The following is a 51,234-nucleotide window of genomic DNA, read 5'->3' on the forward strand; positions in this document are numbered from 1 at the left end:
GGGGCCCCAAACAGAGAGGAGGTGAGAATGCACAGGGGCCCCAAACAGAGAGGTGAGAATGCACAGGGGCCCCAAACAGAGAGGAGGTGAGCATGCACAGGGGCCCCAAACAGAGAGGAGGTGAGAGTCCACAGGGGCCCCAAACAGAGAGGAGGTGAGAATGCACAGGGGCCCCAAACAGAGAGGAGGTGAGAATCAACAGGGACCCTAACATTACAGTACAAATATTCATGGTGCCAAAGGTGAGAAAGTGAGAATCTATTTAGAGTGCAAGCAGTGAAGAAGTGAAGGTAATACTCAACAGGGCCCCTGTACAGTGAAGAGAGAATGTACAGGAGCCCCACTGTGATCATATAAGTGATATAAGCACTTTACAGACGTTTGGGGATTCATCACATATAGAGAGGCTAAACAACACAAGATTTGCCTCAAACAGTGTGAAGTCAAATAGGATTCACATGAATCTGAACAAATTCAGATGAGCTCTCTCATACATTGTAAAATCAGACAGTTAGGAAAATAATTTTAAAAGGCAGAAAAATTCTTTTTTTTTCTTTCTCCTCTTTAAATTGTTTCACAGGATATAATGGAAGCACAGAAGTGGCCTGTGACATCACAGAAGTGGCCGTTGACATCACAGATATGACACCTACTTGATTTCTCTGTCAGTGAAAATTAAAAAGACATCTTATCACTGCTTTTGTTGTCCTCTGTATTTTTATCAGACTCCTAATGACTGCATTTTCATAATTGATTATACTGAATTAAAGAATGACTGACTAATAAATGAAATGCAATTTTCTTGCATTTGAATGAAATTTTCTGCTGATTTCACACTTTAGAGTGGTTATACTATCAGTAACTGTAGCATATGACCTGGTAGAGCAATAAATTTGTTCTCTGGTGGACATTTTCTGATGTTTCTGGTTATATTTGGACTAATTATTGAACTGTCTATTATCTCTGATGCTGATATGAAATAATTCCAATGTACTAAAAGGCCTAGTTACTCACACATTCAAAACACTGTCTATAAGCCATTAATTCAAACGTGCAAAATCTAGACCTTGCCATTAAAAGTACTGATATCAAAATTGTGCCAGGTTACAAGAAACAATATTGGCTCGCTCAGCTCACCCAAATTAAATAAGCTGTATTCCAAAGCAGTGCTACCCAATATTTCCTAAATTATTTCAAAGTAACTTGGCCCTGTGTTTTTTCATTTTACCATCTGAAGAGAATGTGGTCATTCAAGGTGTGTGTGACAGAAGGTACAGAAGTTAATGTTTTTAAGGGCTGAGAGCCTGTGCTCTTTGAAGTTGTTTCTCTCTGTGCTGTATAGGTATGGTGCATGTCGCTCCACCAAGCCATAACTTGGCCGGGATGGCATACCTGACATCCAAATAGGGAAGAGGAAAAAAATCCTTTGGCTTGTAGTGCTCTGTGGCCTTGGAACATGTCGCTGGACAAATTTAATCTTGTCTGTCTTGTTTCTGTGAATGAATTAAAAGCTGGGATTTACTGTACACTGAGGTGTGTCAATACTTTTAATCCCTCTGTTTATTTTGCGGCAATTTAGCAGACACTTTTCTCCACACCGATGGATTACAGTGCAAGCACAATGTTTATTTAGATTGTGACACTTCGCTGCTATGTTTTCTTAATGTCTGTAATAGTACTGAGTAATGTCTTAACAATGTTTTTTTTTTTTTTTTCCCTCCCTTACCACCCTAAAATCACAACTAAATAAACTGAAGTGATTAGCAGCTTTTTGACTCTTGAAGTCTGCATGTTGAGATCAATGAGAGGTTTCAAGTAGAAGGAGCAAAATAAATAGGTCAGAGGAGTAAAATGATCGGGAAGTAATCGTTTGCAGCTTAAAGAATGCCAGCGTCAGTGTTTGTTTTAGGATTAGCGAATGCAGGAAATTTAAGCATTGTAACTTAAGGCTGTTTTATTGGCGGCCACAGTCGATTGAATCGCTCGACTTGCAGATCACTGTGTAAATATAATACTACAGGAGCGACTTATGACCACTAGATGGCAGCTTTGTCGTCATGTTAGGCCTGAACGGCTTTAAGACTTCGGCTCAGATTCGCTTCACGCTGCAGATTGCCTTCGCCCATTTCCTAAAATCAATTAAAAATACCATCTTTAATTTTATTCTTAAATATAAGTGACATTTTTATGAAAGATAAAACATGTTTGCCTATAACTCAAAAATAAATATAGCAACTATTTAAAAGTTGAAGGGGTTAATCACCATTTGACAAACAAGCATAGTTTAAAGGTTTTTTTTTTTTTTTGCCCTACTGCCTCTGCTATCGACATCAGTTGCCTATCTCACTTCAGCAGAATTACAACAACTAGCAGAACTAGTACAATACTTCTTTTGATCAATTAAGTTCAGTATATCACTTTCATGAGAGTGTATATCACATTTTTATCATATTGTTCACTTTATAGAACAATATGCACAGAGAGCTTATGCATTTTGGTGTAAGTGTATGGCTCAAAATTCATACGTATTTTTAACTCATTAGTTAAAATGAGAAAATATATAATATGGGTCAGGAGAACAGGGAATGTGCTAAATTAATAATTTATAACATATACGTACTTACACTTAAAGTGAAACGACACCAAAAAGGCTTATTTTGTGTTAAATCGCACTGTGTTCAGTTAGCTCACGCTTTTATCCAGGGCGTCTGACAATGACATGGGAAACAGAAGAGCTTTCACCTGATTGATATGAGTAATAGAGCCAGACCAGGCGGACAGCATTCCCAGTCCGGTGAGTAAAGATGCATCATCGCTAAAGAAACTGTGAACTATGGGAACCACCTATGTCAGGTCTGCAAGCGATACGACACTCGGATCCAAAGTGACAGGAATAACAAGTTAATGACAAGTTAATTATTAAGTTAATATACAAGTTAATTAAAAGTCTGAAGAAAAAGTCACGTTAACATGCGTCAAGTTCCAGTTAGTTTCCGGGGATAACTGTGTCAAAGACAGAAAGTTCTATAATGGAGAATATGCTTATTGAACGTGCTCAAAATTGGAGCGTACTTGATTAGTTGAAAATAAGTCTTTAAATGAAACAGTGCCACACTGAGTTAAATTAGCCACTGATAAAGCGCGTTGGGACCGGGTGTGAATGAGGCCTTGCCGTCGCGCTGAAGACAGGCCTGCCCAGGTGTACTGGCACAAGGACCCTTCCTGCCTCTCTAAGAATGTTTGGGAAACCCCCCCCCCCCCCAACCTGAGCCACGTCTGTGGAGACATGACCATCTGTGCCCACAAATTTATAACAGCCAGATTAACCCTCCCCCCCTCCCCACCCCATCTCCTCACCCCACCCCGCCCCATCTCCTGGCAAGACAAAGAACCAGCTTTTCCAGGGGGGGCATAAATAGAGAAGGGGTCTGACCCCCCCCGGAGCTAAAAATAGGAACCACAGGAGGCGTTTGTATTTCTTGTCTGGGCCCCCGCCGTCCAATGGTCACTGGTAAAACAGTACCCCAGCCACAGCCCCGGGGAGTGGTCATGTGACCCCCGGGCTGTTTAAAAATGATGCGCACCTGATGGAGAGAAGGGTTTGCGAATTCGCCGTCCAGGACGTCCCATCAGCCGTCGGAAACAGCTCTCTCTATCCCCGAGGTAAGCCTGACCCCTGCGTGGACAAAAAAATCCCATAAACCAAGTGGCCATTTTAGTGAGGATCATTCGATGTTTAAAAACATCACAATCATTAGACATGCGTCTTTGGAGTAACGGAGTGCAGCTGCATGTTAAGCAATCCGTTTGGAAAAGGATATGATGATGTACTGTATAGAGTGTGCTTTTTTTTTTAAAGGTTTTAATAGAAGAGAATTGTTTGAAATGCTGACCTCAGCTCCCCTTTCTGTTTGTAGTCTGTTTGAATATGTCAGACACAGAGGATGTGGAATATGAGTAAGTTCCGTTCAAAATCCTTCCTGTCTACTTTTCCATGTGACTGTATTTTATGTGAACAGTGAATGCAGAAAATGGGTCTGCACACCTCAAAATTATCTTTATTTTTTTTTTAGGGAAATATTCTATTATGTCAAGCATATGGTTTTATAAAATATGATATGTTAGGATATATTTGGGTTTGGGTTAATATTCTACCAGTTAGTGAGAGAGGTAGAAATTTGAGCATATGAGACCAAAATTATGCAATTGCAAAACTACATAAAATATATTTTCCAAAATAACTATATATATTTCTCTTTTTTTCAGGGAACCAGAAGGTAAGACATTGCATTGGGTATAGTTGAAGAGATGCAAATGTCCTTGTTTTTACATGGTCATATATGCTATTTAAATGTAGGGTTATGTGAATGCAGGGTCTCCGTGGACATTTTGCTCTGCCAAAAATACAAATTATGCTTCCTACATTTGCAAATTGGCATTAAAACTATATAACTACAGTCAATAAACACTCAGGCGTGGCGTTGTGACTCACGGGTCGTAAATAGCGATGTAATAACAATGGTTTCAGTAATGATTTACTGCGTTGACATTATTATTATTATTATTTTTACCTGCCTTACCTTAACCTTACAAAGCAGGAAGTTGTTGTGGGTGTGTGATCAATACTGTTGGGATAAACACGCTGCCAGCTCGTGGCTTCATTGCAGACGTTTGCCGTTTTCTTGCGAGGCTTGGCAGAACTGCTGTTCTCTTCACTTGCATTAATTTAAAGTAGGCAACATTTTGGTTTGGTTATGGTAAGCTAGTTGTACACGCGAACATGAGAGTATCTTTTTTGCATTGCAATTATCTGACTGAGCCAATAACCCAGTTAGAGGGTGACCTTCTTGTGACTATTTAGAGCGTGGAGTCTGCCTAGGAGAGTGCGTATTTGAGTTATCGCTGTCTGGGGGTTTTAGGGTATTTTAGTACCCATTCCAGAGTGTTCCCAAACGGGGCGCTCTCGCTGTGCCGAACTCGTGCATGTCCGTTTATCACGGTCGGCGGAAACACCGGCGCTCAAGCACATTCCCGCTGCCCAAGGGTACTGCGTGTCGGGCACTGGCAGTTCGAGGGTCCGCGTGCGCCGCTACCGAAAGAGTGCGATGCGTTACTCTCACAAATTTAAGCTCCAATTAAGGAAGGCCAGCTCTCTCTCCCGAGGCTTATCCGGTTTTGTGATACTTTTTTCCACTAGCGGCAGGCCGATGCTCCAGCGCAGTGCTTTTGCGGTTTTGGATTACCCGAATGGCATGCGCGTCGTGCCCTCTCTCTCTCTCGTGTTTGCCTGCCGGGATGTCATTAAAGTGCTCCACACGGAGGATGAAAGGCTCGTGCAGCGTCGTTTGTCTGTCTTTTAACAGTGACCTTCTGCCTACACTATCTTCTGCTGTTAAGCGCCCAGGGACAACAGATGAAATTTAGCGTGATGACTAACTCTGGGACAGCCAGGTGGCTGCCCACTGCCCCTGTCAAATAAACAAATAAATAAATAATAGCCGTGCAGTCTCTGATTGGGTTGGCCTGCCAAAGTGATACATTAACAAACCTCTATTTTTAAAAATAAATAAATAAATAATAATAATAGTAGTAGTAATAATAATAATAATAATAATAATAAAATAAATACATAAACAACAGCGTATTTATCATATTTTTGGCGATCACAGTACAGAAAGTACCATTGAGGGGAACCCAGCCCTTGGCTGCATGGAGGGGATGAACATTTGGGTGGGGAATCAACCTCCCTATGACTGTGCTGAAGAGTTTTCAGCTGGTGTGTTTCATTTGTATTTTTAAACTCCAGCAGCCTTCCATAAAGCAGGAAGTAGTCTTAACTGAAGAACTGATGCAGAATATGAATGCAGTGACTCACGTACGCTCACTCACGTACGCAGACACACTCACTCACTCACACACACACACGCATGCATGCACACACACACACACACACACACACACACACCCACGCACACACACACACACATCTGTCTCTGATGAGAGGAGTCCCTGGGGCGTCCTTCTCACATCAGTTCACCATTTTAGAATCTTGTCTCGTTACCATGGAGACGACTTTTGACATGAATGCTTTTTTCAAACTGTCCCTTTCTGCCCAGGCACTGAAGAGGAACGTGAAAGTGAAGGTAATAAGTGTGTGTGTGCATGTGTTTGTGCGCATGGTGTGTGTGTGTGTGTGTGTGCGTGCATGTGTGTGTGTATATGTGTGTGTGTGTGTGCGTGTGTCCATGTGTGTGTGTGTGTGTATGTGTGTGTGTATGCATGTATGTGCATGTTGATTTTATCACTGGCTTAATTTTTGGTCTTTGCTAAATGTTTTGTGCAAGTTTGGATGGCATTACAAAGAGAATGAATGTTCTGAACACTTCTTATTTCTCGTTTGAAATGTATTAATACAGAAGAAGCTAAGCCTAAGACAAAGTGAGTACTTCCAGTATTAATTCCCTTACAAACGACTAACAAAATATAGATGTCATGAGACTGAAAGTTTACCATTAAACTGCAAATTGCCTTAAATGTATTAACCAGGTAAACATACATTTAATAAAACCTAGGTGTCTATATGATTAGCAGCATGCAGCAGATTTGATTTTAATTCTGCTTGTGTAATGTGGCCACATTACTTCTGTTTGCGTTTAATTGTTTCAGCAGTAGCAAAAATTGGAAAATGAATTCATTCTCAGAAAGTCATTGGGGAACAGTATCATCTTAACAGTGTGCAAACAACTGTTTGTTTTTTCGCCTTAGTGAAAGTGCACCCACATAGGTGCACTTTCTTCGACTCGTGTAATTAAAGGGTTCAGGTGATGATGGGGCAGGTAATGAATGAGGTGTCAAGCTGGTGACGATATTAGCGAAACGTTGCACATGTCATCCCCAGGCCTACGATCTTCGTGCCCGGCCTTGCAGCCCCAAAGATCCCTGAAGGAGAGAAAGTTGACTTTGACGTGAGTAAGCGTCTCGGGGTTTGGCTCAGACGTAGCCTGAGGGTCAGGGGCCACAGGTGACTGGTGCTGACGCAAACCACACTCACCTCAGCCACCTGTGTGGTCTAGACTGGTGACGGATGGTGACCGGGCTGCAGCTCCTGCTCGGTTCACCCGATGTATGGCTGTAAATGCAAATTAAAAATGCTGACGGTCTGCACTTTAATCTCAGGTTTGTTCTTTTATTTCAAATCCAGTGTGCTGGAGTACAGAGCCAAAACAACAAAAACTGTGCCACTGTCCTAATACTTTGCCATTTAACTATATATATATATATATATAGAGAGAGAGAGAGAGAGAGAGAGATCTATTGTATGTTGATATTACATCAGCTGGTCGTACAGCATAATTATATGTGCTATACTAAATGCCATATTCTAAAATATGACATATACATTGTCAGTCAGTATCTGGCAGTATGCTGTTCTCATGACGCACTGTGTAGTACGTGTGTGAAACAGGGTCTCCTCTTCCTCTGCAGGACATCCATCGCAAGCGCATGGAGAAGGACCTGAATGAGCTGAAGACGCTGATCGACGCCCACTTCGAGGGCCGCCAGAAGGAGGAAGAGGAGCTGGTGAACCTCAAGGACAGGATCGTGAGTCATGATGATGATGAGGAGGAGGAGGAGGAGGAGGATGATGATGTGGATGATGATGATGATGATGAGGAAGAGGATAATGAGGAGGATGGTGCTGTGGACGATGATGATTATGATGATGATAATTATTTTTTTCAGTGAAAAACTGAAAAATGTCGGTGGCATTATTTACTGTATCATATTTTAATATAATTTCTATAACTACAATGCCCATAATTATTCATCCCCATCCATAGGTCTTTATCAACTTCATCACAAAATTGCAATGAATGACTTTTGGGTTTTTACGTGTGCAAAAATTTGCTTCGATCATACGGATAACGATATCCTTGCACGAGTTCAAAAAGTTTTCCCCTGAAAGTAGTCTCAAAGGTGACATTATACCTGTCACAACCAAAGACAGGACAGTGATGAAATGAAAAACCGGAAAGAAAGCTGAACTCTTCCCCTGACCGGTCACCCATGACACAAATCAACTATGTGATATTTGGATGGACCAACTTTCCGACAATTAACAATGGGGGCAAGCGCAGACCATAATGTTCAAACTCAAGATACTGCGTCTGTTTTTGTTCGTCTCCTGTTTGCAAAGGGTCATTTAATTCAAAAAAAGTTCAATTTCGTTTTGTGTACACTGCCACTTTAACTCCCATTAGTGTAAACACTCCCTGAGTGTTTAAGGGTTGAGTGTTTAAGGGTGAGTGTATAAGGGTTGAGTGTTTAAGGGTGAGTGTATAAGGGTTGAGTGTTTAAGGGTGAGTGTATAAGGGTTGAGTGTTTAAGAGTGAGTGTATAAGGGACAGTGTTTAAGGGTGAGTGTATAAGGGTTGAGTGTTTAAGAGTGAGTGTATAAGGGTTGAGTGTTTAAGAGTGAGTGTTTAAGGGTTGAGTGTTTAAGGGAGAGTGTTTAAGGGTTGAGTGTTTAAGGGTGAGTGTATAAGGGTTGAGTGTTTAAGAGTGAGTGTATAAGGGACAGTGTTTAAGGGTGAGTGTATAAGGGTTGAGTGTTTAAGAGGAGGTATAAGGGTTGAGTGTTTAAGAGTGAGTGTTTAAGGGTTGAGTGTTTAAGGGAGAGTGTTTAAGGGTTGAGTGTTTAAGGGTTGCTTGGTTTGCTTTAATGCTGTTTACGGTTCTGAACTCCAGGAGCAGCGACGATCTGAACGCGCGGAGCAGCTTCGCATCCGGGCCGAGAGAGAGAAGGAGCGCCAGCAAAAGTTGGCGGTAAGTCGCCCAGTTGCGCTGCATCAGTTTATTATAATGTCCCTATGACACTGCATACGTCTGTAATAATGCCCCTATGAGCACTGCAGAGGTCTATAATAATGCCCTTATGAGCACTGCAGAGGTCTATAATAATGCCCCTATGAGCACTGCATAGGCCTATAATAATGCCGCTATGAGCACTGCATAGGCCTGTAATAATGCCCCTATGAGCACTGCATCAGTTTGTTATAATGTCCCTATGACACTGCATAGGACTGTAATAACACCCCTACGAGCACTGCATAGGTCTATATTAATGCCCTTATGAGCACTGCATAGGTCTATAATAATGCCCCAATGAGCACTGCATAGGCCTGTAATAATGCCCATATGAGCACTGTGAAGGCCTATGATAACACCCCACTGCATAGGCCTATAATAATGCCTCAATGAGCACTGAAGGCCTATGATAAACCTCAGTAGCAATGTCCTATAATATGGTCTCAAATAGCACCAACAAACATGCCTTGGTAACATTTTATAATGTTTTTCATGGTTTTAGTTATGTAGAGAGCAGCCAAGCATTCCCCTGTGCCTTACTGACTGTTGCACATGACTAACAGGAGGAGAGGGCTCGGAAAGAGGAAGAGGAGGCAAAGAAGAGGGCCGAAGATGACGCGAAGAAGAAGAAGGCTCTCACCAACTTGAGCGGCTACGCGCAGCTGGTGCGAAAATGGGGCGAGCCGTGGGGGGGGGGGGGGGGGGGCGGCATGAAAAGCAAACTGTAAGCGAACACCAAACAAACGTCGTCACGGTGAGTTCTTCTCATCCGACAGGCAGACAAGCGCGGCGGAAAGAAGCTGACGGAGAGAGAGAAGAAGAGGAAGATCCTGAGCGAGAGGCGTAAAGAGCTGAACATCACCCACCTGAGCGATGACAAGCTCAAGTGAGCATCAGCTAGGCAGGGCCGCCGTCCGGGGGGGAGAGAGGGGGAGGTGGGGGCAACTGGGTATGTTGTTATCCCTGGCAGTGGAGAGGAGGGGGTGGGGCAACTGGGTATGTTGTTGTCCTGGGCAGTGGAGGGGGGGCGGGGGCAGGAGTATCGCGGGTCTGTGGGCAAGGGAGGCCGGAGTGTTTCAGTGAGTATATGCTGGTACTGTGAGGTCACAGGAGGCGGGAGTGTTCAGTGAGTATACGCTGGGTACTGTGAGGTCACAGGGGCGGAGTGTTTCAGTGAGTATACGCTGGGTACTGTGAGGTCACAGGGAGGCTGGGGAGTGTTTCAGTGAGTATACGCTGGGTACTGTGAGGTCACAGGGAGGCTGGGGAGTGTTTCAGTGAGTATACGCTGGGTACTGTGAGGTCACAGGGAGGTCAGAAGCGTTTCAGTGAGTATACGCTGGGTACTGTGAGGTCACAGGGAGGCCGGGAGTGTTTCAGTGAGTATACGCTGGGTACTGTGAGGTCACAGGGAGGCTGGGGAGTGTTTCAGTGAGTATACGCTGGGTACTGTGAGGTCACAGGGAGGCTGGGAGTGTTTCAGTGAGTATACGCTGGGTACTGTGAGGTCACAGGGAGGTCAGAAGCGTTTCAGTGAGTATACGCTGGGTACTGTGAGGTCACAGGGAGGCCGGGAGTGTTTCAGTGAGTATACGCTGGGTACTGTGAGGTCACAGGGAGGCTGGGAGTGTTTCACTGAGTATATCGCTGGGTACTGTGAGGTCACAGGGAGGCCGGGGAGTGTTTCAGTGAGTATACGCTGGGTACTGTGAGGTCACAGGGAGGCTGGGGAGTGTTTCAGTGAGTATACGCTGGGTACTGTGAGGTCACAGGGGGGCCAGGAGTGTTTCAGTGAGTATACGCTGGGTACTGTGAGGTCACAGGGAGGCTGGGAGTGTTTCAGTGAGTAAACGAGACATTTCTCACTCCGCAGGGAGAAGGCCAACGAGCTCTGGCAGCGGATGTACCAGCTGGAGGCCGAGAAGTTTGACCTGCAGCGTCAGGTCGCGCGGCAGAAGTATGAGGTAACGGGGGTGTGTGGGGCGGGCGTGTTCTTCGCCCCGTTCAAATGGGAGAAAATAAGAAAGTCGCTCACTCAGATTCCTCCTTGCTGTGTTTATTAAACGAACGTTCCGGCAAAAAAAAATGCCAGGGTGATAGGGCTGTCACCGTTCAAATAGGGCCATCACATGAACATTGGACTGTCTGAATCGACTAAAATATAAAGATAGATAAATAAATAAATAAATAAATAAATACAAACAGAATGATGGAATATATAAAAGATAAAAATAAAATGAGAGAAATAGGCAGGTCACCTACTAATCACCAATGCATTCAATATAGTTTACTTCATTTGTCTGTAAATTGTTGTTTAATGGAAAGTACTGTATGACTAATTATAAGTTCACAGTTGTTGAAAGTTGTGTTGAGTTAAACATATTGTAAAGAAAAGGCACATTGTAGAACAGTCTTGTGCTTTTAATGATCAGATTAAAACATAATCATTACTCTGAACTTAAAAACTGTGACAAAAGGTGATTAATGAATTACACTCTCTTGAAAAAGGAGCTCTGTTTTATTTTTACTGCAGAACACTTCAAGCGCTAACAATCATATCACAGGCTTGTCAAACGAATGATTAACGCATTATAGGGCGTGTGCACAAAGCTGCTAAAATCCATTCTCCAAAGTTAGCTTATAAAATAGCAATGCACAGAAATCATTATGCCATAGTAATGTTCAGCAATGTTCAGCAGGGAAACTAAAGCTGGGCTGATGAGACAGCATGTCACACCAGTGGCAGTATCTGATAAATCGATAAATAAATAAATAAATAAATAAATAAATAAATAAATAAATGCTGCTGTGTGCACCCAAGAATGACAATCAAATAATAAAATTTTGTTTATGATACTTTTCATTTTAATTTTGTTTCACATGACTAATTGTTTTGAATATCAACATAACAAAAGCATATGATTATGAGTCACGTGTATTTGCCCCAGATAACCAGATAATAAAATTTATTTCACTGCATGCCTGTTCGAGTCAGACATGGCCAAGACTGGGGACTCAGTATTTGTCCTTCATTTTTATGAAGCGCTAAAACAAATACATTTTTTTCTCTTCACGAACACAAACAGTTCTTCCTCACACTGTTTGGCGAGTTCAAGTGATCAAAACTAAAACTAACTCGCGTAGAAAAGGCGTAATGCTAGCATTTATTGTCAGGGTTAGCGACAAATGTTGATTGAATACAGGTCCAAGCGTTAGATGTTATAATGATAATAAACTGAGTAAATCCATGTACTTAAAGAAGCCATGATTTTTTAAAATCAGACCAGAAGTCAGGACGGGAATTTGTTTTGTTTTTTTTCTTCCTGGGCCTTTCTTGGCTGAAAAAATGCCTGCAGCATTTAACAAATTAAATTATTAAACTTTCCAATTTGTTCATGCACTGACTTGCCTATAAAAAAAACACAAATTACCAGAACCAGACTGAAACCAACCACACCCTTCTGAGCACCTGGTGAAATTCTAATGCACTGAATTAACCCACATGAGTCATGTGATCGCACAGGGTTACATAGCCAATCATAACTCACGTGAATGCCTCCATTATCTTCTTCAAACAAGGCACAGTTCTGCAACTTTGGCTTTTTGTGTGTGCCTAAGCATTGTAGCATTGTAGATATGGCCCTTTTTTCAGAAAGATTGAATGAAAAGCCTCAATGTAATTCCCTGCTGGCCTAAACTGAATGGAGACTGACTGAATTGAGTTATAATTGGGCTCCTTGAGTAGTGGATAGCATTTTTGAATGACATGCCATAGGTTATCAGAACAGATTAATTATTATAAAACAAGCAAGTCAGTTACATGGAGAAATTTATTACAAATTCTTAAATTTATGTAGCAGGGTTACTATTGTTTTCTCACAAGCAAAGCAAATCCATATTAATCATGTTCATTCTGTGGATCAGTCACCATAGGAACCAATCAACTGACAGCAAAATGGTGGATGGGTCACTATTTATCCAGAATGCCCCTCTTGTAGTAAGAAGATTTATTTCCCTCATTTCTCTGTCTGAATTTAGGTCGTCGTCCTGAGAAACCGGGTCAGTGATCATCAGAAGATGTGAGTATGCTTTTCAGTTTGTTTTGTCTCTGAAAGCCTTTCTATGCCCCTTCTCATAGCCCACAGTGACCTCTGCGAGTCCTTAAAAAGCTGGCCTTAGTCACACAGGTGTCAAACTCCAGTCCTGGCGCCCTGGAGGGCCGCGGTGTCTGAGGTGTCAGCTGGTGATTGGCTGAGGAATCCACACGCCCTGTGCTCCAGGCCTTAATTGGCAGTCGACTGAAAGGAAAAACACAAAAAAAAACCCCGCAGACACTGCGGCCCCCGCGGGATTCAGTCTGACACCCCGGCCTCAGACTTCCTGTAATCCCAAGCTGTTGACGAGATTTACTGGGTGCTGTCGTATGCACTGTGCTTCACCACACATCAGTCTGAGTGTGCTGTGTGCTCACTCTTAAGGGCTACTGTCCCAGTAGACTCTTTTTTTTTTTTAGACTTTAGACTTCATTGTCCCCAAGGGGAAATTCCTTTCCACAGCACTGTACCCATCACACAACAATACATACAACAGCACACAGTAACAGCACACAATGACAGACAGCAGTACGCACTCAGGCCTGTTCAGCGAGGCCTGTTGTTCAAGGCTGTGGGGATCAGGCTTTTCCCAAAGTGACAGTACAGTCATTTCAAGGGATGACGGATGAGAGATTTTTACCATGCACAGTAATTGAAGGACATTTTACCATGAACAGTAGTACAAACGTGTTGTGCTGTTGTCTGTACAACTTCAGCTCGAAGGTATAGTTCACTTTCTGGGTTTCTTAAAATATTATCTCACTTTTGCAATGAAACACATTAACAGCTGTTTCTGATGACCTGTCGAGTTTACAATGGCGGGCATAGAGCATCGGTGAATCTGTGGTCAAAAGAAAAAATAAATAAAATGCACAGTGCGTTGTGCAGTGATGTTACGTTTTCAGAGGCTGTACAAATTTACTGGTTCATTTAATAGTGTTAAATCACAATTATAAACATAAATATTATTTCCTTGAGAGCAGCAAGTTGCATGTGCCATAGAAAATATTTTTAACTGAATAATAATAATAATAATAATAATAATAATATTATTAACATTTTTTGTTCTTGTAGGTTAGACATGAACTGACAAACAAACAAAAATATAAAAAAACTCCAGAAAGTGAATTATCACTTTCCTGTTCAACATGGCAGTGTTTTCATGTTTGTATAGCCTAGTTTAGCATGTGAACTGAGTCTGCATTGCTTGCATGTGTTGTTCTCTGTATATAAACCTTCCAGCTCGGGGCTAAATGCTCCCAATCCAGGGACTTACTGCACTTCCATTTGTGTTTGCACTCTTAAGTCGCTCTGGATAAGAGCTTCGACAAAATGGCAGTAGAGTACAGTTGATATAATCAGCTCAGTGACAGTCATTTTCCCAAACAAAGTTTCCCAAACTGCAGTTTCACGATAATTCCTCAGATGGCTGAATGCTCAAAGTACACTGTACTGTTTCTTTTTTTTTTTTTTTTCAATTGTTGCTGCTTTATATCAAGATTTTCAGCATAGAGAAGCTGCCACTGATAATACCGCGGCTCGCAGTGATATCCCCTCGCCCCGCGAGCTGGCCGTGTCCCTAAGCCGCCAGAAACCTCCCGTTCTATATCAGTCAGGAGCTGATTGAAGTGGTTTGGCGCACAGCTGTTGGGCGGCCTTCAGGGGATCTGTGTTTGTGCAAACCTGACCCCTCAGAAGAGGGGAAAAACAAAAGGCCAGAGTTGAGAGTAAAGGCGTCTCCGAGCGTCCCCTGGATAGTCCTGCAGGCCCCCCCCCCCCGTAACTCCTGAAAGCCCCGCCCGACCCCCCCCCCCGCCCCCCTCCCCACATCCCCCCCAAACAGCTGCAGCTTGTCTGGGCCAAGTTCGTCAGTTAGGACCAAGTCCATCATCTAGGTTCAACAGCCAGAATCAACTCTGTCAGTTAGAGTCAACTCTGCCGGTCAGAATCAACTCTGTCAGTTAAAGTCAACTCTGCCAGTCAGAATCAACCCTGTCAGTTAAAGTCAACTCTGCCAGTCAGAATCAACTCTGTCAGTCAGAATCAACTCTGCCAGTCAAAATCAACTCCGTCAGTTAAAGTCAACTCTGCCAGTCAGAATCAACCCTGTCAGTTAAAGTCAACTCTGCCAGTCAAAATCAACTCTGTCAGTCAGAATCAACTCTGCCAGTCAAAATCAACTCCGTCAGTTAAAGTCAACTCTGTTAGTCAGAGTCAACTTTGTTATTCAGGTTCAACTCTGTTATTCAGGGTCAACTCTGCCAATCAGAGCCAACGTCATCCAGGGTCAACTCTGTTATTCAGGGTCAAGCTCTGTCAGTCTGGACCTCTTGTGCTGTCCAGTGGCCCTGTCATGTTTTGATTTACCTTCTTTTTTTCCATTTTCTATTTTTAGACATTTTTAGACACCATATTTATACTTTTCCACAGCATCTCTGTACACACTCAGAAATAAAGGTACAGTGAAGATACTTTTTTTTTTCTTTGCGGAATAAATTTCCCAAGTGTGCACTGCCAGTACAGTAATGATCTATTTGATTCATGATTCAAGATGCAATAGTTTATTACCATATCAATTCAGCTGAGAGGAATTTACTATAGTGGAACTCATTAAAAACACACACATACATCACAGGTAAACACATCAAGTTGATTTATAGAACACTGCAGCTTCTTGAATAGATACTGCAGCTTGTTTAATACACACTATGTAGAATTTTCTTGCAACTACATTCTCTTTCCAAGTCTTCAGACTTGCATAACTGCCTGAAACCTGGAAGAAATATCATTTGCATTTTTAAGTTAATTTTGTGCCTTGAATAACAAAAAACATATTGCAGTGAAAATATTTGCAAAAGCACTGTTAATTACATTTTTATTGAATGTCCCTTGCCATGTATGTTTCAGCAGAGTAGAACATATGGCTCTTGAGATTAAGACCAGAGACTCATGTCCCCTCACAGGAGACAAAAATGAACTACTGGGGCTTAGGAGGACATGCACCTAAAATTCATCACATGCCAATTGGATCACCTTTGTGGTGAGGTCATTACCTTTACTTGTCCCCTTGGCTTTGTGCAAAAAAAAAAAAGCCTGAGCTTTACCACAGTGCACCTCTGCAGGCGCTGCTCAGGTGTCTGATATGGGGACAGCACGTGGGTGCTTCTATAACATGCATCGCCCTGTTTCTAGAACATGCTTCTAGAACATGCATCGCCGTGTTTCTAGAACATGCTTCCAGAACATGCATCACCATGTTTCTAGAACGTGCTTCCAGAACATGCATCGCCCTGCTTCTAGAACATGCTTCCAGAACATGCATCGCCCTGCTTCTAGAACGTGCTTCCAGAACATGCATCGCCATGTTTCTAGAACGTGCTTCCAGAACATGCATCGCCATGTTTCTAGAACATGCTTCCAGAACATGCATCGCCCTGTTTCTAGAACATGCTTCCAGAACATGCATCGCCATGTTTCTAGAACATGCTTCCAGAACATGCATCGCCATGTTTCTAGAACATGCTTCTAGAACATGCATCGCCCTGTTTCTAGAACATGCTTCCAGAACATGCATCGCCCTGTTTCTAGAACATGCTTCCAGAACATGCATCGCCCTGTTTCTAGAACATGCTTCCAGAACATGCATCGCCCTGTTTCTAGAACGTGCTTCCAGAACATGCATCACCCTGTTTCTAGAACATGCGTCCAGAACATGCATCGCCATGTTTCTAGAACGTGCTTCCAGAACATGCATCGCCCTGTTTCTAGAACGTGCTTCCAGAACATGCATCGCCCTGTTTCTAGAACATGCTTCCAGAACATGCATCACCCTGTTTCTAGAACGTGCTTCCAGAACATGCATCGCCATGTTTCTAGAACATGCTTCCAGAACATGCATCGCCTTGTTTCTAGAACATGCTTCCAGAACATGCATCGCCATGTTTCTAGAACGTGCTTCCAGAACATGCATTCTTTTGCAGCCCTGCCACTTCCCGCTCATATCGAATGTTGGTTTTAGGGTTTAATTGAGGCACGTCGAGCCTCCGGTAAGTAAAACGATCCTTTTTCCACGGAGGGTCTCAGAGATGCGTCGCATGTGTGGGCGGGGGGGTGTCGGCTGGCCCATCCTTTTTTCCACCGGCGGGATATCTTCCATTCGCGGATTTCGGGTCACGACCCTCGCCGGGCTTCCCGCTAAGGCCTCCTCCTCCTCCTCCTCCTCCCGCGAACGCTTTTTTTCCCCTTGGCTCAGAGCCAGCGCAGGCACCCATGCCGTTGGCGCGCGGGACGAAAAACAAACCTGGCACCGGAGGGAGAGGCTCTCTCTCTCTCTCACTCTCTCTCTCTCTGCGGGCGGGCAGGCGGGCTGGCGAGGCATGGCTGTGAGTCACAGCAGCTGTCGCTCCCCTCCAAAGGCGTGAGTCACGGGGTATCAGTGAGGGCAAGGGTGGCACACAGCAGCACTGGCGCACGCTGGCACACACTGGCACTGGCTGATCTCTGCGTAGCGGCGAATTCAGCTTAACGTAAACCAGCTGAGAAATTCTGCTTAACAACAGCAGACGGTTTCATTTTTTATTTTATTTTATCGTAAGCTGTCGATATTAAAATGCCGAAATATTCCAAACCAGACAGTATTCACTTATTTGTGGAGCGCAAGGTTTTTCTCTAGCCACAGAAATAGAAAGCAGGGAAGCTGCTTGGCTTCACGTAGCAACTGCACGCTCACTAAAATGGACTTTGAAATGTGATCTTTTCCTACGTTTACCTCTTGGTGCCAAGGAAAGGCAAAGCACCGTTGAAAAAGGCGGTGGAATATTTCTAAGTGGCCTGGATTATTTCCAGGGATCTGTTGGAGAATAGGGAGTGACAGTGATGGTTTCAGTGCTGATTCATGTTATTAAAGTCAAGCATAATCACACAGGGGTGCTATGCAATAAAGGCCTCTGCATGCTATATATTTCAGGAGAAAAATATACTTTACATTTTATATTTGCATTGTAGGCATTTATCTGAAGGAAAGGCAGAGATTCATATCACCAATATTCAAAGCACCTGTAGCAATTAACAAGCAGCACAATTGACTTGCATTTGGTAATTCTTTGCCACTACAATTAACATTTGGCAGGGAAGGTAGAGGGGTTTTTTTTGGTAGGGAAATATAAGATAGATTGGAGAAGATGTGGAAGAGGGGCATGGGAATGGGGGCGAGAATCCAACGTGCTGGAGCACAGAGCCAAAACAGGAACAACAAAAAAAGAAAGAAAAGAAAAGAAATCGCATCACCGCCCAAATGCTAACGGTGACTGCGCTATACATGTGCTTATTAAGTTATTAGCGGATGATGATCTTCCCGGTACTGACTTTGTTCCTCTGCTTTGTTTCTCACAGCACAAAGGGAATCAGAAGCAAGCGAGGCCTGCGGCAATAGTCGGATCGGCTACACCGGCATTAAGAAACCGGCGGAGAAGACGCCTCGACCAGCCGTACCCTGCTCTCCCTGCCAGACCGCCGGAGCAGAACCCTGGGAAAACGCGCTGAAATCGTCCGCGCGCCAAACGCAGCATGTTTCATAACGTCGCACTCTCATCACCGCGTTCTGAAGTTTCCTTGTTACTTACGATTGAAATTAGGCAGGAAATACGCACCGAACACCGCGATGTAACTACATCTTTTATGTATTGCTGTTGTTTTAATTTTATGTTATAATGGTTGAAACAAAAAAAAATGTGTAAAAAGAATGCTACGTTACATCATACTTTTGTGCTTCAATTAAACGCTGTTCCTCTCAAGCGTGCATGTCGAGAGATGAGTTTTGCGTTACCAAAAAAAAAAAAAGAAAACGCATCATAGAAGTCATCACAGAAAACATAAGCTTGCAGACCATATACTACCAAGACCCACCAGTGACAATGCCAAACGTACAACCAGAAAAATCCACCACTGTCAGATTTTACTTGCATTTTGATGCAGTGCAAAGCAAGATAAGCATTGGCAACTTTAAGGTGCCATTTATAGGTAGGGTACGGTAAACAGGTAGGCTATGCTTACTCTTCTGAGACCTGGCGGAAAATAACTGTTTAATTATTTGGATTGTTTTCTTGACGTAATACTAGGATGTGTCTTAGATGACAAAAATAAATATTTTCGTGGCAGTGAAAATATTTTCAAAAGTATTACTTATGTTATATTTATTGACTGTCCCTTGTGTAGGTTTCGGCATGGTAAAATATTATGTTTCTTGAGATTAAGACCGGAGATTCATGTCCCCTCCAGGGGGGTTGTGTGTGTGCGTGTGTGTTTGTGTGTGTTACAGCGCAATAATTTATAATGATACTATATAATGATAAGAGGCTGTCCTGAACCAGGAATGAGAAATCTGACGGATAACTGTTGCTTGGTTTATTAGGCACTACTGGCAGCGTTTCTTCTTTTTAAATCTCATAATCAGTCGCCATTATTCAGAGCCACCCTGTCGTTTTTAATCAGGCGTAACGTGCACAGCCTTGTGCGACACTAAGATGAGATCATTTATATGGTGGCCCAATCAAGGCGCCACACCAGAGTGCCAAAAAAATACCCGCATTTTACCACGTCAACCCAAAATCTAAAAATACTGCCAATAATGCTGTCACACCCTAACGGTCACTAGAAAATAGCGGGTGGGATGGTGATCTGGCAACCTTGAATCTTTTCAGTAGCGGCTTTGTCCGACTTGCAGAACTTTATTTCTCGCACACATTGGGCCTCATCCACAAAACTTCTCTTAAACGATTCTTACTTTTGTTTTTTAAAATGTTCCTGTGAAAAACCAATACGCGATTAATGACTCATGTGCAAACCTTTTGTTTTTGCGCATATCCCAGGTGTATGTGATGATAAAAGCTGACTGTTTGTAAATTTTATGTGCAATACCGTTCACGTGAGTAGCATACGGACACAGCCATGAAAACAAGTAAAGATAAATTTTAGAAAGCATGAATGCAGAAACGTTCTTACACATAGTTTACGATCAAATGTGATTGTACGCATGTTTCGTGACTGAGGACCATTGATTGTGCGTCTCCTTCGTGTGGGACCTCAAAAGCAACTATTTCTGCAGCACCTTTCATCAGTGCCATTATTACAACACCTTCAAGGTCTTATATAGCCTTAGTGAGATTGGATTCAGGTGAGTCCATTTAATTGGTTAATTATAGGAAACTGGCAAAGAGCAATCTCAATGAATCCACACACCTGCGGTAGGAACTTCAAAACACTTCCTGGCTGAGTGCAACGTGACGTCTGTCTTGTAATTTTGATTACCTTAGAGATAAAAATCTTTAAAATCATTTAAACCATGGTTTAAAGTTGAAGGTTTGAATTTTCAAAAGTAAACAAAGATTGCGATCGTAAAAGAATCTGTCTGTCAGTAGGTGTTTCCCTTTTGTGTTGACTTAATTGTATAGGAACAGGTAACAACTTGAAAATTGCGCAACTTTACTCACCAGACAACTTACTCTGAAACATCTTTCAGAAATATCTTGAGCTAGGCTTGTTAAAGTCTCTTAAATTTAGCTGCACATCTTTCAGTAACAAATGTAAACATTTAATTGCCTTTTCATTGATTTCATAATCATAATATGATAATGATATGAGATAATATAAAACTTAACTAAATGTTTTGCGCGCAACCCACAAATGACTGCTCGCAATTAGTTTGAAAGGACATCAATGTAACTTCACATCACTGTCATTTAACTGTAACAATGAAACAAAGAATAAAGGTGCAGTATGTACGCTTTTTTAAACACTTTTGTTCATATTTGGTTAAATTTCCTTCACGTCTTGACAGATATCCATAAATTATAAGCTCTAAGAAAAAAAACTCTGGTCTCTCTGACTGCCCCAGGCTCTGAAATCAGACACTTTAAATTTTGACTGACATTTTGCTCGTAGCTTTGTCTGGGTCTCATACTAGCAGAAACGCCAGCGTCCGGATTTATTGACTGTCATTAACCCATAGCTGCAAATAAAAACTATAGCTGTGTTCATTATTTACCTTCATTATGATGACTGGCGTTTCTGGCTTTTCTACTTCTGTGTTTTATTTTTTACTTGTGAATGAGGCATGATGTGCTACACTATCCCTAATATACTCTCCCTACTATACTGGTCAAAACTCTTGATAGTAATGTTACTCAGACAACAGGCAGCACATGTGCACATATTTGGAGGGCAGGGTTTTTGATGGAGTGCTAAGAAGAGTGGGTGTAACCTTTTTTCCCCCAGAATCTAGCTCTCTCTTACTCATTTCTCCAAACTTACAAACTGTAAGTTTGGGTTCACTTCATAATGAATAATAATATGTTTTATTTATATAGCGCCTTTTTTCAGACCCAAGGTTGCTTTACATGAACAAAAAAAAAAAAAAGTAAAATGCATAGATATACAGAGAATTAAAAACATAAAACCAAGAATATAACAATATAAAAACTGATAAAATAAGCTACATGTACAGATGCTAAGATATCATGGAATGCATTTTCATTCAGGGCATTTCACTAACTGGATTCGAACCTGCAACCTGCCTGCCCATGCTGCACTGCTGCACTTCATTTACCTTACAACGGGACCTTAACGCTGCTGTTCATCCATGTAAAGCTTTGTTCTGAACACCGCATGAAGATGACGATGATCTTATTTCATAAGGTGGTTCTCTCATTCAATAACACTTTCAGTAGCAGCTCTAAACCACAGCAGCCTAACTCCTGGTGTGAAGATTGCAACCTTTTCCTCTTTGACCCACAATCTGCAAAAACATACACAGCCACTTAAAACAATGGCGGGATGCCACAGTTTGCACTCCACAGGGTTTCAAGTCCAAGGAGGAGTAAGAGCTGGACCGAAACTGTAGACGTCTCCAGCACGTCTCAGAAAAGAGATTTTGCGTGCACATGACCGTACAGGTCGCACAAAGGGGTTCAGCAAGGGGGGGGGGCATTATAAAGGCCTTAAGCGGCCCTGGGGGACCACACGCATGGAAATGACTGGGCGAGGCCTTCTAGCAATGGAGGGAGGCAGCGCTGGGTGTTCTCGCTCGTTGTTTTCGGCGAAGGGACGGCGCAGGAGCAGAGCTCTGGGCCAGATCCGGGGCTTTTCAGCACAAATGGTGGGAATCCGTCAGGAGGGATGATTTAAATGGCGACCGCGCCCTCCCTCGTTTGGCGAGGCCACCTCCGCGCCACGGGGCGGTTCCAGTCGCCTCTTGGCTCAGGAAAGATCGACGGGACGGCCGCCGGGTCGAACACCCCAGGGTGCCGTTGAGCCCGGGTGCGATAGTGTACGATCAGTGGAACTGGGTATCCTACTAAAACCTGGAAATTCATTTGTGTCCCCTGTAGGGGACGTGGGTCTTGATCTCAAGAACAATGTATTAGAGACCATGTTGAAACCTACACTGCAAGGGGCATTCAATAAAAAATAATATATGTACTGTAATATTTTTGAAAATATTTTACACTACAACATGTTTTTGTCTGTTTTTGTCATCCAAGACACTTGTATTATGCCAAATATATTTTAATACTTTAAATGTTTTTTTTTTTTTTTCCCAGCTCTGAAGAGGTTATGACTGTGACAAAAGAACACCTATTTGTATGGGAGGGGAGTAAAAACAGAATGGGAATTTTGGAAGTGGCAAGTTGTGGTATAAATACACCTTAAAATGATAGCGTGTAAGAATGCCATGAAAAATCATGACAGTTTAAAAAAGAACGTACTATGGTAACCTATTACCATGTGCTAGAGGATCATGGGAAAACTGAAAAAGGCTGAGTCAATGGCCACATCAGAGCCAAGAGATTTATTAAAATTGTCACAACAAATTGAGATGGAAATGTATGCTAATGGAAATACCTGGAACATGCATGTGATCTGCGCTATTTCAGAGCCAGTTTAGTATTCAAATGCTAGGCTATGATCTTCTGGTGTGCAAAATGACTGTGAGAAATGTGTTTGGTTTCACAGTGCTGGTTGTTGCCATGGGAATGCTTTTGCATACTTTCCATTTTGAAGCGTAGTTCCCACAATTCCTGTGACTGTTTTTTTTTTGTTGTTGTTGAAAAAAATGAAGACACCAAAAAAAAAGACAAAAAGTCTGCCTGTTTTGTACATGATGTTTTGAATGTCTGGATCACAATAATCACTTCCACAGCCACACACCTTCCTGATATTAGTTCACTCATTAGTGATATTAGTTCATTTTAATTAATTACTGCAAAAAGTGAGCAAAACCATTAATATGTTTTTAAAAGAAAATTAAAATATGAATATTGTGGTGTGGGGATGGCTGGTTTAAGCAGCCACACCTGCCCTGGGTCAAGCTGATTAGACCTGGCCAATTGGATAATTGGTTAAGAATTAGATAATTGGCCAGGCTAATTGGATCCAGGAACAGGAGTGGCTGCACCTGTGCGTAGTGAGGTAATCAGTGTGCACAGGTTAAATCTGCCATCCCCACCCACACAAGAGAGCTCTCGGTCATGACAGGGTTTTTACATCTGCTCATTTGGCGTTACCATCTTGCCAAACCCTCGTGGAATAAATGTGGACTGTTTTAACATCATCTCCCTGTGTCTCTGTGCTGGAGGGCCCCAAGGAAAGCCACTTCGGTGGCCTGTGGCAGGCGTGTTTGCCACAAATATATAAATTAAAAAATTTATATTTTAATGACTTAAAATATCATAAATATTAACAGTAACACATTTGCTTTGGGGAAAAAGAGTGAAAAAAAGAAGCCATTGAACTTTGTTCATCAACAAACTGCAACTTTTAAATTTCATTGGACACTGTAGAGTCCAAAATGGCAGCACCTCACAGCTTAGCACCACATCCCTGCTTGAAGAATGTGAGTATCTCTAAATCTCTAAATTCTTAAAGAATCACTATTCAGGGTGCAAACTGAGGGACATTCAATTCAATTGCTTGCTGTATGTTGTGTGAAAGGTTCATTCACATGGTGCCAATGTGCAGTTCTGAGATCTATTTACAACTCTTAATACACTCAAGTTCATATACTGTATGTTATGATTATAAACGTGAGCAACTGGCGTGGTGAGTTGCTCCTGAAAGGTTATTGAAAATAGTATCATATTTTATAGTATAGTATATAGTACATATATCAGTATTGCCTAGTATGATATTACACATTTATTTGTTTTTGCATTTGGCAGACGCTCTTCTCAAGATCGATTTAAACAGACTACTGTTTTGAAAGCAGCCTATTTATAGAACTTGGATATCTTCACTGACTGGTCTTGCAACTCTTCACTGCAATTTTTATGTTTGATTCTCAGGTGGGGTACTGCTATTGTACTATTAAGGAAGGTACCTAAACTGCTTCGGTACAACACCCAGCTGCATAAGTTTATCGTGTTTGAATAAAATTCAATCTGTAACAACTTACGTTACGTTTTGAAATTTTTAAACCGCTCAAGCCTTCAGTTTTGTTACTTGATAGTTATGGAATCGTCAATGATCCACAATGAGAACCGTGTCCATACTTGTGACATGAGAAGTCTCACACAACATAGCAGTACATTTGCAATCAACACCAACCCTTTGTGGTCCCATGATGATACTTTTAGGTGTTCGAAAACTATTCAAGTTATTTGTTGACGCATAGTGCGCCCTGTGCATTTGTGAGAGTCTTATGATTGCAACAAATGTATTCAGACCGTGATTCTGAAATGTTCTGTATTCAAACACTTGTTTTCTTTTTTTTTTTTTGGTGGGACTCTCTCTGAAATCACTGCCATGGTGCAACTGGATAAAAAATATTGTTTAAACGATCGAGACATTTAATTTAATTGTCTTTTATTTAATCAATAAAAAAGTCATAAGGTGCTTACATACGAAAATGCATTTATAAAGCAAGAGTGTACAAGTTGGCTAAGGAGGACCAAGAATCCGTTTGTATTGGCTTTGCCAGTTCTGCTTACCAAACCCATAAGGAAAGAAAGAAAAAAGAAAAACACATAATGAATTCTTGAGCAAAAGAATACTTAATTAATAATGCATTCATGATCAAAGTCATAAAGCACTGATAATTCATGTTTAATACAAAAGATGATGGGCTTTTCCAAGTCTTCAATCTGCAATCTACATTGAATCATTTGCCATTGGTGGAACTCCTACGATACAGTATTTTTGACAAATTCAGCCCAACAACTGAACAAACAAGCAATATATTCTGTGCATGGGCAAAAAAAAACATTATGCTGAGTATATTCCATTGAACAGGAATTATCTTGCAATTTCAAATAGAAAAATGTGATATAAATTGTAAAATTAAAAAGAGAGAAAATGCACTGGAAAAATTAAAAACAAAAACAATGTTTGATGAACAATGTCCCAAATCCCTGTAATATGATGTCAAAATGAAAACCAATATTGTACTTGATCTCTAAACTGTCTCTAAACTTGAGTTCTAAACTGTCTCTGTAAAATGTAATCCATAGAAAGATGTCCGAAGTACTGTTCTGCCTCATGTTTTTAAGCCACAACATATTTGAACACAAAGTCAGATCCAATGACTTTGTGTTCAAATCCCCCTCGCCAAATAACAGTGAAATCACAATGAAAAACAGAGTTGTTTTGCATATATGGTAAGAAAGCCACTCAGCCAGTCTGTCCTTTTCATACTGTCCCATCACATCATAAAAAAATAAAATAAAATTAGTGCAACAGCCCAACCAGAGCAGCAGACATTAATCCCAACATCAACAGAATATTATTACGTGAAATTAAATGAAAGCATGACCTTTTTTTTTTTTTTTTTTTACACATCAACGTGGCAAGCAGCTGGAGGTTCATAAGAGAGCAAGCTTGTGCATGTTTATGCTCTCGGGAATCACTGAAAGGATGTTGCAACAATGAGACAGGCCCATAAATTAAAGACAAAATCTGGCTTTCCAAACTGGAACAAGAAAAAAGGGGGAATATTTCCAGGTCCAAATTTCCACCGATGTGGGAACAGACACTTGCAGTTTCATGGAGAGAGCTTCTATTGGCTGTGTTAACGGAGGAGAGTGAACTGAGGTGGCACGAAAAAAATCAAAACATACTAAAGAAAGACGTCTTATCATTCCGTTATCATTCAGCAATTTACACTCCAGGACATGGAAGCCACGATCTCTTGTTGTTGAAGAATCACATCACTCACTCAGTTCTTCATTTTGTCGCCTGTAAAACTACCCAGGAGACGCCCACCCACTCTCAGTTCACCCACTCTCCAGGCCTCCCTCATCCCTAACAACCTTAACTTCAGCTCATTCATAAATTTTGAAAAAATCTATCAATTCATTACATACAAAATCAACGAGGGACATTAAAAAAATAATTAAAAAAACAGATTGTCGATGAAGGAAGTGCCGTACCACAGAAAATACATTCATATTTCACGTAGCAAAGCTACAGATCAACGAGACGGCCGTTCCTCGTACCCTGTTCCCCTCTCTCAACATGCAAGCTCCCATCTGCAACAGAAGGAAGGGTCATTACTGAAGAGCACGCCAAACGGGAGCTTCATTCAGACCGTAATTAAAGGTGAACACACACACAAACTCGCCCGTCTTATATGAAAAGCCTGTAGTACGGCAAAAAGATAACGCAAAAACAGGATTTGTTAAAAAAAAAAAAAAACGGTAAAGATTTGAGGGTGAGGAGTTCAGGACTTACCTTTAGGTGTTCTTTCAGACATTTTTTTTCTTTAATTATAACACTTGCACTGACTTGTGGGCAGATGTAGTGATGTCATTCACAAAGGAACTCTTGTTCATTCCTTGCTGTAAGAATAAAGGAGAAATTCCATTATCAGACGTTATCTGACATGGTCGGCACATCCAGCATCCCAATTCTATGGCAACAGTAAAGTGTAGTGTAATGGTTAAGGAAAAGGCCTTGTAACCTAAAGGTCAGGGGTTAGATTCCCAGGTAGGACACCGCTGTTGTACCCCAGATCAAGGCACTTAACCTGCATTGCTCCAGTATATATCCAGCTGTATATACAGATACTACTAAATAGATACTTTTTTAAAACAGCAAAACCAAGTGTGTGCAAGTCACTCTGAAGCATCTGCTAAACCATGGTAATGCTGTTAAACTGCACACTGCACACCTGGATTTGTGGAGCAGTATTCTCAGGGACATGGGAGAGAGAGAGTATAGTCGATATCCTCAGAAGTGCTAGTCAAGTTAACTTTACTTATAAAGCACATCTAAAAACAACGGACATTGACCAAAGTGCATTACAACTTCTATAAATAAAACCAGACACAAGGGATAATAAAGTATTACACAAAGACAATACACCCTAATGAAGAGGAGCCGAACTGGGTTCAAAGGTCAAGGAAAAAAGATGGCCTTTTAACCGAGATGTAGAAGTGGCAATAGAGGGGGCGGGGCAAACACAAGGAGCTAAACCATGCCGCAGCTTTGGAGCAGCTAACAGTATGCGCTAACACGTTTCCATGGAAACCAGTTTCGAGTATTCCGATTTTTTTCTTGTCTCTCTATGTTAAGGGCTCTGAAAAGACAGCACTCAGAGACAGACAGGCCTCCGCGGGTAAAAGGCCTGTGAGAAAGTGGCTAAGACGCTTTGCAAGTCAGGGATGACATGCCGACAGTTGCACGGTAAACGAGTTTCACCGCATTCCTGGCCGAGTCGGTTTCCCCGGCTCTGCAGTAACCACACACCACAAATGCAACGCGCGCCTCGCGCAAACAGACGCAGGAGCGAATGTTCACAGGTAAACAGTAATAAACACGCTCCGGCCCGATCCCCATGCTTCTGCATGTTTCCCAGCTCAGAATGGAATGAACCAAGATGCGTAAAAAAATCTCTAAAGCTCAGCCTGTGACAGAGTGCTACAGTTGGCATGATTTCAAATGTTTAAAAAAATCTAAATTAGAATATGCAATATGTTCTTAATGAAGCTCATGGGAAAGATGCCATGTCTATTTTTGTGTCTTTGTGAATATGATCAACATTAGCACAGCTGTGGAAAGGAGCTCTCTGTTAAAATGGCTGCAAAATGGAGACCTCTCCGTCAGATCTGAGACAGGAAATGCTGTCGTTTCTGTTTCTAATGCTGTTTCTAACATAGCCCCTTTCCTTTTTTAATAAAACTGTGATTAACCTAACCATCATGAAAAAAACACATGATTCCAAGCCTACGGAAATGGATGCGCGCTCACACTGCACACCTGTAACCTAACCCTGCTTTCATTCTTGCCAAGTATATATTTTTTTCTGAGGTGTGGCCCGAGACACCTAACAACACCCTTCTCAGCCCGGCTCCAGTCTAATCCCAAAGGATCCATTTTGTTGCCGGAGAGAAGGAAGAGATTCAGATGAAACGTGACGTGGCCCTTTTATGTCAGAACTTGAAAAAACAGTCATTGAACGGGTAAACATCCTGAGACGCTTCAACTCGGATTTCAATAATAACACAGCACCCTGCCACCTGCACTTAAAAATCTGGAGTTTCATTTTACAGACACCGTAAGTCAATCCCCGTGTAATTCAAGACCTGCTCTTGTGCAAAAGTATCGTTTTTCATTCGGATGTGGGTCAAAACTCAGATTAAGTCCATAAACAAACATACGTCTTTCATGCCGGTTTGGTTTTGGTTCAGTCGTGTGTTTAGTCTTCACAAGGTCATTCTTCACTCTGGTTCAAAAATCAATTCCACACACTTTAAGTGCAGAAATGTATGAAAATGCTGGAAAGGAAATGTGTGCCTTTTTAAGAAATGTGTACCTTTTTACGGAAACCCTGGAAAATACTGGAAAAGAAATGTGTACCTTTTTAAGGAACCCCTGAAAAATACTGGCAAAGAAATGTGTACCTTTTTAAGGAACGCCTGAAAGTTCTTCTCCGCCCAGAGACCATACAGAAGGAGAGCCGAAGCTTTGCTCGATTTCGGGAAGTAGCTAAACGGAGAACGATTACATTAATGACCCCATTCAATTACAGCTATTACAGCACCACAGAGACAGCATATTACACAGACAAGTACACATGCACAAACACACACATACACACACACACACACACACACACAAATTCACTCTGTCATCTTAAAATACCACAAGAGAATCAACATACACACTCTGAAAAGTTCTTGCTGTAAGGTCAAAAAGTCACATATAAGAAATATAAAGGACTTAAAATTGTATTGCAATATCATGTCAAACCAGTATGGATTTTATATCGTCTAGCCATCAAGCAACTATATGAGGAGAACTTTGCTGGAATTTGCAGAAAGGTGCAGCAGTAGCGTCACGGGTGATTTTTAAAGGTCGACCCCGTGGGCCAGACTGCCCGACCCTGGCCCTGCGGGTCTCACCTGTTTCTGCTGAGGTCGTTAAGCGAGTTGATGAAGGTGTTGTTCAGCTGTCTTTTCCCCGTCTCAGGATCCGCCACCAGGAGGCTGCCCACGGCCTGGCAGGCCGTCGCCATGGTTTCGTCGGAATCCGTCCCGTTCTGAGTCGCCGAGCTGAGGATGCTGACCAGCTGTGGGAGGGTCTGCCGGGCTAACCCCCCAAAAAAACAACAACAAAAAAAAAAACGTTGAGCCTTTAAATCCGAAACACAGTCAGTCACGCACACACACACACACACACACACACACACACGCACCCACACACACACACATAGCTAAGGAGGTAAGACCGGTTGTCTGGCAGTCGGAGGGTTGCCGGTTCGATCCCTGCCCTTGATCGAAGTGTCCCTGAGCAAGACACCTAACCCCTAACTGCTCTGGTGAATGAGAGGCATCAATTGTAAAGCGCTTTGGATAAAAGTAGTTCATTTACCAGCCATTTACACATATACACCCGCACACACACCCACACACACACACACACTCCCACCCGCGCACACACACACTCCCACCCGCACACACACACACACACACACACACACTCCCACCCGCACACACATCCACACACAGACACACACACACATACACACTCGCACACACACGCACCCATGAGTCTCTGGAGCCGCGGGTTCCTGGACAGGTTCCCCACCAGCGCCACGGCCGTCCTCTGGATGCCGGGATTGGAGGACTGGAGGAGCGGGGCGATGTGCTGCAGGCCGTTCAGCTTCTGCACAATGGCCTGGCTCATCACGCTGGACACCTGTGGCATCAGAGGTGAGGTCAGAGACAGGAAACAGCCAATCAGAGAACTTATAAGAGACACGGGAAACAGCCAATCAGAGAACTTATAAGGGGCATGGAAAACAGCCAATCAGAGAACTTACGAGAGACATGGGAAATAACTGATTGCTGCGAGCTTACAAGAGACATGGGAAATAGCCAATCACGGTGAGCTTTTCAAGAGACATGGGAAATAACCAATCACAGCAAGCTTTCAAATGACATGGGAAATACCCAGAGAACTTACAAGAGACATGGACAATAACTGATCGCTGTGAGCTTAAAGAGAAATGGGAAATAGCCTATCATGGCAAACTTACAAGAGACATGGGAAATAGCCTATCATGGCAAGCTTATAAGAGACATGGGAAATAGCCTATCATGACAAGCTTACAAGAGACACGGGAAATAGCCTATCATGGTGAGCTTACAGCAGACATGGGAAATAGTGAAGTTCTTTGACAAAAAAATTAATAAGACTATTAATAAAAAAATATCGTTAAATTGCCCATTATCTTCACGGCCGTGGTGTGGTGGTGCAGGGCGGGGAGGGAGGCGGGGCTTGCTTGCTTACTATGCCCTTATTGGCTGTGAGGTTCTGCAGCGTCCCCACGCAGGCCTCCTTGGTGGCCTCACTCTGGCTGTCACTCAGGAGAGACAGGTAGGCCTGCATGGCCTTGGAGTGGAAGAGCCAGCCCACCCCTTTCGGGTTGCTGTCCTCGATCGTCGGGTAGTCAAAGGTGGTCTGTGACGGGACATCAGAAAATCAAAAAAAACCGAAACGGACCCAAGCGGAAGCATCGCTGCGTTGCTGCAGTAGCTGGGATTCATGTGTAAACACCCCACCGTTAAGGGCTGCTCTCTGAAAAGTGACCATCAGCGATGTTACCTACAGGTAAAGGCAACAGTATTGGGACAGGGACACATTTTTTTGTTGTTTTGGCTCTGTACTTCAGCACATTGAATTTGAAGTAGAACAATGAATATGAGGTTAAAGCACAGAATGTCAGCATTAATTTTTGCGTTTTTACGTCCATATTGGGTGATCCGTGTAGGAATTACAGCCCTCGCTATACATAGTCAGAAATACAGTCACCATTTTGGATACTTAGTTGCAAATCCTTTGCATTTGAGGACTGCCGGAAGCCTGTGACCCATAGACAACAGACACTGGGTATTTTTCCCTGGTGATGCTCTGCCAGGCCTGTACTGCAGCCATTGTCAGATCATGCTTGTTTCTGGGGCATTTTGCCTTCAGCCTTGGCTTCAACATGTGCATGTTCAATTGGGTTCAGGACGAGTGATTGCCTTGGCCAGTCAAGGACATTCCATTTTTTTTTGGCTCTGAAGAACTCCTTGGTTACTTTAGCAGTATGTTCGGGTCATTGTCCTGCTGCAAGGTGAAGCACCATCCACTGAGTTTTGGGGCATTTGGTTGGATCAGAGCAGATAAGCAGATGTTGTTTCTGTACCCTTCAGAATTCATCCTGCTGCATTCACATCATCAATTAAGACCAGTGTGCCAGCCCCAGTGGCGGCCATACATGCCCAAGCCATAACACTACCTCCACCATGTTTCACTGATGAGGTTGAGTTCCTTGGATCATGAGCAGTTCCGTTCTTTCTCCACGCTTTCCTCTTTCCAGGGCTTTGGTGCAGTTTAATAGTCTTCTCATCTGTCCACAAGGCTTTTCTAATGTACTTTTTAGCTAACACTAAGCTGACCGCTGTGTATTTGGGGCTTACCAGTGGTTTGCATATTGCAGTGAACCCTCTGAGATCACGCTGATGTGGTCTTCTCTTTGTGATAGTCCTTTACACGTCTATGCCCACATCCTGCTGAGCGTTGTTCATCTGTTGAAAAGTGGTTTTCCTCACAACTGAAAGTAGTCTTTGGCCAACCGCTACAGAGGTCCGTTGTTTGCTATTGCTTAGCTCACCAGTGCATTATTCCTTTATAACAAAGGATGAAACAGTTGCTTTTGATACACCCAAAGTTGTGGCTGTGTCCCTGATAAATTTATTCTGAATTTTCATTCCGCATGGATGGGGATGTAACTCCTGCATGGATAACCTGATATGGATGCAATTACCCTCAAAGCCTCAATTACCCTTAAAGCTGGCAGTCCGCACTTTAACCACAAATTCAATGTTGTTATTTCAAATTCAATGTGCTGGAGTGCAGAGCCAAAACAACAAAAATTGTGCCATGGTCCCAATACTTTTTTTTTGCATTTTACTGAATATGCACATTATTTGGTGGCAGCAAGGCATCATGGTTAAGAAAACGGGATTATAAATTTGTAGTTGCAGGTTTGATTTTAAAGTGCTGTGAATGTACCCTTAAGCAAAGCACCAAACCTGAATTTCTTCAGTAAATATCCAGCAGTATTACGGTACTGTATGTAAAGAATGTGAGCTCTGCACAACACTGCTGGCTAAATGCTGAAATGTGAGGAATGGTTGCTAGCCCAGCCTAGCAATTTGACGCCTGGATGCGTTCGGGGCTGCATGAAATTGCTATGCAAAGCTAGCTAACCATTCCGTACATTTCGGTAATGTACAAAATGTATGGAATGGTTGTTAGCCTAGCCTAGCCTAGCCTAGCCTAGCAAATCGATTCGTGAATGTGTTTTTTTGGGGGCTGGCCTTCTATGTGGTGTGAGGCCACCCTTTTGGAGAGCTCACCTCCTGCGGAACCTTGCTGCTCTGCTGACTGAAGCAACCAATGGGAGAGGTGGGGGTCTGCTGGGCGGAGCCTCTGCTGGGCGCACCCGCCAGGGCAGTAATCTTGCTGAAGTGGCTGGGCACCTCGGTCTCCAGCTGGTAGGTGAGGTTGTGCAGGACACACACGCAGTTCTCCACCGACTGGGAGAGGGAAAAACGGGGGGGGGGGGGGGGGGTCATTAAAAAATGGGGGGTAACAGAGAGAAGTTTAAGACCCTGCAGACACAATCCTTCAAGGTAAAAAATTTGTTTGGTTCTCAGAATATTAGAAGATGAATATCAAATTTGAAGAGTCTGACAGACAAACAAATTGAAAATTTCCTTTTTTTACATTTTACATTACATTTATTTGGCAGACGCTTTTATCCAAAGCGATGTACAAAAAGTGCTTTTTAGCAGACCGAGAACAGGTTACATCCCTGCGGACACAATCGTTGACGGTAAAAAAAAAATTTTTTTTTAAGTTACAAAATTCTGGCTGCCATCTTCATTGGAAGATGAATGTAAAATTGGAAGGGTGTCTGACTGGAGAGCAGCTCTCTTGTCCAGTGCAGGGCCGAGGCTCATCGGACCCCCTACCTTGTCGTCAGGACGATCGGCAGCCACGCAGTCCTGGACGTAACCGACCAGCGAGTCGATCAGCCCGCGGGAGTTCCGAATCGCCTTCCGGTTCCCCTTCTTTCCACAGCACAGGTTACTGTGGAGGACAGGAAAACAAGAACAGCCGGATTGCTTAGCTTCCATCGTTACCAGAGTAAAAACAAGGACAGCCAGCATGCTTAGCTTCCATCCTTGCCATAGTAAAAACAAGGAGAGCCAGCTTGCTTAGCTTCCATCGTTACTACAGTAAAAACAAGGACAGCCAGCTTGCTTAGCTTCCATCGTTACCACAGTAAAAGCAAGGACAGCCAGCATGCTTAGCTTCCATCCTTGCCATAGTAAAAACAAGGAGGGCCAGCTTTCTCAGCTTCCATCCTTACAGATAATAAAAACAAGGACTACTAGCATGCTTAGCTTCCATTGTTACCAGAGTAAAAATAAGGACAGCCAGATTTCTTAGCTTCTATTCTTACCAGAGTATCGTTACCAGAGTAAAAACAAGGACAGCCAGCTTGTTTAGCTTCCATCCTTACCAGAGTAAAAATAAGGACAGCCAGCTTTCTTAGCTTCTATCCTTACCAGAGTATCATTACCAGAGTAAAAACAAGGACAGCCAGCTTGCTCAAATTCTGATAAATGAAAGTGTTAGGTAGGGTAGGGAGTAGTAGGGCTAGGGAGCTGGGCTTGCCACTCTCAGGTTGCAGGTTCAGTTCCGAGGTGGGGCACAGCCGTTGTACCCTTGAGCAAGGTGCTTAACTTGAAGTGCTTCTGCAGAACACCCAGGACTATAAATCCATTGTTTTTTTTTGTTTTTAAAAAGTAAGTCGTTTTGGGGAAGAGCTTCTACTAATTGCCAAAATGTAAATAGTGGAAACTTGGAAAGGGAATGTACTGCTTCATTAAAATGCTTTTCAAATGCCACATAAATAAACGCCTGAGCCTCACTAAATGCCAGAAATTAAACTGTAAAGGTCTGCGGTTTCTAGTAGGTACATGTAGAGAAAAACAGGTAAGAGCACAGCTGTGCAAATGAATAAAAGCCTAGTTTTTTTATGAGTTGACTTGTATAAGATGGCACTGGTTCATTCAAATTTGAAAGGGTAAATTCTTCAATGCAGCTCTGTGGGTGGCACTAAGAACCACATGTGCCAATCGTTATGAATCATCAGAGACTCATTCATTTGCACAGTCCACTGAAATGAGTTTGTGTTCAGGGTTTACTTCATGAAATCAATGGAAGACATGCATGGGGAATTTCCCCAGTAAAGACAGAATATTACAGCTGATAACATGAACATGCACAGCACTCTCTTTCTCAGGTTACCTGGAGTTTAACAAATGGGGAAAAAAAAAAAAAAACATTTGTATGTTGAACGGCGTCGAACATCTTTTCATTACCGAGTTAGCATAACGCTAGCCTTAGCATAGCATCTTAGCATGACACGTTTGAGCACGGCGCTCAAGACAGAAGCCAAGCAAGCGCATGCACTCGGCTCGCGCCGAACGCAGGTCGGTGCGCTGTGCGTAAAGAGCGGTTTTGGACGGCGGTTTGGACGGCTGTGCGGCGGCTCACCGTAGACAGCCGGTAGCGTTGTAGAAGACATCCGGGTCCATGTTAATGTTAGCGCTCTGCTCTCCAGAGCCAGTGAACGGCACCAGGACACTTTCGGTCAGCACGGGCAGGGCAGTCTTAATCAACTCCGGCTTCAGGTTCTCAGCCGAGGACAGGTTCCACAGGAGGCCTGAAGGAGGGAGGGAGACAGAGGGCGATAGACAGAGAGAGAGAGAGAGAGAGGGAGAGAGAGAAAGAGAGAGAGAAACCATGTTGGTAACAATTCCGCACAAGTAACTTAACTTAGCCAATGTCAATGTTTGGCAAGATAACCCTTTAAGGTGCAAGATCACAGATATGTGATTAGAATGTTCTTAACGGAGCATTCTAATGCTGATGTAACAATGACTTCTAGTAACTGAAAGCAATGGAGTTCTGGAACACTGTCTTTTAATAACAAAATTTTTTTTAAAAACATTCCAAAAAACCTACTATTCATTTAGATGACAGGTAAAATCACCAAGCTATGTTCATGGAAAAAAAGACTAATAAATAGTAACAGAAAAAAAGAGATTTAACGTAACAAAGAGCAAAAGTTAAAGAATAACTGATTCCAGGTCGAGCCTATGATTGTATACCTTGTAACCAAGGTAACAAAGACAGCATCTCTTTTGCACTGAGCGTTCTGTGCATTTGCTGTGAGTCTTGCTGGAATCACTTGCTTGTGACGTTTCATTAACAGAAAGAACGGGGTGGGTGTAGTTTCGACGCTGATCCCAACAGACAAGGCTTCTTGAAGTACTGAGCTCACTTGACATTTCTGGGCCTTAGAGCGTTCTGTCACGGCAATACATTCCTATCTGAATGACAGCAATCTGCTAATCTTGGTGAGAAAACTTCACGAGCCCTCGGCAAGCCCAAGTTAATCATCTCGGCACATGCTTATCATAGTGTAGACTGGATGCCATGCCACTGCAGCTCACTGTTGTTATTTTGTTTCAGAGCTAATATAAAACCATTTCATAAATAGAGCGCTCACACCTGACAAATCTGAGAGAACCAAAGTCACTTCCTGTTTACATGACATCATTTTCCACATTTCTCAGATAATCCTATCCAGAGCAATCTACACAGTTTACATCATTTTCACATTGTATGTTACAAGCTGGATATTTTACTGAAGCGATTCCTGGCTCCGTACCTTGCTGAAAGGTACAACGGCTGTGCCCCGCCTGGATTCAAGCCTACAGCCACAACGGAGTTGCAAACCCAGCCCTCTAACCACCACCGCCACCACCACCGCGCCACGCCTGCACATAGCATTCCAGACTCTAAAGCCGTCGGCCACCGGACCTACCTGTCAGCTGCTTCTGCGTCTCGGAGACGCTGGTGTCCCTGAGGAGGGCGGAGGCCTCCGGAATCCCGCCGCACCGCTGCACCTCCTCCTTGTTCTGGTCGTTCTTGAACACCAGGTTGCGCAGCGCGGCCGACGCCGTCAGCTGCACCTGCGTGCTGGAGCTGCGCAGGAGGCCCACCAGCGGCTGGATCCCCTTCAGCTGGAGCACCTGAGAGACGCACCCACCCAAAAAAAAAACGGGAGGAGTGTTACGCAGGAGAATCCTCCCTGGAAGGAGCCTTCAACGAAGTCAGGGGTCCTCAGTCTCATCAAGGAAGGGCCAGTGCGGGTGCAGGCTTTTGTACCAACCAAGCAGTTTCTGCTAATCAATGTGCTTCGCAAAGACTCCAGGGGTCGATTAGTAAATAAAATTAAATAGAGAGATAATGGGGGTTGTATGAGGATGCTGACCAAGGGCAATATAAAGACACACCTATGCAGACTGAAATTAAATCAATCAGTTAATCTTTCTCCTGCTCTATTGGGTTGAGCAGTGAGTGGAGTCTCACCTCCTGCTGGGTTGAGCAGTGAGAGGAGTCTCACCTCCTGCTCTATTGGGTTGGGCAGAGAGAGCAGCCTCACCTCCTGCTCTATTGGGTTGAGCAGAATGAGCAGCCTCACCTCCTGCTCTATTGGGTTGAGCAGAATGAGCAGCCTCACCTCCTGCTCTATTGGGTTGAGCAGAATGAGCAGCCTCACCTCCTGCTCTACTGGGTTGAGCAGAATGAGCAGCCTCACCTCCTGCTCTATTGGGTTGAGCAGAGTGAGCAGCCTCACCTCCTGCTCTACTGGGTTCAGCAGAATGAGCAGCCTCACCTCCTGCTCTATTGGGTTGAGCAGAGTGAGCAGCCTCACTTCCTGCTCTATTGGGTTGACCAGAGCGAGCAGTCTCACCTCCTGCTCTATTGGGTTGAGCAGAGCAAGCAGTCTCACCTCCTGCTCTATTGGGTTGACCAGAGCGAGCAGTCTCACCTCCTGCTCTATTGGGTTGACCAGAGCAAGCAGTCTCACCTCCTGCTCTATTGGGTTGACCAGAGCAAGCAGTCTCACCTCCTGCTCTATTGGGTTGACCAGAGCGAGCAGTCTCACCTCCTGCTCTATTGGGTTGACCAGAGCGAGCAGTCTCACCTCCTGCTCTATTGGGTTGATCAGAGCGAGCAGTCTCACCTCCTGCTCTATTGGGTTGATCAGAGCGAGCAGTCTCACCTCCTGCTTGGCTTTGTCCTCCGTGAAGGTGCTGTGCTGGATGAAGGAGGCTCCGCAGTGCTGGTAGTTCTCGTCCAGGCTCATCAGATACTCCACGGCCTCCTTCATGGTGATGTCCGCCGCGTTTCCTTCCACACTGATCAAACGACCAAATGATCACACGGTCAAGAACCACACAAATAAGTTTTAATTAAACTAAATTAATGGGGAAGATGGTGGGGGGGGACGGGCCACTTCCTGGACCAGCAGCCTGCCGGCCTCACTCACCCAATGACCTTGGGCATTGACATCTTGGACTCGGTGTTGGAGACGTGGGAGGGCGCCGCAGCGAACTGAAACTGGCTGTTGTCCTGGTAGACAACGCTGTTCCGAAGCTGGCTATAGCTGGAGCCCCGGGCCGGCGCGGAGTACTGGCACATGTACTGGGCGGAGCCGCTGTTGACTCCTGAGCCGTTGGCGTTGCTCATGGAGTAGAGGCTGGGCTGGGTGGCCAGCGACCGCGAGTTGGACATGCTCCGCCTGGTCAGCGTGCCGCTGGGGGCCAGCTCCGGGTCGCTGCGGTAAGTCTTCAGGCCGTTGCCGTATATCGACGGACGGGTGACGGGCCTGGAGTTGGCGTGACCGATGGACAGGAAGCGCTTCTCCCACTGGCCGGAGGTGCTGACGGTCCTCCGGGTGCTGCCGGTGCCCTTCAGGTAGTCAACGTTAGGATGTAAGGCCTGCTGCGAGTTGACCTTGGAAGGAGAGCAGAGCACGAGTCAGTCCACTGCTCCCACCTAAAACCCCCCAGAGTCTCCCCAGCCCCTCCGCCCCCACCCAACCCAGAGTCTCCCCAGCCCCCCCGGCCCCCACCCCAGCCCAGAATCAGGCACCGAGGAGCCTGAAAACTGAAAAACAGCTCTGCTCAGACACACCCACTGAGGTAAAGTCCTCTAGGCTGTAACCATGAATTAAACATTTGCACCAGTGGGAAACGACTCTGTGTTCAAAACAAACCCGTAAAAAAAAAAGAAAAAAGTGTTCGGCTCCACAGATCAAACACAGTATCAGTGGCACTGCCGTAATCGGATTTTGGCGGAGTCAGCCGGTTTGCTCTGAAGTTGAGAGAGATTAGAAAAGGCTTTGCATTCTGGGAGTGTGGAGGAGGGCACCCGGGCACAGAGAAATCCTACCAGCCTGTAGCAGGAAAGTGATTTCACAAACATGCAGACACTGCTGGACATACTGATGTAATGTACTTTAAGAGAAGGGCATTGCATTCAATTCCTTTGTTGTTGTAGGTGTTGCTACTGCTACCTTGCTGAGCGAAACATGTATAAAGTATAAAATTTCAATACTATAATTCATCAGAGGTGAGGATCCTCCAGATCCACAAAGTGGAAGTCCTCCCAGTACTCTGTTCCAGTCACCTGGATTTACTAATTAGCACAATTCTTCAGTCAGGAGGAAGAACTAATTAGTGAGTTCATGGGTGTAAGAAACACACGGCAGGACTTTTACTTTCTGACCCCTGGACTTTGCACCTCTGGAACTGAGACAGCTGGACATTAATTGAAACTGCTTAGGATAAGTACATCACCATATCCATCCATCCATTATCTATACCCGCTTATTCCTGGGCAGGGCTGCGGGTCGCTGGAGCCTGTCCCAGAGTGCATTTGGCAAGAGGCAGGAATCTCCCCCCGAACAGGATGCCAATCTATCGCAGGGCCCACACACTATTCACCATTCACTCACACACTCATGACTATGAGCAATTTAGAGTCTCCAATCAGCCTAACCTGCATGTCTTTGGACTGGGGGAGGAAACCGGAGCACCCGGAGGAAACCCACACGGACACGGGGAGAGCATGCAAACTCCACACAGAGAGGCCCAGGCCGAGATACCAGGACCTTCTTGCTGTGAGTCGACAGTGCTACCCACTGCACCACCGTGCCGCCCCACATCACCACATAACCAGCGTTCGAAAACCGGCACAGTTCCGGTGGCGGGACAGATTCGCTGCACAACAACTGCTTACCCCGTCCCACTGAACGCGCTCCCTTTTGAAATTCGGAACAGAGAGTGGGGTCAATCGGACAGCCAGGGGTGTGACGACCGAAAAAAAAGCGGAAGAACCAGTTTGTCTGGAGCTTTGTAATTCCCCTCAGCGAGGGCCCGCCCGCCCCGCCCCACCCGGCCCAGCCAGGGTGACTCAGCTTCAGCGAGGCGAGCTTCAGCTGCACCTCCTGGGCATCTGAAACCGCAGCTTCATAACGCTAGTCAGATTCCCGACGAATCAAAACCACCCATTTGAAACGGAGGAAGGTGTGCGTGACGAGGACAAGACGGAACAGCTCCGAAGGTGAAAAACGTGAACGCTCGATGAGTCACAACGTGAGCGGGAGGCAGCGAAAAAGCGTCAGGCAGTCGATGCTCCCAGAAGGTGACTGTATCGAAAAGGTTTGCATTCGAGTGTGTGTGTGTGTGTGTGAACGTGTGTGTGCGTGTGTCAGAGAGATTACGGTAACTGTTTTTTGCACAGCTGACTCACTGGTTGATCTTATTAGTTCCCTGATATTTTGCACCAGAGTTATTGCTGGGTAATGTTTACCCCTACGAGCTCAAGGCCACTCTGGATATAAGTTTTTCACTCGAACGATGAGACAGGGGCTGTTTCTGGTTGAGCATTCACACCTGTCTCTGTCTCAGCTCCCTGTCAGACCCCGTCAACTGTATCTGGTGAAATCAACAACCTAATTACGTGCTACATCAGTAAAATTCAGCCAAAATCAGCCACCTAATTACATGCTACATTAGTACAATTCAGCCTAAATCAGCAACCTAATTACGCATTATATAAGTGAATTTCAGCTAAAATCAGCAATCTACGTGCTACATGAATAAAATCCAGCTGTGAGGACACTTCCATCCTTTCTATTTTCAGGTTTTTTTCCCACGTACAGTAGCAGTGAATTCATACATCATTTGCCATTAATTTCAGCTCAGACCAAATGCACAGAAAGTATACAACATTCACAGTCCATTCAAAATGATCAGATGATCGACAGTTTGGTACCGTCTTCTTGAAGTTAGTCCCTCCATTTGCATTTCCCTTTAAGAAGGCAGATCCATCGCTTGTGGATGCAGAGTATTTCAGCCACCGAAATTCATTGAACTGAGGGGTTGTGGGACCTGTGGAAAGCAAAGTGGGAGTAGTCAATATCAGTTCAATTCAATTCAACTTTATTAGTATAGTGCCTTTTTTACAGAGACAATATAGCAAATAGGAAAAATTTGGTGAGACTAAACCTGAACCTGCAAAAAAATTCAGGAAGTGAGGTTAAAAAAAAAAAAAGAAACTCCCGAATTTTCATTACCTTTGGAATGACAGAGAATAGGACATGCAACAACAACCTGCTGGCTTACCAAGCAACGTCAAGCAAAAAAATATTACATTATCATTGAGCTTAGTCAGACAAACTACAATCTCAGATGTAAAAAAAAAAAAAAAAAACTCCCTTTATCTCAAAAGGTCTGCGTTGTCAGTGACACTCAAAATTTTCCCCTATCTCTAGCTCTAGTGGTGTTTGCTCTCCGTGTGAAATGCTTTTGTAAGTCACTTTGACTGAAAGCATCTACCAAATGGCTGAACTGTAAATTGTAGAGGTGTGTTTCTTTCCTGATCCCATATGTGCTACTACAGCATGGCCTTGGTCAGCCAATTACGTATGTGTGAACACGGATTGTAATACTGTATTACCAGGGTTAATAAAATGCCACTGAGACATTGCTCTGTGTACGACAACTTGACTTTTTATATTTTGCAGTCGTCTGTTTTGAATCCGTATGATGGGGCATACTTAGGAATGTGAGTTAAGATCTTCTTTCCCCCTCCATACACATCACTTTTAAAGATGATTTATTTTTTAATTACGAACCCTTTCTGGGGCCAAACCGAAATTCCTTGGCAGGCCACGTGTAACCCCAGGCCACAGCCAGGGCTTCAGTGACAGAAACGGAGAGGGGAACGCATCCCGGAGCGACTTGGCGCAAGGGGACATCGCACGCTGTTATTCACCACATCAGATGAAGTCCACACATATTTGTGAGCAACACAGAGAGGACTCCACAGTTCTGGCCACACACATTGATTTAGCAACACAGAGAGGAACTCAAGGTTCTGGCCACACATATTTGTGTGCAACGCAGAGAGGAACTCAATATTCTGTCCATGTCACACCTGATACACATCACTGAGGAACACGTCTGTTCTGATGAGGTTCACAACACCCCTCCCACTCCTTTTGAGCGAATGAATGAATGAATGAATGAATGAGTGAGTGACTGAGCAAGAAAGTGACTAGCAAGCAAGTGAATGAACGAATGAATAAGTGAGTGAGTGACTGAGCGAGCAAGTGAATGAATGAATGAATTAATTAATGAATTAATTAATCAATCAATCAATCTTTTATTGCCCTGAAGGGAATTTGTTTTGCACAAGAACCTGAGCATAAACAAAAACAAACATGAAACAAGACTGCCAATTCAACATTCAATATTAGCACACTAGCATTTTCTAAAAAAAAAAATACACATATAGTTTCCATGATTCTCAGATGATACAGCCCAAAACACACATTCATTCACTGTCAAAAGAGGAATCCTGACTGCATCTGAACAATACTGCCCTATGCAATGATTTGAATCACATAGATAGGATGCAGTTTATTTCAGTTTAATTAGGCTAAGCTCAACGTCACCTCCTATAATGGCCAGTCAGCCACTGTATAGACAAACAAACCAGCTGAATCAATCTGCATTAGGCATGGTGACCTTTGCCCTTTACTTTGAGCAATGAACTTACGCGAGTATTCATTTTCCATTATTCAGGTGGAGGGTAACCATATCGCATCAGAGACTGTTTTACACAAGCAAGCAGAACTGCTGAGAGGCGTGTGAAATCTGAAACCCTTAAACTGATATCGTAAAAATAAAAATGACATAATAAACGCAAATCTGGGGCTGTCATTATAACCCATAAACTGTGCTGGCCTATAAAGACTCAGAGAACACACCGTGCTACACACCCATTACCTCATACAAGCAAGCGCCCTAAGCAAGCTTATACAGTTCATATATGTTTCTGCTACTGCCTTAGGTTTCAAACTCAGAATAATGAGAAAAACTCTCTTCCACACAGGCCCTATATGCAATGAATCTATAGGCCTACTGCATTAAGACACTTACTAAGTGAAGGCAGGAGACATTTACAGGTCATTCTACAACATCAACATCAACAACAACAACAACAACAACAATAACAATAACAATAATAATAATAATAATAATAATAATAATAATAATAATAATAATAATAATAAATATATTTTATTTATAAACTGCTTTTTCCCATGCTTAAATCACTATACAACACTGCAAATGAAGTAAAATAAACATAAATAAACATGGATAAAACAAAAACTGACATGGAAGAAGAAGAATTATACTACACAAGTGACACGTGTTAGCCTACTTCAGAGACAATGAAAGGTGATCCACAGAAAGATCGGACAGAGCAGGTGATCCCCGTATATCGGAGGTAAAGTAGATATTGCTGTTTATTTAGGATAGGGCGTCGGATGACGGAGAGGCATGCCAGCTCACGCCCACCTTTCTACCGGGGGCACAGCAGAAGCGCTCTCTCACTCAGGTCAAAACACCGTAGCGGGAACTTTTATCAGTAGCTAGCGCTGTGCTCGCACACTTTGAAATGCAGATGAGTGTTCTGAGTGTGCAGATTACTGTCACAAAGCCTATGACTTCAGAACTTTATTGAGTGACAGGGCACATCAAAGAGAGATCTCCTGTGCGAGCCTGCAGCGTCTACCAGACACTGGACTTGGCATCGATGCCTCGTGCAAGCATCACTAATTGGGAAAACTTTCCCCACGATTATTTATATATCAGCAAATTTCGAATGAAAATACTGGCGACAGACCAGCTGATGAACTCGTAGATTAGCTCGTAATAAAGATAATAATACGATCGTAATTAGAGTGGCAACAAAAAGTCAGACATTACAAGCGTTTTATTCAAATAAATTAGTCAGCCTACATTTGGCCCAACAAGCGCTCCTTTGTCTTATTTTTGCATATTTAGGCAAAAGACTTACTCACGCATACAGAAACGATGAACATAACGTCCCTGTTACATTCGAACACGCATTTTCTCAAAAGAATATCATCGCAACAGGATACAGAAAGAGTAAAAACAAAAAACACTTGAATCAAACTGAATTCAAAATGGCGACAACTTTCATAAGGCCCACTGCCCATTATAGGTGACTGCTGTACAAGTCAAGAGAAGATGTTTTACAGTCTTCAGGCACAAACGTCTGCATTGCACCTATCAAACTCTGTCAAAACTAAAATAAATTCTGACAACTAAAATGGGGTGGAGGAGGTCAGAGGGGTGACCAGGCTGTGTGAAGGAGAGTGAGAGTCATCTCTGTGTGGTCCTCCACTGTATGAAATCACAAAAGCAGACGAACAGAAAAACTGAACGACAAAAAAGTTAGGTTTTACTGCCATTTAAATCCACCGACACCTCAAAAAGTACAAGAGCGATGCGCCGAACGCAACTCGATGTACAGGATCAACGTTTTACGATATCCCTACTAGACAGTAAAGTGCTGCTCTTCATTGTTCTCCTGCATTCTCCATTCTTATCATTTCTTCTCACGGTTTTGTCAAGCAGCTATAAATACTGCAATAAATCACCATTTTTTTCTACACTGACACAGACAAGCAGTGCATTCTGAATCTTTGACAGTAAATCCAACGTGTCACTCAAATTCAACCCCTCACGTGTCAGAGAGTGCAATTGGGAAACGGGGGGAGCGTATCACAGAAACAGCACACAAGCTTTGGATCTATTATGATTAATGACCACAGTTATTTATTTTTGTATTTTTTTTAATGCAATTTTGCTATTTTGAATCACCCCACTGCTTTGATGAGGGGAATAAACCACCATTTCCATGAGGAGCAACGCTTCAGGCACAGCCTGATTACAAAAGTGAGGAAGTCCGTGCCGTGTTCCACGCCTCACCAAGGCAAGCAGCTGAGGGTCGCCATGACAACGCTGTTAATTCTCACAGAACAAAAAAAGAACACATTTGTCAATGCAAATTTGGCTCGCCATTGTTTTTGACAAGTGCTTTGCAAATTTCTGAAGTTTCCCATCGTTGCAGGTCGCCTGTCTTTAATTGCTCTGAAAAGCTATTCATACTGTTATGTAAAGCATAGCTTAAAAAAAAAAAAAACCACTGGAAACGATATCCTCAGTGTGCACACCAACCAGAATTATAACACAAATAATATAAATAAATAAATAAATAAATATATATATATTACTGTATTAGCTACTGGTGAATTTGAGATTCTAAGATGTAGCTGTTATACTCCTATCTTTGTAAAAACAAGCTGCACCTCCCGCTGTAATGATGTCACGAGGGCGATGTTACAGAAAAAAACAGGGACGAGGTTTGATGACATCATCAAAGAAGGCCCACGTCAGTCAGGTTCCCAACAATTGCTACAAGTGGTATTGTCTTTTGACTAAAAGTCCCTTCCCAGATCGCTACATGTCCACTGAGTGGTCTGTCTCACACAACCGTTAGTGTACCCTTCAACCTGACAGAACCAAACATCAGGGCGACCCATGTGACGCCCTCATTCATTGTTTTTGGGTCCTCTCAAGTGGCTTCACTTGAAGTGGAGATGACCACTTCAAGTGAACCCTCAAGGCCCTCTGAGGTGTTTCTTGTGTGGCCAAGACCAGTTGTGGATGTCAAGGGGGTAACTCTATAGCCCCTTTCACACAGCTAATACCGCATCTGAGCCGCCTCTGATGCGGTGACAGGTTCCCTTTCCCACAGAATTTGTAATGCGGCATTCGAGCCGTCTTTACCTTTCACACCCAGCAGAACTCAACTCTTGTCAATGAATTGTTTACGTTCCCTTACTATAGTAACACACTTGATGTAGGCCCAAAGCCATAACGTTACTTTTTACTTATTTTTGTTGCAATCTTCTTGTAATTTCCGGCAGAACAATCAAATAAAACATGTTACACTTTGAAGTGCAAGTGGTCACACTTTTTTTATGTTATTAGTTTTCGCGATCTCGATGCATAATAAAACGTAACTATCTGCTACGTCCGTGTGCGCTACAAAGCGCTTCTTTGTGGGTCCAGGTATTTCCTGTGTATGCCATTTTTTCGGTTGAGAGACAGGCGCGTGTGAACGCAGATCTGTAACGTAATTCGAACGCCGCCCAGAAAGCAGTCGTCGATGCCGCTTTCCGTTCCCACAGGAGAAATGCGGCAGTCGGGGCGCCTCGAAAACACCGGGAGAGGCGTTTTCGATGCAGTATTTTGTATGTATGTAATGTAACAATAATAATACATTATTATTTTTGTTGTTATTATACATATATAATATGCATTACGTTGATGTTTTAAGGATGATGCAAGCTTTGGAAATGCTAAAAACCTGTCTATTTGTGAGTTAAAACCAGGCGCCCGATCCGGAGCGCACTGAAACACTACAGGGAGCGCCTAATGTCACTGAGTCCTACAGGCCTCTGCATGCCAGCACTCTGAACAGGTGATTCATATTCCATCCGGGGCGTACAGGCACTCTTCGGTTTAAATCAAAGCCCTGATATTATTTTCCTGCAGAAATCTCACCTTATATAGCCCCCCTTTTTCGGCAGGACCGCCAACAGCGGGGCCGGCCAGCCCTACAAACGCGCATGTCTGTGACCGAGTAACTGAGAGAGTGATGAAGTTACACCATTGGTCGGCCGAGTTATGAAGTCACACCATTAGTCGGCCGGTCCAGCCATATGCTAGGTGTTGTCCTGGTCTTGTTTCATGTGCTGTGTGCTTTCAAACAGCTGAGTGACTTTGGAAAAAAGACATTTGCACTGCTCGGTTAAAGATCAACGGCATGTGGAGAACCCCCCCAGGTCCTGGAGAGCTGTGTGCCCAACTTCTCTGATCAACGTCTTTGATCAATTAAGTGTCGAGTAGCGACAAAATACAGCAGACCCTGCGCCTCTCCAGACCTGAGCCTCAAAATTTAAACTTGTAAAAAAACTGTCTAAATTCAGCGGCTTCATGCACTTCTACGATACCAGCCGTTCCCCACTGTACTGGTAATTGAATCACAATCATCAGACCACCAAATTCTGCGATGCCCATCAATGCCCCAGTCTCCAGACCTTAACTGATCTGAACTGTGTGGTTTGAAAGAGCTTGAGAGATTCTGTATGGAGAAATGGTCGATGATCTACCCCAATGGGTCAACTGCAGTTTAAACATCAGGGTTAAACCTCTAGACCACAGAATGGCGATTCAACTGGAACACCTAATCCTTATTCCACACCTCTGGATTGCTGCTCCAGTTGTCATGCAAGTCTGTGGTCTACAGATTTATAAACCTGAGGTTTAAACTCCCGCTAAGCACACAGCAATTCACCCCGTAGGCTGTAGGCTATAAGCAACGCATGGGACAATCAGTGACAATTAAAGGTTGTTTGACATCATGATTCTGGGATCCGCATTGAACCGTAAATGGGAAATGAATATTGTCACACGCCGGTGGGACACCCCTGGAAGGGAGATGCGGAAGTTTCGGGAAACACCGTTGTTTGTCGCAAGGAGAGAAAGAGAGCGCGCACCCACACCAACACGAAATTAAATTAATAAAACACCCTCGCCTTTCCCCATCACGGGTTCTGGGGGAAAAAAATATATAAAACAACACAGGCAAACGAAAGCTAAACTTAGCAGCAACTTCTACTTCCTTGTCGTACTCAGACAAACACGTAAACAAAAACTAAATAAAGAAACGCTCTCTCGGCGTTTCGAACTCGGCTGAGGAACACACCTATAAGCACCTGGGCTGATTAATTAACGCAACCCAGGTGCGTGCGCTCTCTCCACCAGCCGGCGTTGCTGAGACCAATCCGCTTCTCCAGCCGACCGAATGCTCACAAATATATAAAAAGATAAATCATCAATGACATCACACGGATTAGGCCTACAATACCTGTATTTCATAATTATTTGTTTACACAAGATTAAAACAAAATTTTACGAAAACAACCTGAAGCTCCGATGCAATGGGTCTATAATTCTACTTTCAACGCCGTCAGCTGTCATTGATAATTAATACGGGTAACAAAATAGCAATACGCCACTCTCAAACAGAAGCACATGTATACATCAACACACCAACCAATCAACACAGGCACAAAAGCTATTAGGTTTTTACAAAATAACACTGATATTGGGCCTTTACCGTCACCGATATGCAGGCTAACCACCACCTCATTAAACACGCCGTGCACGAGATTTTTTCTCTTTTTTTCACGAACACGGGCACGCGTTCTCAGATAAACAATGGCAAAATATCGCACTTTAAAGCCACTCGCGATTGAAGGCATTCAAATGAATTCGCAATTTCTATAAATCTAAATGTTTTATTATTATTTTAAATATAGGAGTATAATTTTATCGTAAAATCGCTACTACAAACTAATTTTCAAGAAATAATTTTTCCAGTTAAATATAGGCATACAATTTCATCGTAAAATCGCTACAAGCTAATTATCCCATTAGTTCCTCAATTTATAAGAGAGGTGTCTTAATCGACAGACAGGCATAGGCCATAGGATATTCTGCAACCCAAATGTTAAAATCTGAATTTTTGACCTTGAGTACCAAAACCGCAAAACAAATCTGCAAATCCCTTTATTTACATATACCGTGTACATCTAGGTAAATGTAACGCATTCGACATGTAAAACGGTCAATAACTTTTTGTCCACTGTTTCGGATTTGTATACACGCAATTCGGCAACCTTCCTGGGAAATATTTCAAAGACGTAACTTTCGGATATAATGCATTATTTTTATTTACAATAAATCAAATCATACATCATTCCAAGCAGTCATCTATACTTGAAAAGTTTGTATGGTTTTCTGAGGCAATTTTAGTGGGAATTGTTTACTAGATGATCAAAAAAAAAAAATTTTAAAGAAGAAAAAAGAAAAAGAAAACATGATGTGCCAGTCTGAATAAATGTAACAGTTGATAAAATTAGGTCGCCTTTGAGTTTCTAGGACAAACAACGCGCTATTCCTGTTACATGTTTGCAGAATGTCATCTAATGAGAAACGAGAGGGTAGATACCCAGGAAGGTCATGGAGAGGGCCTCAGATTTGGAGATTAGGGACACTATGGTGTTGACAACCATCTACAATGCGCTTTTGTGGAGACCTCAGCCACTTTAAATGGTGTTTAATATTTGTTAAAATAAATGAATTGCTCTCATCAACGTGTTTGACTTTCTAAGTTAGTTCAGTGTTGAATGCTAAATGTGTTCAGCTAATTTGCTTGCTGCGTTGACACAGCATCATCCTGTGGATGTGATTCAGGGAAAAAAAGAGCCACCACAATCACAGGCATTTTTGGCCACACCAGATTGGTCCGTATATTAGGCTGTTTGCTTAAAAAGCTTACCTGGGTGTTAAGAAACAAACAAAATCTACACATATACACTATATTTCACCTGATTTAGTGTGGACGCTGGCTTTACATTTAGGCTGGATAATTCATATTACACAGAACAAGTGTAATCCTAATCCTAATCCTACATCTTAATGACACGAAAGGGAAATTATTATTATCTTCCAAACATTCAAAAACCTTAAGCCTAACCAACGACTGACTCTAAACTTTAATAATCAGCATTTAAATAATAAATAAATAAATAAATAATATTTATTCATTATTAATAATAATAATAATAATAATAATAATAATAATAATGAATCCTACACATTGCAACACTAAAAAAGTAGACTGTGCTTAAATTATTTACACAGCCGCAAAATGACACGCAAGGGAAGAGTTATCTTACTTGTAGGTGAAGGTGATGAGGATCCAGTTTTGACGTACTTAGATTTACCCCTCTTGATGGAGTGAACTTGATCCAAGACGCGCTGCTGTCCGGACTTCAGCTTGGTATCCGACGGGACGGCGAGAGACGTTTCATCCACATGCTTGATGGACAGAGCCGACCGCAACGGATCAGTCGTCATCTTGAAAATTTAGATTCCCCTGTTTTCGTTGTGTTTGTATATCAGCGTCTTCAAGGCAGCGGTTGAAATCCCGAGACTGTCAATAGCAAAGCTGTTCGCAGGCCGTTTAGACTTTACTTTCTGACAGCAGCGGAGAAAATACGCTCAGCTAGGCTACACCTTGCCCAACCCTGCCCAGTACACCACACCCATGCTGCAGCATGCCCTAGGGAGATTATTAGCCTACAAGACACTCCCCGTATCGCCGCAAAAGCGAGGTAGGCGAGGCCTCAACGGAAAGTTGTCTAACATTTTCTGCTTTAAAAAGCAAACAAACAAGCACAAAAATAACAATAAACCGCATCAACAAACAAACAAATAAATAAATAGCCTAACGCGAGTAAACCTAGGCCCTATGTAATAATCCGAGATGGACATATAGGCTAGACAGCAAATCTACATAGAGATCGTCTAAATGTAGGCCTAAACACACCATCCCAAACGCCAAAACTTGGATATAATTCTGGCAAAGCATTTTTTATTTTTTTTTTGAAAAATATGTAGCCTGCTTTTAACAAATGTAAATTCGATAAAATAGCTTTTCAATCCCTAGTTATGAATACGTAAACAAAATGGATGTCCGCGTTGTCACAGAACCTACTGAACTGTGAATTCGCAACAGCTGAGGGCAAGATCATTCTGAATTGTGTTGAACTGAACATCGCGATAATATATGGTCATTGATTCTCACAAAATGCAAATCCACAGCTGAGATTTAAGCAAACTATTGGGCATGAACGGTAGACTAAGAAAAACTTTTAAAAGTCGTTACATAACAAGGCTGGGGGGCCGCACGACCGGTACTATGAGTGGCGTCGTGTTTGAAAAATTCCAGCACATGCGGGCCTCGAGGCTGTTCTCAAAAAAATCGAAAATCGTGAATACAAGATTGACAGTTCGCCTTTTGTCTGTGGGGGCCTGCAAAAACTGCGTTGTGAATCATTCGCAAGATAGACATCCGCTTCCATATCTATTTTAGTGCTTTTAGTCATTCATAACTGTCACCAACCTAGCCTATATTTCAGTGTTACATCTGTTCTGAAGATAAAGCTGCAGAGATCACTTATTATGTGTTTCACGTTTTCTGCAATAACAATGTAGGCTATATGTATAAATCACAAATAAAACACACTCCTTGTCTGAAACATGACTGTAGACACTTCTTTTCTGTCTTTTTTCATTTTGTATGTGACTGATTGTGTGCTGGCATTGTGGTTCACAAGGTCAAATGTGTGTAGCAACAGTTGTTATTTTCTTGAAATGCGCTGGGTCTGATGGAAGCCTCCACGGATATCTCACTGAAAGCAACCAAGATGAAGATTAAGATGAAGATGCACAAGCCCGCGATACACTCACATACACATTCATATGGACACATGCCGAGAAGG

The 51,234-nt window shown here is 43.1% G+C and overlaps 3 protein-coding genes across 3 annotated transcripts in view; 2 read left to right on the forward strand and 1 right to left on the reverse strand.

Annotated features, from left to right (window-relative positions):
- The window catches only part of LOC135238042 (troponin I, slow skeletal muscle-like), a 4,579-nt gene extending 3,881 nt beyond the window's left edge, over positions 1 to 698 (forward strand). The window contains exon 6 of the mRNA XM_064305672.1: positions 581 to 698. The gene's annotated coding sequence lies outside the window, so the exon portion shown is untranslated. The remainder of the gene's footprint in view (positions 1 to 580) is intronic.
- A 5,686-nt stretch (positions 699 to 6,384) lies between these two features.
- LOC135238041 (troponin T, cardiac muscle isoforms-like) lies at positions 6,385 to 18,759 on the forward strand. Its single transcript, XM_064305671.1, has 8 exons — positions 6,385 to 6,965; positions 7,486 to 7,602; positions 8,749 to 8,826; positions 9,432 to 9,533; positions 9,645 to 9,754; positions 10,742 to 10,832; positions 12,907 to 12,947; positions 18,354 to 18,759. The coding sequence occupies exons 2-8, from the start codon at positions 7,504 to 7,506 to the stop codon at positions 18,391 to 18,393; spliced, it is 561 nt and encodes a 186-aa protein (XP_064161741.1). The 5' UTR covers positions 6,385 to 6,965; positions 7,486 to 7,503; the 3' UTR covers positions 18,394 to 18,759.
- Positions 18,760 to 24,801: 6,042 nt separating this feature from the next.
- LOC135237890 (plakophilin-1-like) lies at positions 24,802 to 50,048 on the reverse strand. Its single transcript, XM_064305445.1, has 14 exons — positions 49,627 to 50,048; positions 40,710 to 40,825; positions 37,918 to 38,384; positions 37,651 to 37,786; positions 36,406 to 36,613; positions 35,070 to 35,238; positions 33,476 to 33,593; positions 32,858 to 33,037; positions 30,744 to 30,914; positions 29,996 to 30,149; positions 29,354 to 29,540; positions 28,853 to 28,937; positions 26,682 to 26,788; positions 24,802 to 26,479 (listed from the first exon to the last, which is right to left on the reverse strand). The coding sequence occupies exons 1-13, from the start codon at positions 49,805 to 49,807 to the stop codon at positions 26,717 to 26,719; spliced, it is 2,244 nt and encodes a 747-aa protein (XP_064161515.1). The 5' UTR covers positions 49,808 to 50,048; the 3' UTR covers positions 24,802 to 26,479; positions 26,682 to 26,716.
- Between the last annotated feature and the right edge of the window lie 1,186 nt (positions 50,049 to 51,234).

This window comes from Anguilla rostrata, chromosome 13 (assembly GCF_018555375.3).
Source record: "Anguilla rostrata isolate EN2019 chromosome 13, ASM1855537v3, whole genome shotgun sequence".
Lineage (NCBI taxonomy): Eukaryota > Metazoa > Chordata > Actinopteri > Anguilliformes > Anguillidae > Anguilla > Anguilla rostrata.

Excerpts from the sequence above, each read along its gene's own strand:
- LOC135238041 (XM_064305671.1), top strand. The coding sequence starts at position 7,504 with ATGGAGAAGGACCTGAATGAGCTGAAGACGCTGATCGACGCCCACTTC. Across the intron at positions 9,534-9,644 it reads TGAGCGGCTACGCGCAGCTG|GCAGACAAGCGCGGCGGAAA; the intron begins GTGCGAAAATGG and ends CTCATCCGACAG. Across the intron at positions 12,948-18,353 it reads GTCAGTGATCATCAGAAGAT|CACAAAGGGAATCAGAAGCA; the intron begins GTGAGTATGCTT and ends TGTTTCTCACAG.
- LOC135237890 (XM_064305445.1), bottom strand. The coding sequence starts at position 49,807 with ATGACGACTGATCCGTTGCGGTCGGCTCTGTCCATCAAGCATGTGGAT. Across the intron at positions 37,787-37,917 it reads TCAATGCCCAAGGTCATTGG|TGTGGAAGGAAACGCGGCGG; the intron begins GTGAGTGAGGCC and ends TCGTTTGATCAG. Across the intron at positions 36,614-37,650 it reads AGGACAAAGCCAAGCAGGAG|GTGCTCCAGCTGAAGGGGAT; the intron begins GTGAGACTGCTC and ends TGCGTCTCTCAG.